The 71,129-nt window shown below is 46.0% G+C and overlaps 2 protein-coding genes and 2 non-coding genes across 5 annotated transcripts in view; all 4 read right to left on the bottom strand.

Annotated features, from left to right (window-relative positions):
* Positions 1-7,695, bottom strand: part of RNF122 (ring finger protein 122) — a 12,843-nt gene extending 5,148 nt beyond the window's left edge. The window contains exons 1-3 of one of the 2 annotated variants that reach the window (XM_054720056.1): positions 7,278-7,695; positions 3,179-3,232; positions 1,776-1,932 (exon numbers count right to left, since the gene is read on the bottom strand). In XM_054720056.1, the coding sequence (XP_054576031.1) occupies positions 1,776-1,932; positions 3,179-3,232; positions 7,278-7,302 (236 nt within the window). In that variant the 5' untranslated portion in view covers positions 7,303-7,695. The remainder of the gene's footprint in view (positions 1-1,775; positions 1,933-3,178; positions 3,233-7,277) is intronic. The other variant, XM_008146186.3, reaches the window with a different exon arrangement.
* A 15,416-nt stretch (positions 7,696-23,111) lies between these two features.
* On the bottom strand, positions 23,112-29,409 carry DUSP26 (dual specificity phosphatase 26). Its single transcript, XM_028152535.2, has 4 exons — positions 29,243-29,409; positions 27,121-27,416; positions 25,105-25,319; positions 23,112-23,717 (listed from the first exon to the last, which is right to left on the bottom strand). Exons 2-4 carry the CDS (start codon positions 27,339-27,341, stop codon positions 23,518-23,520), a joined length of 636 nt encoding a protein of 211 aa, XP_028008336.1. The 5' UTR covers positions 27,342-27,416; positions 29,243-29,409; the 3' UTR covers positions 23,112-23,517.
* LOC114233285 (U6 spliceosomal RNA) lies at positions 24,583-24,688 on the bottom strand. The gene has a single exon (XR_003619435.1). It is a non-coding gene; the product is annotated as a U6 spliceosomal RNA (small nuclear RNA).
* Positions 29,410-50,040: 20,631 nt separating the features above from the next.
* On the bottom strand, positions 50,041-50,147 carry LOC114233284 (U6 spliceosomal RNA). Its single transcript, XR_003619434.2, has one exon. It is a non-coding gene; the product is annotated as a U6 spliceosomal RNA (small nuclear RNA).
* Between the last annotated feature and the right edge of the window lie 20,982 nt (positions 50,148-71,129).

The following is a 71,129-nucleotide window of genomic DNA, read 5'->3' as shown; positions in this document are numbered from 1 at the left end:
GGCCAGCCAACCAAAAATTAATCAGCCATCCCCAGCTCCCAGCCTCTCCTTCTGCAGACACCCACACTTTAGCCGTAAAGAGGTGGCCACGGCCACAGCTCCCCTCCACTTCACAGTCAAGGAGTAAGAATCAGCATTTATGAAGTGGACTCATACCTAAAATGCAGGGATGTTCTGAGGATTAAGTGAGTTAAATATTTTACAAAATGCTAACCATGACGTCTGGCATGCAGGTGGCACTTGGTAAATAGCTAAAAATCTAAGGTTACACCCATTAGTGGCAGAATTAGGAAATGAACCCTGGTGGCCATCTACTTAGTGGCCCAGAGTGATTTTCTAGGATTTCTTCACTCGATCACCTTTGCAGCTTGGCATATGTGAGCTCGTGTGTGTGTGTGTGTGTGTGTGTGTGTGTGTGTGTGTGTGTGTGTGTGTGTGTAAAGGGACCAAACGGAGTTGGCTTTACAGACTCCTCCCATCATCATACACAAATCTTTGGTATTGGAATGTGTCCACCTTCAGTCTCTGGGGAACTGCACAAATTGCTCGAAATGAGATGGGAGTGGCTGGTGGTCAGGCAGACGAAAGGAGTTTGAGGAACAAAACTCAAGCTTGGGGAAGGACGAGGGAGTGGGGCAATACCAGAAACCTACCCTCACCCCCCACTTCATAGTGAGATGCAAATCTAGACACAATTGTACAAGAGGAAAAAAATAAAAAGTATTTACAGAAGATAGTGGCTTCAGTGGAAAATTCTAGTCATAGGGACTTTTTAAAGTTCTGAGAAAGAACCGAGAGCACTGGGGAGCAGGCCTACAGGCACTTCCTCCCCTTAGAGAGAGCTCTTCCAGCCTGAAGAATAGGACAAGCACCTCCTCTAGCCCCCTTCTGGGTGAAGGACTCAAGTCCACCAGGACACCTCAGTGGGGAACCAGATCTCCTGTTGCCTCCATCGAATTTCATCTTCTTAGATGATTTGATCAGACACTAGCCTAGACTCCAGCTGACATATACTCAGGCATTTGTGGGGGTTAGTTATCACGATGGCTCTAGCCATGTTCTGCTGGTCAGAGGCGTTCAGCACTCCCCAATATACAGCGAAGAATTATTAACACCAGACGCATGCTCTTGTTAGAAACTACTGTAATTTCCAGTCTAAATTCCAGTTATGCCCCACATTTTTGGTAGGAAATAGCCACAGTTCCCATGTCTTATCAACAGGAGAAGAAACAGTTCCTGGAGAAACTCCAGTCCTTCCCTGGGTCCCTGTGCAATAAGGGAGCTTTTAGTTTTTTCACTCTCAAAAAATAAGAGCTTCCAAGGCAGAATAAACAAGCAGATCTCCAGACACCAGCTTGCTAATATTAGCATCTGCTGGACATAGAAAGATTTCCCAGGAGGGCAGAGGTACGTGCCACTGGTGTAACTCATGCCTACTTATCCCCGGCTACCCAGCGGGTGTGAGTGGGAAGAGAGACAGTTAAAGGACCATCAATGACATTACTTTGTCAGACAGTAATTCTAGGCAACCTTAGCATAACTGGCCAAGAGGCAGGATGCAGCCCAACCCATAGTGACCTTACATGCTCTGGGACAACTTGATAGGCTAATGTAAACAGAAACACCAGGCCTCGAGGGCCCAGAAAAGGACTGGCTAAGTCCTATCTTTCAAGCAGGACACCCGCTGGAGGCTAGTGAGCCTCGCTCAGCTCACCCTACCCTTGGCTGCCTCCTCCCCGACTCCCCCATTCCAGGTCAGCCAGGGAGTCACTCACCTGATGAAGTAACAGCAGAAGATGAGGCTGAGCATGAAGACAAAGATGCCTGTACCAAAGATGACCATGTAGATGTTCAGAGGAAGGTCTTGGAAACTGATGGGTGGCATTGAGCAGGACTTGTTAGTACTAACCAGTCCCAGGCCACAGAAACACCCTGCAGAGAAAGGGGGAGGAAAAATATTATTATTCTAGTTGGAAATGTACCTCTGGGGCTGATGTACTCTGTGTCAACAAGGATAGAGAGAGAACTGGCAGGCTCTGGGCTCCTAAACCTCTGATTCCGGGGCTTAAGTTCATGTCCTAGTTCTAATACTTACTAGCTATGTGATCACGGGTCAAGTAACCAATCTACGAAATGGACTACTACACACAGTACTTAAAGCTGCATCCCCATCTTGGTGGAATCAAGATTTCAGGCAACGGGCAGAAAAATGGAAACACTTCCTTCAGTTAGAGCCCATATGGTGCAGTAGCAAAATTAAGAACCTTAGGTGAGGAAAGGTATATTTGGGCCCCTAGCTATGTGACCTTTTATGAGGTTACTTCACTAAGATTCACTCTGTTATGTGAAAACAAGGAAAATACAGAGAGGACAAAAAAACAAACAAACATAGAGAACCAGCATTAAGAAATATGCTTTGTAGCCCTAGCCGGCTTGGCTCAGTGGATAGAGCGTTGGCTTGGGACTGAAGGGTCCCAGGTTTGATTCTGGTCAAGGGCATATGCCTGGGTTGCGGGCTCGATCCCCAGTGGGGGGCATGCAGGAGGCAGCTGATCAATGATTCTCTCTTATCATTGATGTTTCTCTCTCTCTCCCTCTCCCCTCCTCTCTGAAATCAAGAAAAATAAATTTTAAAAAAAAAGAAATATGCTTTGTAAATTGCAAAGTGCAACCCCAAAGGTCATTTGTCATTATGAAGCCACCTGCTCCAGGAGACAAGCTGCAATAGGACCAGAATAGAAATTATTCATTCCAAGGCTGAGTTCCAGAAAGTGGGGGTGGGGATTGCAGTTTACTCTTACTGTCTACTGTCCCGGTTTCTACTCAAAGCCTCACTGTGCAGTCTCACGGTAGCAATGACATCCCCTGGCGCTTATTTGAGATGCAGAGTATTGGGCCCACCCCAGAAGAAATGAATCAGAATCTACACATTAACAAGGTCCTCAGCCCTATGCATTCAGCGTGGGAAGCCCTGGCTAGCCACTAGTTGCTTCCCTTCTCACATGACTTTAGGGGTATCCTGCTTGGTCTACCAACTGTAGTCGCCTTCCCCGTGCCAGGGTTTTGTGTTGAGGTAGGTGTGTGACAGGATTCTGGCCAATGAAATACAGAGAAATGTCTGCTGAAAAAGGGAAGCCTTTTCTTTTTTTTTTTTTTTGGTCATGTCTACTCAAAACACCTGTCATGGTGGCAGCCAAGTTATAGCTGGAAAGAGAGCAGGTCAATATAGAGCCTGTGGCAGGGGAAACAAAGAGGAGGAAAGATTTTATCAGTTGAGTTGCTAGATTAGCCAGTCCTGGAGCCATTCTCTATCTTGGGACTACTGGTTCTGACAGTACATTTTCTGTAATGTTTAACCATAAGGAAAAGGGGGAAAAAAGATAGGATATAAGCAATAAGCTGGTTGAGTGTTTATTCATGCTTGCAGGCAAAAATACCATAGTGATCCAAAAGATAAGCATACCATTCTTGTTTCAGAATGTGGTGAGACAAAAAAACTAGAATTTAACATATACCTGCTACATCCCAAGTACACTCTCATGCTACTAGTTTAATTTTAAAAAGACTCAATCATTGAACTGTCTGTATTCCAACAGTTAACAAGGCCTGGCTCTGTACTCGAGCCCTCAACATGGGTTTTAGGAACTTTCCTGACATCTTGGTTAAGAGCCAGAACCCATTAATATATACTTCAGAATTCTGCATTATAATTACCAGAGCTACAATTCAGCAGAAGTCTGGCTTGAAAGATGAAGTCATCTTTGATGTACTTCTCATACCTCTCTTCATCCCCTAGATTAATCCAGTGACCATATAGAGCCTCCCTCCAAACCTCTTACATATTTTGTGCCCAACTCTATTGCCAAGTCCCTTTTCCAAACAGACGTTCGGCCCAATTCCATTCCAAGTCCCTATCCAGTCACTTAATTGATGTCTAGTCCTCTAATTTAGCCCACATGTCTCTCATATCCTCCTACTCTGTTCCTATCATGTATTTCCCAAACTCATGACTAGCTTAAAGGCCTCCTAAACATGTGTGCATTGGGTCCCCTCTTAACCTTCCCGCCAATGTCCTCCAGCACCACCCCATGTGGGCCTCTCTCCTCACTACTTCTGGCCCCACTTTGTACTCACTGCCTCCATACCTTTGTTCATCAGCTTTCCCCGCCTAAAACTCCCTGTTTCCTAAAGTCCACCAAGCCTGGTCTTTGTGATATTCCAGTGACCCTCTCTTCCCAGAATTCTGTGTGCTCACAGCTCTAACACAAGTTCTGGCTCTTGAATACTTAGTAATTATCTTACATTGCCCAGTTGTTCCTAGCATCAACTTAACCTAAACATACATTAAGCATTGATTATATGACAAGTACCATGATAGACACTGAAGATAAAATCAGGAAAAAATGAGTAGATGGTTTTACCTTCTAGGGAAGAAGACACAAAGGTGTTTTTTGTTTTGTTTTTGTTAATCCTCATGCAAGGATATGTTTCCCATTGATTTTTTTTTTTTTAAGAGAGATACAGTAGAAGGGAGAGAGACAGAGAGAAACATGGATTGGTTGCCTCCCTGCAACCAAGGTATGTGTCCTTGACTGGGAATCAAACCCGAGATCCTTCAGTCTGAGAGCCAACACTCTAAACACTGAGCCAAACCAGCAAGGGGCAGACACAAAGGTTTTCACCATACAAAGTGAAGCACAGTAGAGGAGCAACTATAATCCTAAGATCAGAGATGAAAGTCCTTAACAACCTAAATGCTGAGGTATGAGGAAAGCAATTTGGATATTTTCCAGTGCCTAGTCTAGTGTTTGGCTTGTTCTCAAAAACTAGTTAACAGATAAATAACTCCTAATTTTCTCAAAACCTGGCACCCTTGGCAGAAACTCACACTCCAAAGTAAGTAGAAAAGTAAGTAGACTGATGCTTGGGAAAATTGCCTAGAAACTGCCCTCAGCTGAATGGATGACCAGTCAATGAACAAGTACTGTTGAAGGCCTGATTTATGCAATGACCTACACATTGTGGGTAAACAAAAAGTAAAAGAAGTAATTCTTATCTTGAAAGGTTTTTTTTATTAAGCTGAAAACAATGAAATAATTAGCTACTAAACTTTGCTATACCCAACAATAAGCCCTTGCTTCTAGTCTCCAGCAGGATTTAGAAAGTTTTCACCACCCCTCCACTCAAATATTTGCTCCATGGGCCAAAAGAAATCAAATTTTCTTGAAGACATCATGGTGGACTGAGTCTATTCTGGAAAAGGGTCTTAGGACTTCCCTTCAAGAAACTGTCCACAGTATCAATGAGGCCTTCCTCCCAACAAGAGCAACTCCATACCTCCCTGCCCCCAACACTATTTGATGGTATAAGAGGACCTAACTTCCAATCTGTCTTGACTCTCTATGCATTCTTTTACAGATTGGGTCCTGGTATCTTTAGGGTTCCAAAGAACCTCATTTGGTGTCCTATTCTGGGAGCTTGCAGAGGGGTGACAGTAGCTATTGTAGAGGGTTTGTGTATGCACTCTGCAGGCCCTTTGGCCTCAGCAGTCCATCTTCTCTTGTCTGATGACCCAGGGTTGAGTCACTGAGCTTAGGACTCTTATGTGATAGGGGTGTAGGTGAGAAGAGCTCCATAGCCAAGAGATGGTCCATTTGCTTGGATGGTGAAATTTTCCTCTAAAAGTTGGACAGAACACCAACCCCAGGAAAGAGGGGATTCAGAGATTTTTTCACAAAACGATGGGGAGAGGGATTGCTTCCTCATGGAGTCAAAGAACAGGATCTCTCAGTCACTGAGAAGTGAACAGAGAAAGCAGCATGTCCTCTGCTGGCCTAAGAACCTCTCTGAAAGAGGGCTGCCCAGAAGAAAGGCCAGTGTGACTGACAAGCCCACGGTTCTTCTCCTGAAGTCTCTCCTCCATTGTCTCAGCCGACCTCTGCAAGCCCTGACATCAGAATGTTTCATCTCCATGAGTGGGCTGGGAGTGGGAATGACGTCAAGAGAAGGGCTGGCCAAGGAAGACCAGAGACTCTGGGAAATGCCTCTCCTTCCCAGCCAAGGGAATCTTTCCCAGATGCTGGGATACTCAGTTCTGCCTCATCCCGTCTTCCGCCCCCTCTCCCGCAATGCCCGCCTATCACACAGCTTGGTTCATTGTCAGGAAATTAGATACTACCAGCAGGAGGAAGGGGGTGGGGGAGGGCATTCTTACACATGCTGCCCAAACCTTGCCTTCCTTAAGACAAAAGCCTCTTGAAATAATTAATCCAAGACCTGGCAAGAGAGAGTCTGCTTTCAGAATGAATTTTTCCTCTAACTAGCCAGTTTGCCACACTCAGAGAGAAGACTAGCTGTTTCCCTGCCTCAGCTCTACCAGCGTTAGAACTAGGCGGTCAAGATCCTAGGACCATTAGAGAGCATTAGCGTTCAAGGTTTTGAACTGATCCCTGAGCAAGGCCCCCAGTTCAGTTAGCTTGGGTGAGGAATCAGACCCACGCCCAACAAGTTATCACCTGAACCACAAAAGAAGCCTCAGATGAGATAAATTTAGCATCACCCGGGGGTGTTGGGAGGGTGGCCTAGTGAACGGGGTGGTTGGGTCTGGAGGTGAGGCTCCACCATTGAGGCTCTTGGGGAGCAGATTAGCCTTGCGCCCAAGGGGTAACCGAGCTCCGAGATACGTATCTGCAAAGCGTTATCAGTTCAGTAAAGCCATGCTCTTGAATCCGGCGTCTTCCACGGGCTCAGAGCCCCGCAGCAGCCGGTGCGAAGCCAACAAAGACACAGAGGAAGCCACCCCCGGCCGGGCCCGCACGCAGCAAGCATTGTGTGCACATTTCCAATAGCCTGCAAAGTTTCAGACCGGGAACTTGAGCTCCCTCTAGGAGATCCTAGCCCGAGCGCGGATTTCAGGCTCCTCCGACAATCACAACAAAGAACAGAGTTGGAGCGCACAAAGGCAGGGGAAGGGGTAGGCGAGCGAAGCCGCCACACAAGGGCCGCGAACCCCTCGGCTCCCACGCCCCCGCCGCCGCCGCCCCTTCGGAGCCCCTTCCCCGCCCGCCAGGGAAATCGGGGCTTTGCGTTGGTTTGTTTGTTTGCTTTTCCATTTCCGCGCTGTGCAGAAGAGAGAGTTGGGCTCCAGGACGCCTTCTCTCGCCCGCCCCATTTCAAGAGAAACTTGGCTCGAGAGACAGAACCAGCCTCAGATCGTTCAGTCTTGCGCCCCCTCCTCGCCCCCGGCGGGCCCAGCGCCCGCTCGCCCCCGGCCTCACCGTTACACCACTGGAATGGGTGCATCAATGAACTCGTGGCGGGCTTCCCACGGCGGACGAACGCAGGCGGCGGGTGAGCGCACCGGCTCGCTGGCCCCTCGCGGATCCGCAGGTGGGGCCGGTGCAGTCCGCAGCAGCCGCCTTTCTCCAGAAGTCGAACTCCCTTCGGAGTGGAGGGGCTTCGGAGAGGCCGGTTTTAGAGCAACAAAGAGGAAAGAGGAGAAAACAAATAGAAAGTCCCCCGAACCAACGCACCGCCGAGGAAATGCAGGAAAGGCCCCCGGGGGTGGGGGAGATGTGGGGCGCCACAGAGTAGGATGGGGGTACCCAGGCGGCAGAGGCTCCCGGCCCGCAGCGGGGAAAAGAAAAGCCTTAAGGGAGACGGCTCAGGTCACACCACGCGGAGGAGGAGAGCGGCCAGAGACTCCGAAATTGACACAGGTTGTGCACACCCCCCTCCCCTATATACCCCCCAGAAGCCCCGCCCCCTCCCGTCATCCGTCCTCCGGCCAATGGGAGTCTTCCTCTGGGCCCCGGGTATTATTTGCAGGCCCGCCCCCTCCTAGGGCGGAGCGTCTTCGCAAGGTGGGGCGCCCACCCCTCACCTTCCCAGCCCTGGGAAAACTTAAGTGGAAAGGGGGGCGTGCGCCGCCGCGAGTGGGCCCGGAGCTGGCGGAACCAGCCTCCTCCGCCGGGGACCTGGGAGAAACCGAACAGTTAGGGCCGCATTGTTTTCCGCCTCCAGATCCATTACGGTCTCTGTCGCTCTTTGAGAAACCAGTTCTTTGAGGAGTGATCACATTTCTGCTCCGAGGGCCAGGGTTTGGCGGCTAGCACGTTCCTTTGTTCACTGTAGAAGCGGGGAACTGAAGCCAGAAGATAAAGAAGATGAATGGCAAAAGTGAAATCTGGAATCATCTCGTTTGTGGCCAGTCCCTCATTTTACTAAGGAATTAAGGCTTGAAGTTTAAACTTAATGCTGTCCACGTAAGAAATGTACAAACCTGTAGGGAGTTTTCATAAGAGTGTATTGGAGCCTAAACTGACGACAATTGCCAGGAAGCCAGATCTAAACTGCTGCAGAGAGTAACAGTTTTCTTTTGTGCATTTGAAATTGAGGTGACATAAGGAAGGTGGGAGAAAGCAAGGTGGGGAAGGCGTGGGGATTAGAAAATAATTAAGATTATGTGCTCTCTCCAGAGTTGTATCTTGAAGGAGGGGTCTGAAAATAAGCATTTCAAAGGTTTGTTAACCTAAATCCACAGACACAATGGGCAGGGGTAAGCCAAGATAAACCTTTTGCTAAAAAGTTATATGCCTGGGTCTTGACCACCCACCAAGACCCAGTTAGGAACTTAGGATCTTCACACCATCCCTTTTTTTCATCCACAATGTAAACTTGTCAGGGCTCCATAATCCTTAGTAGTGGGATCAAACCCTGGAATCGACATTGGCAATGCATTCAGGGTAATTTCTTCAGCATCCAGCACCATGAAGGAGTTGAATGAATAGTTAAGTACTACAAGGAAAAAGACGGAATCTCTTAGTTCCCTGTCCATTGCAGCATTTCCTACGTCTTCTTTTTGTTTTTGTTTTTTTTCAGAATGTATTTACTTTTACTTTGTGTCGGCACCTTTGCACCAGAGACCCATTACTGTCAACAGTTTCTACTCACCTGGGAATTACAGGAGAGTGAGAGGAGACAGTAAACAAATAAGAATGGCTTAGTCTAATCTTCCTGCAACCCCTTAGTTGAAAGTGATAAATACTTTATCTCTTGGGAACTTGTGACACTCCAATATGATTTGCATATCAGTGCTTTGTCATAGAAATGCCTGATGTCAAGGTATCAAGTGACTTGGCCAAGATAACATAGCAGTCTGCAACAAATGTTTAGCACTTAATTATATAATTGCCTTAAAAATTTTATTAGCTACTCTGGAAGGGCATCCTGTACAGATCTCCCTAATTTCATCTTTGAATTGGACAATTGTGAAACCTTCCTAAGTGGCCTCTATGACTCCATGGCTTAGACTTGTAGGGCCCGTGATATTAGAGATGTTATATATGCAGGCTCCCAGGCCTGGAGCCAGAGATTTTGATTCAGTAGTTAAAGGGTGAACCCCAGAAATATTTATTTAACATCCCTTGACCCCCAAAATTCTCATACAGTTTTGCTGAGAGAAATTAATGCTGCGACCTTACTCTGCAATCCATCCTCTCTGCTGGCCGCAGAGTTACCTTTCTAAAACATAAATCTAATCATTTATTTCTTGAGCTTAATAACTTTTATTGGTCCCTGGTGTCTACAGGATCCAGTCGAACTCTAGAGTATGGCATTCAAATCATTTCAGTCTGGCATTGCCTATTTCCTGGAGCTCTCCTTTCCCACATGCTATGCATCAGCCATGAAGCTTTTGCTGTTATTCCTCAAATACAGTATATTCTTTCTTGACTGATTTTGTACATGGCATGGCTTATGTTTGGAATGTGCTCTTTTTCTTTCTGTGCCTGACATTTTGTAAGATTCAGCTAAAAATTCATCTCTACGTGGCCCACTGTTCTCATCTTTTCCCTGTCTCCATCTCTCTCAGCACTTTTCATGTACAATGTAGTATGTTATAGGATTTTAAGGATAATGATGTGACTTCCTGAATTTGATCCCTTCATGAGCCGTCCTTATAACAGAATTTTCAAGGGCATGAATCATTTTTGTGGTGGCTCCAGTGTCTGGTTCAATTAATATTTTTGGAATGGATGCATGTATATAAACTAGCATTTAATTTAAGCCATGTTCTAGGTGCAGTGTAAGCAATTAAAAGATGTCGTTGTTACCTATCCAATAGTTCTTTATATTCATTGACTCAGGGGAAAGGTGTCTATAGGTGAGCCTAATTGCTAGATGCATCTAGGAAGGAAAATTGTCAGGAGTGAGGAATGTCTCCCCCCCCCCCCACACCTAGACTAGGAGCTGATGTGGGAAGATGAAGGTGGGAACCATGGGAGTTCTCATGCAGACCGAGCTGGTCATGCAGGACAGTGAATATTCCAGTGGCACCTGCATGAGTGCGGTCATCAGAATGTTCTATAACAATTCATGTGTGGTTTTTTTCTAAACTATAAGAGAACATCTATATATATAAAAGCCTAAGCAACCATCAGACTGTCCAACCAGTAGCTATGATGTGCAATGACCACCAGGGGGCAGACAACACAGGAGCTGCTGAGGTGCAGTGACTTGGCAGCTGCGGTGCTTGGGTGACAACCCCAAAACCAGAGAAGAGGGAGCCCGATTCTGGGGTGCGTCACCCAAGAACTGCCCTCTCCCAATCCGGGACCCCTCGGGGGACGTCGGAGAGCCAGTTTCAGCCTGATCTCCACGGGCTAGCCCAAGAGACCCCATGGGTGCTTGTGCACCAGTCCTCTAGTTTATTTATAAAATCACAGAGGAAGAAGTAATTTGTAGAAGAAATGGCCTTAGGAAACAAGTTAGAGAGGTAAAGGAAGGACCCTTGGAGCTTGGGAGTTAGGAAGATAATAGTAACATGCTTCGGGGTGAAGGAAGAGAGAAGGGAAAGGCGTGGGCGTGCTTCCGGGAGGGAGAGCCCCTATAACAATTCATGTCTGAATCTGACATTATAAGCTTTCAGTAAGGTCTTCTGAGACACTTAAGGACTCTAATTTAGAAAACCTGATGCATGCCTTTCCAATCTCCCACTCTCAATCCTTCCGGTTGTTGTGGCCATGAGGCTATGCCTCATGACAGCTTAGACTGGGAGATGTAGGCTGAAGGAAGGGCTTTGACCTTGGCATTTTTGAAAAGGTTGGTTTGGCCCCTGCATTTTCCTAGATTGAAAGTCCCTATCAAAAAACAAGTTGATTTCTCACATCATGTTAACACAATTTAGATAATTCACCCCACCCCCACTCCAATCAGGGGATGCTTCACAGGCCAGCTTCTTGTGAATCAGGAAGACACATCTGGTCATCTTATGAGGAAGAAACAGAAACAGTAAAGAAGATGATGAATTATATTCAAAGCCACTTGAGAAGTCTGAAGTAGAACTGTGTTTCTAACTCTTCCATGGAAAACTTCTAAGAAGGCAGGGATTCTCTTCTTTCCCACTGCCCCATCCCAACATTCTCTTATTCAGCCCATAAACCCCCTCACTTAAGGCCCTATAAGCACTAGAGAAACACTTTGGGGAGAGATGGCTAATTCTGTGGAGGAGCATAGAAATCGTAAGCTCACCATTTTACCATTATAAGGGACTCTCTTCTCTCTATCATGGCCTCCAAATGCAGCCCTAAATACAGAAGAACATGCTTAACCACGGTCAGTTGTAAAAAGTGATAATTAAATGCAGATAAACATGTCATACTTCGAAGTTAGACAAATTGTCACAACATTTTCCAAAACAGTGCTATTTCTTAAGAAACCAGTTTTTATGAGAGGAACACACAATTCTTTGAAGGAGTTTAGGGTTGTTTATTTGTATATTTGAGTAAATGAGGTCCTTCACTCATTTCACTCTTAAAAGACCTGGTCTTCCTCTGTCCAGATACATTAGAGGTCTCAGTACCAGGATGCTTTTAGGGGATTGATGCCAAAAGTATTCATAACCTACACAGGAATGTCCCCCAGATTCTGGTCTGTGGTTCTCCAAGAAAGTGAAGTAACAATTTCCCCACCCCTTCCCCAGCTTCCGCCCACATGGAAGTGCAACAGGAGAAAAAGGCCTTGGTGTGACTGAGGAGGCCGATCCTCCTTTCTCTCTCCAGAGGCTGAGTCAGTTTTGGAATGATGCCTGGGCTTTCCCCAAATCTCTCAAGCAACTCCGGAAGCTCCTCCTACAAACCAGAGAGGTTGTGAAGCAACAGAAGCCATGGGGTTCACGCTAACCTGGTTCCGGGAATTCTGCAAGACCTACTATTTTTTTGCATTGGCGGAATGAAGTCATTACACTAGGCCAGGTCTGAATCATCTCATGTATGAAAGTGGAGATTCAAGAATAAAAGCAGAGGAGAGGAGAGAACCCTCTTTTGTTGGACCCTCATTGCATGCCAATACCTGTGCTCAGTGCCTCACACATTTTCGTTTATTCCTCACCACAACCCTCAGGGTATTATTATTTTCTTAATCCCAAGAAGGTTAAGTCTTACTAAAAATCATGAAATTCAAGTGACAGAATTCCAACCACACTTCGTTTATCTCCACAAAATATGCTCTTTCCCCAACACGAGTGCAGTGGTTGAGAGGGAGGCCTCTGGGATCTGGCATGATCTTACTACGTTAATCCTCAGTTTCCTCACCTAGAAATTAAGGCCAGTAGATTCTACCACTGAGGGTCATACAATGAACAAAGTGTTTGAAACATATTTGGCATGTGCCTGATACATAAATAGTCCCCAATAAATGCTCATTATTATTGTTATCAAACTGCAGCATGAAACATCATGGCTCTAAGGCAGCACTTAACCAGAGCCAGTGCATCTAGTGTATTCATTAGGATGCAGGCTAAGATCCTGTGGTGGATTTGAAAATAAGTCCACAAATTCTTTGATACTCCCTTCTAGAGGTGGAGCCTCGTTCCCATTCCTTTGAGATTGGGCTGGACTTGGGGACTCTTCAACTAGTAGAATGAAGTAGAAGTGATAGTGTTTGACTTTGGAGACTGGGTCAAAAAAATGCCCTGCACTTTCCTTCTTGGCCACTCCCTCTCTCCAATTGTTACCCATTGGGGTTACCGGCTGGGACCTCGGTTTTTTTCATTAATGCAGAAAAGATTTTTAAGGTCAACAAAAATGAAAGTAAAGCAACGTGAGATTTATTAAAGATATACTCCAAGCGAGGAGGCCAGTTGAGAGAGACAATGGCGCCAAACTCATCTATAATAATAAAAGCGTACTATGCTAATTAGACCGGACAGCCAAATGACCTTCTGGATGTCCTTCTGGATGACCTTGCAGATGAAGCCGCGGCTGCAAGGGCCAAGGCAAGCCACTGAGGCTGCGAGGGCCGAGCCCCTTGCACAAATTTTGTGCATCGGGCCTCTAGTGGGTTCTATGGTTTAAACCAAAAAGATGTTACCTGGGAGAGGAGGAGATGAGGAGACCTCCATTCTTGTCTTCTTGAAGAAAAAATTTCAATCAAGAGTCAGAGTGTAGAAAAGCAAGCATTAATTTAACCCCAGCAAAAACACATTTAAGGCAATGAAACAAGGAAGGACATAGAAAAAGCAACAGGAGAGCCTAGGCTGGGCTGCTTTGACTCTGGAAGTCAGAGAAAAGAAAAGCGGGCCTTGTTTAGGGGTTTAGCCCAGGATGAGCTGCTGCTGCCCATTGCTTCCCTGGTTGCAAACCTTGTGGGGTCCCTTAGAGGTTAGTGGATATGTGGAGCAGGGGTGGGAAGGGAATGGCATAGGCAAGCTCCCTAGAGGGAGAGCATGCTGGGACATTCATTTTCAGGGGTTTTAAAGGCTGGGTGTTTAGGGCAGGTCTTAGGGGCAGATCAATAGAATACTCATCAGCTGTATGCTGATGTACCAAAGTGAGATTTATTCTCTTAATTCGTCCTTGTGTGTGGTTGGCAAATGGCACTTAATTGGATTTCTGATATCTGTCTCCCTGAGTAGGGTGATTTAAGCTATTTATCCTCTGGTTGGGGAGGAGAAGTGCAAACCATTTACTCTTAAGTGTCCTTGGGGAGATTCCAAAATGGTGGCAGAGTAAGTGGAAGCTACACTGATACTCTCCCAGGACCAAACTGGAAATACAACAAAATTACAGAAAAAACACCCTGAAAAATCAACTGGAGACTAGCTGGAGATAACCCTGATAACCAAGGAGGGAAAGTGGAGACCACTTAGAGACTTGTGGGAAGGGCAGAGGTGGGAAAGGGCTGTTGGGCTCCCACAGACAGCAACTGGGGGGTTGCCACTGAGAACTCTGGGGTCTTATCCCCAAGCTGGGCTGCCCAGCAGAGAGCCCCAGAAGTGAAACACGTGCCCACAGAACATCTGGTTGTGAAAAGCAGCAGGGTTGCTGTCTGCCAGCAATAGATGGCTAGAAATGCAGGCATCCTCTTAAAGGGCCAACACACAAAGTTTTGTGTGCAGCCACTCATCTTGTGCTCCGGCAGAGGGAGGGTAGAGTGGACTGGAGCTCTGTGAGCAAAAGCCAGGTTTAGGGGCTCTGGGGTTTCCTGTGCTGAGTCATTCCCTCACACTGTAGAGAACATCTTTCTCCAGTAAACCTTTGTTATCCAGTTTTTTCCTGGGGGGAAGGCAGTTGCCCCACCCTGCTGGAAGACCTCTCGCACCATCCTGTGGTCGATAGGCTAAGGCTAATAACATCTGAGTGTCAATGGGACTGCAGGCAGAAGTGGGTCTCTGGAGACTTTGAGTCTTTGCCTGATCTAATCCAGCCCGGGGCTAGGAAAAGCAGACCCTGGTGCACATTTTAGTCCTTTCCAAAGGCACCCAACACCAGCAGAGGGAGCCACTATGGATTGCTGAGAGCTTCAAACAGGGTACTCAGGGCCAATCACAAACACACAGCTGAGTTGTTCCTGAATTCCTGAGCACAGAAATTCTGAGACAACAAATGTTTGTTGTTTTAAGCTACCGAGTTTTGGAGTAATTTACTATTTAGCAATAGATAAATGATAACAGCTACTATAACAAAGAAACATAAAAGTAAAGAGACTCAGGCAATCTAGTTTGTTTCCATGTCATGAATTTTCCAAAGAAAGGAAGTGGTTCTGCTCGATGAAGCTACCAGAGACCCAGCTTCTTTTTTCTTGCTGCTTGTCCCGATGCTAAGATGTGTTTCTTGTTTATACAGCAGAAGCTGGCTTACCAGGTATATATCTATGTTCTGACCCTAAGGGAGGGTATGAAGAAGTGGAGGACAGCATTTTATTTGTAAGAATTCGAGCATTACTTTTGTCCCATTCCATCGGTGAGGGCTTAGTCGCATGGCACATCTATCTGCAAATAGGACTGGGGGAGCGAGGTCTCCAGCTGGACAGTCGTGAGCCTAGCTGAAGCTCAGGGCAGTTTGATGAATAACAGGAAGAAGTGGAGAATGAAATCTGGCGGACTCCGAGCCAGCTCCCCATGACCGAGCCCTGGTGTTGGCACCTTCTCTGTGACTTCCAGTTATTCACCTCTCTGGGGCTCAGTTTTCTCATTTATAAAGTGAATAATTAGATAAGATTGGTGGTTTTCAAACCTTTTTCTCTTTTGGGAGGGAAGGGAGCAGAATCTGTTTTATTAAATAATATTGAAGAACAGAAGCTCCATGTATAAAAGACGTAAAAATAGAGCTGCTCTGTTTGAATCCCGTGGCGGTGGCCTTTCTCTCCCTGCTCCCCTCCACATCAGTGGCCCCAGGGAAAGTTACTTTGCAATACCGGAGCCCCGAGAAGCACGATCAGAAAATCACCGCATGAGAAGCTCTCTTGGATTCCTTCCAGCCCAGGCGTTTTGGAGGCTGTGATCATTCACCTGTGTGCCCTGAGCTGGGCTGGTCACCGTCTCATGTTGCTTGGCAGCTGGGAGCTGTGGTTCCTGGCGGGCATTGGCAGGAAAATGGAGTTAGCCTGAGTGTCCTGCCTCACCTCACTTCCTTTCACCCCTTTCCTGGTCTTGTGACATACCTCTCCTTTTTCCTAATTCAAGTGAGGGTCCCCGCCCCATCCCTGAACTGGGGCTGAAGTGCCACTGTGGAGGCAAGAAGGAGTATTTTTAAAAAATACATTTTTATTGATTTCAGAGAGGAAGGGAGAGGGAGAGAGAGATAGAAACATCGATGATGAGAGGGAATCATTGATTGGCTGCCTCCTGCACGCCCCTTACTGGGGATCGAGCCCACAACCCAGGGCATGTGCCCTTGACCAGAATTGAACCCAGGATCCTTCAGTCCACAGGCAGAGGCTCTATCCACTGAGCCAAACCAGCTAGGGCAAGAAGGAGTATTTTTGAATTGCCAGTACAACTTAGCCTAGTGCTCTGGCCCTCGGGTGGGGGGACATGGAGGTTCTTGGATCACACCCTGTCTCCCTCCCCAGGTTAATATTTTTATCATCCCTCTTGCCTCGATCTCTTCAGGGCTGCTGTTGTCCTCACCTGGGATCAAGAGCTCAGGCTCAGTCACGGTTATAGATGGAGAATGTGGATTAGCCCAGCCCTGACCTAGTTTGAATGAACTCCAGGGACCAGAAGGGAGAGACCTGTCCCCTCCGATTTTCTCTTCCCCAGGTAATCTCAGAATTCTAATAAATGCAAACTGCCCCAGGCTAAGTGCCTAGGGGGAAAGGAGCGCCTTTCTTCCAGTCTGCAGACCATCAGAAGCCAGCTCCTGCAGGATCCCCGCCCCGCTTCCCGAGGACGAGGCTGGGCCTCTTCCCACTCGCCTCCTCCGAGGTTCCTTCCTTGGAGAACAGCTGCACCAGCCACCTTCACCCCGGCTTCAGATGCTGAATGGGGATCTGGCAGACGACTTAAGTGTCTGCTCAATCAGAGGAACAATCCTAGGCCATTTATAAGGCCAGTGACCACTGCCCACAAACAGAACATTCCAGAATGTCTAGGAGCAGGTGGGGGGATTGGGAGACGAGGGAAGGTCGGATTACTCTGGGCTTCTCAGGGTGCCCACAAACAGAACATTCCAGAATGTCTAGGAGCAGTTGGGGGGATTGGAGACGAGGGAAGGTTGGATTACTTTGGGCTTCTCAGGGTGCCCACAAACAGAACATTCCAGAATGTCTAGGAGCAGGTGGGGGGATTGGGAGACGAGGGAAGGTTGGATTACTCTGGGCTTCTCAGGGTGAGGAGTATCTTACATATCTGGGTAAGGCATTAGAACACAGAGGTAGGGGGTGGCTTACCCCCAAGTGTTGTGGCAAATGATCTTAAGAAGTAAAGCAGGTTCTGTGTAAGAAAACAGGTAGCGATGGGTAGTGATGAGCCGAGAGCAGGCTTCCCTCCTCCGAATGGGGCAGCCCGTACTGACACTGTCACATGCAACTGCGGGCTCCCTGTACCTTTCAGCTTTGTAAGGGGACCTGGACACCCACATTTTGGGTAACATTTCCCAGTTACTGAAACATTGCACAGAACATGAAACATCTTTGGCTGGTGGGGTTTGCTGCCAGGTGCTAGTTTTCACCCTTGTTGAACAACCTTCCTCCCAGTGTGTGTTAGAGATTAGTTCCTGCATTTTTAACCAGTGACTGGATGTTCACGGGGAGAAATCTTCATGCGAGTCAAGGGGAAGCTATGAGTTTCCTGTTGCAGTGTAACTGGACATCCAATGGGTCCAGGCTGCCTGTCACTACTTGAGCCAATTAAGCAGAGACAGGGTTGACTCATATATGAGCGTTTATTCCAATAATGCTGGCAGTATGGGGGAGCAGCAGGTCATCCAGGAAAATCTGCTCTGCAAACCCCATAAGCCAACTGCTTATAGGGGGTAGGACAAAGATTCCCTGGGGAAGTAGGCAAAAGGAATAAGAATGGGTATACAGTCCTAACTGTGGCTCAGTGGTTGGAGCATCAAAGGTTCAATTCTGATCAAGGGCAGGCGGGATCCGCCCTCGTGGGTTGGGGCACAGAGAGGAGGCAACCAATCGGTGTGCCTCTCTCACATCCATGTTTCTCTCTGTCTCTCCCCATCCCTTGCACTCTGTCTAAAAATCAATGGAAAAAATACCTTCGAGTGAGGATTAACAAAACAAACAAAAAGAATGGGTATGCAACATGGGTAATACAGGCATGGGAAGTAGGCAAAAGGAATAAAAATGAATGTAATGGTTACAGATCACAGGCAATGTGGGCTGGGACGGGACTCCATTGTTTGGGCAACAAAGTTGTTAATCTTTCCCTGATAATAGGTAGCTCTCTGATGTGGAGGATGGTTGGCATTTCCAGGAAAGCTCCCAGGTCCTGGAGCATACAACTCCCAGCCAGGTTAAAACATGCTTTCTTGAATGAGCACAAAACAATCACGGGTGAACAGAGCATGGTTAATATTTCTTGTAACTAATAGCTAGTCCCTAATATTCTATTTCTGTCCCTAATATTCTATTTCTGCCCCTCAGAGTAACAGATCATCACACACTTAATGGCTTATCAGGTGCAAGCTGATTGCCCTGCAGTTTCGTAGATCAGAGGCCTGGTGTGGTTCTCACTGGGCTACCATCAGCCCTGTCAGCAGGGTTGCCTTCCTTTCTGGAGGGTCCAGGAAGAGTCCAGTTTCTTGTCTTTCCCAGCTTCAAGAGGCCACCCGCATTCCTCAGTTGGTGGCCCCCTTCCTTCAAAGCCAGCAGTAGGGTCCATCCTCACGTCAGATGTCAGATCTCTCCCCACAATTTAAAAAGTTTCTCTGCATTAAAGGATTCCCATGATCGGACCCACCTTCTAATCCAGTGTGATCTCTCCATCACAAGGTTGTAATTTACTCACAGCCACAAACTCCCTTTTACCACCTGGGGCCACGTCTTGACCAATTCCAGGGATGAGGATGTGAGCAGGGCTCTTCCCTGAGCCCTTGGCTCTTTTGCTCCTTCTATCAGACGACAAAGACCTCTGATAAAGGGTTTATCTTTCCTGATCACCTGGACCACTGCTCCTCTGGTCAGTCTTCCTTTTCTTTCAGGGGTGAGGAACCTTTTTCTGCCAAGGGCCATTTGGATATAACATCACTAGAGGCCCGGTGCATGAAAATTCATGCACTGGAGGGGGGCGTCCCTCAGCCCAGTCTTCCCCCTCTCACAGTCCAGGAGCCCTCAGGGGCAGGAGGCAACCTGGCGATCAGGGGAAGGTGACACCCCCATCACACTTCTGCTGTGCCACTGCTGGCAGCATAAGCCTTGGCTGGCCCTGGTTACCTGAGCCTCAGGTGACCCTGGGCAGCTGGGCAGTCGCCATTGGAGGCTTGCCTGCACCTTGGGCCGGCCCTGGGTGGCTGGGGGGCTGAGGGGACTGGGGGGCTCCGGAGGCAGGTGTGCGAGCGGCTGGACCCACCTGGGAGTGAGCCTGTCCATGCTGTGCACCAGCCTCCCCAGCGGGGCTGAGGGGACTGGGCGCCACCATCTTGTGGCTGTGGGTGCCACCATCTTTGAGGGCGTGACAGTCAATTAGCATATTCCTTCCTTATTGGCTGTCGGCACCACCATCTTTGTGAGGGCGTGATGGTCAATTAGCATATTCCATCTTTATTAGATAGGACTAGAGGGCCATACAAAATTATCAACTTAAAAATTAGCCTGCTGTATTTGATCAGACATGGCCATAAGCCATGTGGGTGCAGGGGAACGCATACCCTGCCACAGGAGCATCAGGAACCCATTCCGTACACGGGGGTGAGAGGGGTGAGAGAGAGAAAGCACATGCTTTTTGTGTAGGGGTGGATACATAGCCTGCTAGCTCCTAATTGGTCCTTTCAAAACATTCTGCCTTAGTAACATCCTTGGGAGTGGTTATAAGCCTCACTGCCTTGTGATTGGTTATCTGTAAGATTCCTATCTTAGTAGCATCTATATATTTTAAAGTTCACATCTACTACGGGGGCCCTTCTTTCCCCACCCAGCTGGGTTCCCCCATCTACTTTCTTCCCCTCCGTGCCCCCTCCCCCATGGTCCCATCCCTGGCTATCTCGCTTTCTTCTGTCTCCTCACCTAGACGGCCAGACCAAATGATTTAGTGGGCCTTATCCAGCCCATGGGCCGGACCTTCCCCACCCTTGTTTTAAGGGATAGTTTCTAGGGGGGGGGGGCATGAGGGGTCCCTGGGTGTAACCTTGCCCAGCCCTCTCTCTTGCCAGCACATTCTTAGCTGCCTCTCTGGGTCCAGTGTGATCTCTCTATCACAAGGTTGTTCCCTGTGGAACGTCTCAGCTGGGATTCGTTACAGAGTGGACTGACCTAAGGCAAAGCTTCCTCCCTCTCCCCAGAGGCAGCACAGGCTCCCGAGGGCCTGCCAGAAGGGTCTGAGGCCGAGGCTGGAGGCCCCAGAGGAGAACGGGGCAGGATGACAACCTTGACGCGGGCCACAGCTCTCGAAGGGGGAGGCTCAGCTGGCTGGAAACACAGGCTGAATCCAAGAGCACGTTTATTTCTGTCCATTGCCAAGTCCTCTGCTTGGGTTTAAGCGGTCCACTGCCCTCAGGAACAGGATGAGGAACACTGGACATTTAACCTCGGTTTTGGCAGGGGGAGTGTCACCCACCTGTGACAGGTGTCACCATCAGCCCCCTGGGAGGATAAGGCTGATCCTGTGTGATGATTAGGCTGTGGACTCTTCTTCTGTCCCTTGAACCGCATAGGTCACCAACCAACACCCCCCCCCCCCACAGACACACCACACACACCCACACACACAACCTTAAATGGTGAAGTTGTTAGAGGCAGGCAGGGCATTGCAGCGTGACACTGTCACACACACTGTTCCGGAGCCAGAGCACCCAGGCTTGCTCTGACTGTCTGTATGTCCTGGGGAAAATGATGTCACTTCAATTTCTCTGTTCCGAAGCAATGACCATGACACCGACCTCACATGGTTTTTATAAGGATTCAATGAGTTAGTTCCTGTAAAGGCAGAAGAGTACCTGGGCACAGACACAGTATGGCCTTGTAAGTAGTAAACACGGATCATCTGCTCTGTTTGGAGAATCTGGAAGCTTGTTTTCTGGTCAAATGTACCTTAGTAGCTACACTCCTAACTTCTGCTAGAAGTTAGAATTAAGTTCTCAAGTGATTCAACCGGAAGGAAACCGAGGGGATGAGCTGAGGCACAATCAGACTGCACAAGTAGGGTTGCGATTACTGTGGTTTGCATGAAGAGTAACATACTTACTAAACTAGAACAAAGGAGACTTGTCATCTATACTAGCCAGATCATGGCAATAGTCCCTCTAAGAGCCTGAGTTCTTTTGGAGTTCTTTTTGGTTATACTTAAGTCCTCTAACTCATGGTCTGGACAGGGAACCGACGCATTTTAATTAGCATCATCATTCTGAACGAAGGCCTCGCTCTATCCCTTGCTAAGTTTGTCCCTCAAGAGTAACCAGCACTTGAGGCCCAGCTGATAGATCTTGCTGGCCTCCTATAGGTCTTGCTTGAAGCATTGCAACCATGTCTCTTTGCCACAATCAGAAAGAACTGCCAATATGGGCAAGCTGAGGAGGAACCTTGAGACTTGTCAAGACTCTCGGAAATAGACAGAGCCATTTAGATTGGAAGTGGGAGGACACAGGAGAGCTGGCATCAAACCACGGAAGGGCTGACGGGAGAGACAGAGTGAGACGAAGAACACATATTAAATGCTGACTGTGCGTGGAGCGTCCTGTCTCATATCTAATTAAATACCAGTAGCAACCCCGTGGAGATAGACAGAACTACTGCCTGCAACCAGGTGGGGAAGAGGTCGTGACACGCAAAGGCCCCGTCGGCCACATGCTCCAGCAGGGAGCCCTCAGGTCCTCCGGCCTCCGACTGTGACGCAGGTGTTGTATTAGCGCTTCCTAATGTTCAGAGCTGGTAAAATGATGTGGAAATTATGTGGCTGCTCCTTACCATCGGAGACATCCAAACAAATGCTGGATGACTATCATCAAAGACAGTGAAAAGACGATTTCTGTCTGTCTCATTGGAGAGTGGAAATGGAACCGCTATGAAGGTACCACCCCACTTTGAGTTTTTCTACTTTGGGGTAGGATATACACTTTAGATATACTGTGATGGCTTTTTTTGCTATATTTTCCCCTTCCTCTCCCATCCCATCCCATCCCATCCCTCCCATCCCATCCCATCCCATCCCATCCCATCCCATCCCATCCCATCCCATCCCATCCCATCCCTTTCTTCCATTTAGGCAGATATTCTGTGCTGGGAACACGCCTTTTTTAAAAGGAGGGAGGTGGTAGCTGGCAGTTTGGCCCTTGGGATAACAGAGAGACCATCCTTTTCTCCCTGGTTGTCGAGTCAAATGTTTAATTAAGTTTACTAAGGAGCCGGTGTTACACTTCTCTTAGGCAAACCTAGAAAGATTAGAAGAGGAAGCAATTACATCACGTCCCCTCCCTCCTCCTCCTGTTCCTTGGCAACAGGAAAACAAAAAATCTGAAGGAAGGATTTAGGCTGGGATTGGTTTAAGATCATATTCTGCTATCCTATTCTAGTGGGGACCTGCTACAGAAACCAGGTTGACTTTTGAGAATAAAGTTATATTTCCTACACACTCGAGCTTGTGAACAGTATTTTAAACGTAGGAGATGAAGGGTGTGTGTGCACGCGCAGCTATGTAAAAATGGTCGCAAACCTGAAGTTTTTGGTCCTCTGCTGCCCCTGTGTGGACACAGCTGGAAATAACAATTCAAAATCTCACTAAGCTGAAGTGTGAAATTGGACTTGGGAGAAACCTCCCCTAAGAACTGGGGGTGGAGGCTTAAAGGCTAGGTGGGGTGGTGGGGGGGGTCTTGTGACCAATATGAGGGAGTCAAGAACTGTTGCTGCCCCAGCAAGGCTGGGTTCTCAGGGAAGAGGCACAGAACTCAAACAAGCTGTCAATGACTTCAGGAGGCTCTTTTCTTGTCCACCATCTTTATTTTTCCTCCAGACACTTGCAAGCTATCATCTAAAGGCTCCCAGTCATGCACCTCTGTGGTTCTGGGCCACAGTCAGCACCCGTGGGCACAGTGCCAACCCTCCCACACCTCCTCTTCCTGTGCTTGGAGTAACAAGTCTGTGGGTTTTCCCCTCGGGTTTCACAGTTTTTCATGCCACCTCTTCACCGGCTGTCCCCACACTACCATCTCCACGAAGCCCTGCGCCATCACATTCAGATTCCCTGCACCAGCGCAGGACAGAGAGGACCCTTTTGTTTTGACAAGCGAGAAAGGGGAACACCTGGGCACAAAGGGGGGAAGGGGCTCTGAGTCACTGGGGGCGCCCTGGCTGGAATCCAACGGGGTCTGAATCCCAGGACCGACTTCGGCCTACAGCCTAGCTGCTTCCTTCCCTGGTCAGCTCCCTCCTGGGTGTCCATCACACCCTGACCCTCACTCCCCACCCCATCAAGACAAACAGCAATGGTGGGACCACGCTCCAGCCCTCTCACTCTCCTGCCTATAGGAGAGGATGGGGTCTCTGGGCCTCCCCATACCTGTCACTGGGCCTCCTCTCTCCAGCTGGGAGCCAGGGACCCACGGGCCTGGCCCGAACTCCCTTCCCCACCCCTCAGGCCTCCAGACCCTGCCGCAGCCTGCGGTCCAGGGCGAGGAGCTGTCTCAAGAAGCCCCGGTTGGGGATGATGCCTCGGTGGTCCTTGACCTTCTTGATGGCCTCCACGAGGGTGAGGTGGTGGTACAGCATGAGGTAGGCCAGCACCAGCGTGGCGGATCGGCTCACTCCCACGGCACAGTGCACCAGGATCTTCCCTGTGAGGACAGACACAGAGGCAGCTGTGGCACTGTTTGTGGGGGGGGGGGGTGGTGGAGGAGGCGAGGGAGAGGGCTATGCAGAGCGTGAGGAGGGAGATGTGACAGAGGTGTGTGGAGACAGGGTGAGGTGCAGATGAGTGGTGGTAAGAATGCAGATCCCGCCTGGCCAGTGTGGCCCAGTGTTTAAGCATCAACTTATGAACCAGGAGGTCACGGTTCGATTCCCAGTCAGAGCACATGCCCGGGTTTTGGGCTCAATCCCCAGCGGGAGGCATGCAGAAGGCAGCTGATGGATGATTCTCTCTCATCATTGATGTTTCTCTCTCTCTCTCCCTCTCCCTCCCTCTCTCTGAAATCAATAAAAACATATTTTTTAAAAAGAATGCAGATTCCCCAGCAAATTCTCTAGACCGAATGATATGGAGAACAGGCAGCAGGTCAGCATCCATAAACCCAGAGAGGGCTCAAGGGAGGGACTCTCATAAATAATGCAAACCCGAGCTCTGTGCAGAGTGGGGCCTCAGCTGATATTGCTGAGCTCGTCATGGGAAACACCCTGAGTCCGACCTGGTCGCTCCTCGGTCTCCCCCACCTTCCATCTTGCTGTTTTCTATCAACCATTTTTTTTTTGTGGGGTGTTTAATATATTTTTATACACTTTTTTCCCCCCTGATCACTAAAGCAAGACATGCTCAAAGTAGAACTGGAAAGTTTAGAAATATATAAAGGAACAAAAGATGGAAATATATCACCCATAATCCTACCACCCAGGTGCAACTTGCCACTCTCTTAACATTTTGGATTCATTCCTTCTCCTTTTTTATGTCTTTACATTATTTCATGTATTTTTTATTTTATTATTTTAAATATGGAACGCTTCACGGATTTGCATGTCATCCTTGCGCAGGGGCCATGCTAATCTTCTCCGTATCTTCCAATTTTAGTATATGTGCTGCCGAAGTGAACACCATGTATTTTTTTATTTTATTTTTTTACAAATATATCTTATTGATTTTAGAAAGGGAGAGGGAGAGAGAGGTAGAAACATCAATGATAAGAGAGAATCATTGATTGGCTGCCTCCCTGCACGCCCCGCACTGGGGATCGAACCCGAAACCTGGGGATGTGCCCTTGGCTGGAATCGAACCTGGGACCCTTCAGTCTGCAGGCGGACGCTCTATCCACTTAGCAAAACTGGCTAGGGCAGCCATGTATTTTTTTTTTTTTTTTTTTTTTCTTAAATGGCTGACAGCATGGTTTCCTTCATATCATATCCTGGGAATTTTGTCATGTCATTAAAACCTCTCTCTCCCCACACCAGGACCCTCGGGCTTTTCCCCAACTCAACGTCCACTGTCCCTCCCCTCCCTGCTGCCCCTCCTACCTCCAGGCAGGCTCAGCGCCCGGTGGATGAAGTCGGCAGCTGTCTGGAAGTGGATGCTCATGTCAAAGGCTGGCGAGTCATGGGCCTCGACACCCAGGTAGCGGATGCCCAGCCCCTCGTAGGCCTCGTGTGTGCCTCGCCACCTGCTGTGTGAGGCATTGAGGACGTGGGTGATGCCCAGGCGCCGCAGCTCACGGTGGTTGTTAGCTATGTCCCTGCATTGAGTAGAGGTTAGAGGAAGGGTGGGGAAGCGAGTCCCTGGTCTGTGCCCTGCCCACTGCGGAGCTACTGTCATTGGCCCGAGGCCTCCACTCTGCTTACTGATGGCCCAGAAGGGAGGAACCAAGATAAGCAATGACCTGGAGTCTTGCCCTGGGGAGGTTTTGCCTGGAGAAGAAGAGACTAAGGGGGTGGGTAAACAATAGCCATAATAAAACATTGAGGAGAGCTTTGACCACGGGGATTTTACTTGATCTGGAGGAAGGAATGGCTGGATCTGAACTCCATGCAAGAAGTCCATACTAACAGTGGAATCTCGATGAAGGAAGATGCAAGGACCCTGGGAAAGAGTAATTCTCCTGTCACGGGGCTATTGAAGCCGAGAGAGGAGGTCAGTGTGTGGGCATGGATGCAACAGAGGGGATTGGGACATCAGATGGGCCATCAGTTTGGACCAGCTCCCTTTTAACATCCCCCCTAACCTTGAGGTGATATGACTCCGACCCTTGCACCTGGCTCCCCTGTTACTTTATTTTCTCTTTGACAACCAGAATCCTTTTTTTGCCAGTTATTTCATGCTCACATTTACCCTGCTTTATGACATCACCTTTAGGTGTTCATGTGGCCCATACCCCTCCGCTTAGTGGCAGACGCCTCTCATGGCCATATCTTAGGGCAGATGCCCCGTCCAGTGCAAGTAGAAAGAGCACTGAACTGAAACCTCCAAGTCCTGGCTCTGCTACTTACGACCTGTGTGACCTTGGGCCAGTCACAACTTCTCTGAGCTTCAGTTTCCTCATCTGTAACCTGGGGATAGTGGTACCTACCTCACAAGCTGTTGTGAAGATTAAGAGAGAAAATGCATGTGAAAAACTCCTTGTATACTAAAGAGCCCTGAAGAGAGAGAAGCGGACTACTTTTCCTCGGAAGCTCTTCCCTCCACAGCCCCACGTTGCCCCATAGCAGATGGAAGGTAGATAAGTCATCTGTTATACCCAGCACAGAGCCTTCAATAATAAATCTTGCACCCTGGCCGGCATGGCTTAGTGGTCGAGCATTGGCCTGTGCACCAGAGGGTCACAGGTTCCATGCCGGTCCAGGGCACTACCTGGGTTCTGTAGGTCCAATCCCCACTCTTGGGTTGCGGCATGTGTGGGAGGCAACCAATCCATGTGCCTCTCTCACATGGATGTTTCTCTCTCTCTCCCCCACCTCATTCCTTCTTTCCACGGTCTCTAAAAAATCAATGGAGCCCAGCCGGCATGGCTCAGTGGTTGAGCATCGACCTATGAACCAGGAAGTTATGGTTCGGTTCCTGGTCAGGGCACATGCTCAGGTTGTGAGCTCGATCCCCAGTGTGGGGCGTGCAGGAAGCAACCAATCAATGATTCCCTCTCATCATTGGTGTTTCTATTTCTCTATCCCTCTCCCTTCCTCTCTAACTTTCTTCTCTGAAATAAATAAAAATATATTTTTTAAAAAATCAATGGGAAAAAATATCCTCACTACTAGCATAAAGATTAAAAACAAAAAAAACACAAAAGATTAAAAATTTTGCTAAATAAATGACAGTCTTTCTGACCAGAGTTGGGTAGATCAATAATCCTGCCCACCCCCAAACCCTGGAGCCTCCATTCCATGTCCATACATCCCCACCCCTTGAACCTCAATCTGGAACCCACAATACAACTCACTGCCTGTCTGCCACCCTTCTCCTTTCTTCCTACACTCACACACACACACACACACACACACACACACACACTTGGCCTTGGCCCCCGTTTGCTGGGTACATACTGGTCTCCGAGGTAGAGGCCCGGCCAGACCTCGTCCGCGTGGTTACAGGCTGTCTTGCCTGTGTAGAGAAGCCTCTCTAACTCGAAGACATTGAGGAAGGGATGTTGAACAGTGGGCATCTCCTCCAAGGCCCTTCTGGTGCGGACAGGAGACCTGGAGCTACTCCGGGAGAAGCGGGCCATGAAAGTCATGGAGGCCCAGAGCCAGTTCCCAGGACACATCTTAGAGGCCAGAAACCGCAGCGCTGCTGCCCGGGTGGCCGCTGCGAAGCCGGCTCAGTCTCCAGGTAGCTGTTGCTGGAAGAGGAAGGGATGGGAAACACACCTGAGTGAGTCCAGAGCAGCTGCTTCCCTTCCCGTCAACAGGGCTGGGCCCCGGGGAGCGGATTCTCCAGGGAGGGGAGGGAAGTCTGGCCCTGGCAGGGCTCCGGGGTTTTCTTCTCCTTCAGCTTCGGCAGCTCTGATCTCTCTGCTCTTTTGGTTCTGCCACACAAGGAGGTGGGAGAGTCACATGTCCTTGTTTACAGGGAGAGGGAGCTGCCCAGCTGCCCGTTTCTGCTCCAGCACCCCCCCTCCACTGCCCCCCCCCCCCAATCATGTGGTGTTTGGGTGGCAGGGCCCACGCTGGAGCTCTTGCCAGCCCGAATCCGGGTTCATCTGCCTGGGGCTACAGCCAGAGAGGCTGGGAAGGGAGGTAAGGTGGCTCTCTCCATCCAGGGAGAATCAGCAGGAAGACGGCGGTAGCTGAGGCCCTGACATATGTCAAGCCTCCTCCTCTTCCCGTGCCCAGAGATGGTCTGCTTTAACCCATGCCCACCCTACCACTGACTCGGAGATAAGCCTGCATGGGAAGTGCATGATGGGGGCATGGGGTGAATGGGAATAGCAATAAAGGGCAGTGTAAGTTTGGAAGAATACCTGCTGAATGCAGGAGCCCACAGGAGAAGGCGCCAATCTCTGTGCACAACAATCAAACCACCCTCCTTTGATCAGCATGGGAGATTAAACCTCATCTCTACTGTGAGAATGTCTGAGCTGAAGCAGGACTAGAGTATTGTGTGTGTGTGTGTGTGTGTGTGTGTGTGTGTGTGTGGTGATGAGGGTGGGAGACTGGAGAAGGAGGAGGAAAGGGGAGAATGAGGGATCCTGCTGGGCAGGCGTGGGGAGGGGCTCCGAGGCTGGAATGACCTCCCAGGGCGCATGGGCCCTGCCTCTGACTTGCTCCGGACAGCTGGCCCTTTGAAAGGGGGACCGTGTGCTGAGCTGCTGGGCAGGGCCAGCCTTGGAGACTTGGGACCTTCAGGCAGGGGCGGGGGTGGGGGGGTGGGGGGCTGCTGTGGCAGGAGCCCTCCCTACCCCTCCTTTCCCACGGTGGCCCTGCCTGTGTGTCTGAAAAGGCAGGAAGGTGGGTGTGAAGGCTCCCTCTCCCACCCTCTTCTGTCTTCAGCCCCAGAGCCCTCAGCAGGAGGTCCTGCAGCACAGGCCACCTCTGTCCTCCCACACGCTCTCATCTTTCTCCTGGGCCAGCGGAGACCACGCACTTCCAGGGCGGAAGAAGCGGGGGTATTAGGAAAAGGAGTGGTGAGGGGCGACAGGATTTGGGGTGTGCGGGGAGACATTTTTCCAGTATCCGAGTCAGAGCACCAAAACACAGCCCTATAGCCGCCGCCGCCACCGCCACCATCACCATCACCATCTACCTGTCCCCTCAGGCCTAAGGAGCCCACGTCTCTACTCCGAACCCTCCCTGGAAGCAGACCCTGCTGCCCATGGGATGCTGCATGGTAACAAGAAGCCACTCCAGGGGACTCTCTTTCTCCTGGGGGTGGGGGGCGGAGAAGCCCCATCCTGTCCCGGGGTACATCCCTCTGCATTCTGCAGTCCCATCTGCAGGCTTCCAGGGGCCTCGTCTGCGCCATCCCCCTCCCCATCCCCCCAGCTCCCTCTGGCTGTTGTAACAGGTTCGTGGCTGTCGCCCAGCCCTTGCAACCCAGCCAGCCTGGCGGCGGAGGGTGCGGGAGGGGGCCCGGGAGGGCGCCCCCACCCTCCCCCACAGCCCCGCTGGGAAGGCGACACCCTCCCCCCATTCCGCCCCCCCCCCCCACCCGCAGGCGCCCTTCTACCTCTCTGAGCCGCGGGGTCTCAGTCCCGGAGGCCGATCGCAGGCGCCCGCAGCCCCTGGGCCATGACTCCCCTGTTGTTGCCGTCGCCTCGGCCGCCTCGGCACGACCGCTGGGCCGCCGAGCAGCTATTTTTAAGCCATGACACGCGCGTCGAAGCAGCGCTCACACCCGTGTGCGCCGGTGACACACAGGGACGCAGCCGCACGCCCAGCGGCCGGAGGGGGACACGCAGCGCGGGCTGGCCCGCACCCCCCACCCCGCCCGCACCCCCCACCCGCGCGCTCGTGTGGACAGACCCACCCGGGCCACGCAGCGAGCAGCTCCGCCCCGCAGGCCCGCTCGCCCGCCCGTGTGCATGTGTGTTTTCGGAGCCGCGCCAATGGCAAGGCATTTCGCTTAAAGATGACATGATGCAAGTGGTCCCAGATGGTGTCTTCAACACACACGCTCCTGCCCGGGCAGCGCTCATTCATCACATAGTCACTCACCTGGACCGTCCGCATGCTGAGAACACGCCGCTCATAAATCACAGTCAGGAGCTCATCCGTGTGCACACCTCCCCCCCCCCCACCCCCCACCTGTTTCACAAATCCCAGCTCCTTTTATGCTCGCCACAGGTCTATCAGGCGCCCCCATTTTAGGGAGGAGGAGGCTGAGGCTCGGAGAGGCTTAGGAATTTGCTCAAGTCACACCCCAGGCCTGGCCCTAGCTAAGCTTCAAATCCTGGCAGCCTGGCTCCCCAGGTCGAGTCCTTAGCGGCTTCCTAAAGCCCCCTAAGCCGGTGCCGCCGCTCGGGGGGAGGCGCAGCGGGGTTCCCAGAGCCCGTTCCCCAGCTCAGCGGGCAGTGAGCTCCTCCCGGGCCTCACCGGTGCGGCCTCTTCGTGATGTTAACCTCTTACCTTCACCCCCCACCCCCCTTCTGCTCTAAGCACCTGCCAGCTCCGAGATGGTTTTCTGGTTTATGTATGCTCTTACTCTTCATTGTGGAGATGTCCCCTTCTCCGCCCCTTACCTCCCTCCACCCGGTTCCCGCCCCACCCCAGGCTTTCATCTCACTGTTGTCTGTGTGCATCGATTCCGCATATACCAGCTCTGAGACGGGAGACACTTCAGGGCAAAGACGGCACCGCCTTCCCCCAGGCCTAGCGCGTGTGATGGGGGAGGTGGGACGGTAATGAATGGGACCAGATGAGGCTGCTGAGAGCCAAGCGGACCGGGGAGAACTGTCCCGCAGGAGGAAGGCAGGACGTAGAGAACCTGGTATCCGCTGCAGCTGAAATCAGGACTGGCTACATTCGCAGCAGCCGGGCGGGCAGATCAGGCTGGATCTTTGGGTCAGAGAAGGTACTGGCCAAAGTGACAGGATCCCCAGGTAATTCTGTGCTAAAGAAGAGGTTCCAGCAGGGGCTTGATTTCCCTCCTCCTAGAGGACATGACCCCCCCCAAAGGCAGGACCGAGAGTGAGTGCTGGAGGTGGGGAGATGCAGTGCCCTGGGGTGTCCCTGCTACTTTCTAATCCCGCCCCCCCCCCTCCCCCAGGAAAGGGGCGCAGAAGGAGTGCCCGCCCCCAAAGTACAGACAGGCCGGTCTTTCCTGATCTGCTCCACCCTGTAGGCCCTCGCAGGGTTAAACAGCTCTTTCACCTCAAGGATCAAGTAGCAGAGGCCCAACAGGTGTGACTTTACGTCGCGATGGGAGTGTGGTGAGGGAAGGAGGGCAGAGGAAGACAGTGTCCTTGGAGGCGCCCGGTATTGATACTGACTTATTCTATATCTGCGTGCCCCCAGTCCCAGTCCTTCTTTAGCTTCTTTCTTGGCCCCTATTTAGCACTTCCGCCCCCTAGGTCCCGGCTAGTGTTTTGGGTGCTGTCTTCTCAGGTGTTGGGCTGGTGTTAATGGGGATCCCCGCCCCCCTCTTGCTTGGGGAGGAAGGCAAGTGGGTCCTTTGCTTCGAGTGAGAATCTGGTTTTTTGCTTTAAGCCGGGATAATACCTTTCTTCTCCACAATGCATTCCGTAGCCACTTTCTCCCTGATTTACCTGGGGGTGAACACATCTTACCACGGTGATGATTAATTTTCTTCCTAGAAACCACACCTTATGGCAGGTAGCAGATATTCTTCCCATTAGCTTGGCTTTGTAATGAAAATAAATTCTAGAGAGAGTGTACCTGTAGGGGAAATAAGCCAAAATTATTATTTGCAAATGAAACAGGATACAAAGGAAAATACTATAAAATTCAGTATTATTTTTTAAAAAGGAAAGAAAAAGCATATAAATACACATTTTGAAGAAGACTTAAGGAAATATGTCAAATGTTAAAAGTGGTAAACTCTGGTCAGAGTGGACTGCATATGGTTTTTATCTTGTGCTTTAAACTGTCTACATTTCCCAAATTTTCTCCAATCAGTATGAAGTAATTATAAGTGTCAGCTCTATAAAACTGCCTCAGATTTCCCTAGTGGCTTCTAATGTGGCCAATTTTAGGAATTGCCTCACACATGCTTGAAGAGAATATTCAATCTCCGTTTTGGGATGCAAATTTCTATCTTTATTTCTCTTCTATGCAAGGCTTTAAAATATTCTAAATTCTTAATTTTTGGTCTTGTTTTACCAGCTTTTGAGAGAGGAATTAAAATCTTTCACATGTTTGTGGGCTTGTTAAATTCTCCATCTAATTCAGTAAATTTTTGTTTGGGATACCAAGCTCTATTATTAGACACACAAAATTCACAGGTTTCTGTTTTGTTTTTTTTAAATTATTATTAACATTTTTTTGATTGATTTCAGAACAGAAGTGAGAGGGAGAGAGAGATAGAAACCTGAATGATGAGAGAGAATCATTGATCATCTGCTTCCTGCACACCCCACACTAGGGATCAAACCTGCAAACCTGGGCATGTGCCCTGCTCTGGAATCGAACTGTGACCTCCTGGTTCATAGGTCGACATTCAACCACTGAGCCACGCTGGCCGGGCTTCTCAGTATCATTTTTCCCATAAATTTTTTTGGAAGCCTTCTGCCTGATTCCCATCTGGACTGGTGGGTCTCTAGACTAATGCAGAGCTGTTACCCTGGAGTGTTCTCTGACCCTCATGCTGGGAATTCCCTTTACCTTTGGAAGCCCTGTTCCCTGGGCATCCTCTGTTTTTAGTAGGTTACCACCATGTTCAAATATGCTTGCTATCCCCCCCAGTCAAGAGACTCTCTGTTTTACTTCTTCAGAGAATAAGCCTTGGAGCTTATGCTGGGGAGGGAAGGAGCAGGTGCAGTGACAGGAGGTCTGTGGAGTTTCAGTTAAACAGACTTCCAATCAAGTCTATGTTTTCAGCTCATCTTCACACTTCCAGAGATACCTACTGTTGCCAGTTCCCTGGCCTTCTGGGTGCTCTGTGGAACAAATCAGATTGATCATCAACATTTGTCAACATTTTGTTGCTACTGAAATATTTCCTATCCTTTCATTCTGGTAGGTTTAATGTTTTAAAAAAACATCTTTGGACTGTCATTTTTGTGGGGTTGCAGGAGGAAGCAGAATTGCATGCTTTTTAAAAATATGCTATCTTTAACTGGAGTGCCAGCTGGTTTTTGAAAACACACAAAAATAATTGATATTTTAAGTTTTTAAAAACACTCAATATTTATTTAGACATATCAGTATATTTTAACAAATTTTTTTTTGCATACTCTTGATTCTTTATCCTGTTCTTTCCTTCCAAGTTCATTTATTCAGTAGTTCTTTTTGGAAGGGACTATTGGTATGAAATTTCTAAGTGCTTGCATGTCTAAAAGTTTCCAATTTTTCCTGTCTTGGAAGTGATATTTTTGCCTGACTTTAGAAATGTAGGTTCCCAATGATATTTCCTCGGTGTATCAAAGATATTAGCTCATTGTCTTCCAGCATTTATTTTTATTGATGAGAAGTGTTTTGTTTTTTTGTTTGTGTTTTTGTTTTTTTAGTGTTCTTGCCATTATTTTATTGTAATCTGCCTTTTTTCTTTATTGTCTTTATTATTTTCTCTTTGTCCTTGTAGATTGCTCACTTCTCAAATACTACCCAAGTAACCTCTTGGTAACACAAAATTGAGTTTATTGTTCATTAGAGGAAGGGAGAATAAATGCTAACTCGACACATAGCATCTCAGAGGAAAAAACAGCAAAGCCTGAATTATTGTAATTTTGAAGTCTGGTTTAAGGTGGGTCTTTCAATGCAAGGACTTGATTGGAATTGGGTAATTATCATGATATAAGAGTTTAGGATTTGTGGAAACAGCAAAATGGGGTGTCTAAAGCATCTTGGAATATAAACTCTTATACTGATGCTTTCCTGAGTTGCTGGGTCTTTTGATAAGTTCCTAGGATGAACTACAAAGTTATTTGCAACTTTTATCTTCTGGAGGAGAGTCTCCTGGGATAGCAAAATTATGGAATAAGAAAGCCATGCTAATGAAGACAGCAAACTGTGTTTTCATCTTCCTCCCTTGTGGCCCTTTTCCATCCTGGCCTGAAGATAAGCCCTTAGTTATTGGGTGTGTGATCAGTGTGATCTTCGCAACTATTTGAGACATCACATCCTGTATCCAGTTTCTGGGAATGGTTGGTTCAGCCTTCAAGATACTGAAGGTATTTGCTTCAACCTCCACAAAATCAGACATTCCTGCTCTTTTGGTGTGATAATTGTTTGTTGAATTATTTGAAGGGGCAGCTGTTGTTCTTTAGCATTTAGGACTCTGGAGACCACCCATCTGCAACACTGCAACATAGACAAATATACTGAGACAGTGGTTGGCAAACTCATTAGTCAACAGAGCCAAATATCAACAGTACAACGATTGAAATTTCTTTTGAGAGCCAAATTTTTTAAACTTAAACTTCTTCTAATGCCACTTCTTCAAAATAGACTCGCCCAGGCCATGGTATTTTGTGGAAGAGCCACAGTCAAGGGGCCAAAGAGCCACATGTGGCTCACGAGCCACAGTTTGCCAACCACGGTACTAAGAGAAGGATCATGTTCAGAGTTTGTCGTTCTCTTCTCACTGACAGCCAAGAGTGCCCACATAAATCAAGACCCTAGCTGGTTTGGCTCAGTGGATAGAGCATCAGCCTGTGGACTGAAGGTCCCAGGTTCAATTCTGGTCAAGGGCAAGGGCATGTACCTTGGTTGCGGGCACATCCCCAGTGGGGGGCATGTAGGAAACAGCCGATTAATGATTTTCTCTCTTCTTTGATGTTTCTATCCCTCTCTCCCTCTCCCTTTCTCTCTGAAATCAATAAAAATATACTTATATATAAAAAAAGACAATAGGTCGGATCACTAAGGTGAAGATTCCTTCCAAATCAGATTTGGTGTCATTAGACAAATTACCTAATTTTCTGATTTTTTTATTTGCTTCTTAGGTCGTTTTAGTAACATTAAAGATTCCAGAGAGGTCTGCAGAGATGTAAGCACAATATTCTTCCCCTAAAAGAGTACCTATTCCCTATCAGAGACCAATATCAGGTCTAAGCCAGCTCCTATTCTGTACCACTACCGGGATAATTTCATGAACCAGAAGCAGTTATCTCATCATCATTAAAGCCAATGACAATACTTGAGGCCCTGGAAGTTTGAGAGTTTCCAATAATTTTGCTAATTTTAGTCTTAGAATTTCCTTTTTTCTTTCCATCTCTCCTGAATGTTGGGTGACATGGACAGTGAAGTAGCTGAGTATGGTAGGTCTTTGCAAAGCTCTTTAATAACAGACTAATAACAGGCCCAGTAAAACAAATGCCTCATCACTTGAGAGATATGGTGGAATTCTCCAGGTTGTAAACACCTCATATCAAGTAATTTTTTTTCCCCTCGGCATAAATTTGTCTACCCTGTGTAGGCTTTCTAAGGTTTTGGACAATGGCTCCTAGAGCAAGATAAGAGCTTAAAATCAACCAAAAGAACATTTCCTTGTTTAAAGAGAAGTTTAATTTCAAGGGGTAATTGAGCTTTGAGGGTTTCTGGCCAGCTAGGAGGGAAGGAGAACAGATCAGAGAATGAGATAGAGGAACGTTGATGAACACAATTTGGGAAGAGGAATTGCAGGATAAAGGCTGTAAGGTTTGGAGTTATGATTTCTTGGGATCTAAAAAAAAAAAAAAAAGATTCTTTTAAGTTGTTCACATTTTCTTTTGCCTTGGCCCTAGGAATCTCTTAAGAATGCAATTTGCTTCCTTAGGAGATGTATTTTACTTTATTTTTTTAAAAAAATAAATAAGCAAGTTCTAAACCCCTTACCAAAAAAAAAAAAAAAAAGCAAGAAAGCAATTTGGCAATTTGGCATCTGAATTTCTTTCATACAAATAAAACAACTGGAGTTTGATTCTTTAAATTCTAATGCGCCTCTTAAATAATCAATTTTGTTTACATCAAATGTTCCACAGAATAGCCATTGTACTTCTAAATGATCTTTTTTGAAATTACATCATTTTAAAAGATAAGTATTCAAATTTGAGTTATAGCATATATATATGAAAGCAGCAGAACTCTGGCCCAGAGGGAGTGCAGACTTAGTTTTAAACCAAGACAAGCCCATCAGAGTCCAGGGGCAGTAGGTCTATGATGTTGCATTTGTACCTTATATTTTGAGGTGACGAGCCAACAGCTCTGCCTTCCAGTTATAAACCCCAGCAAGGTCTATAGTGCCAGGAAAGCAGAGAAGTTTTGGAGAGGAAATCTCTTCCAGAACTAGACTCTCATGTACAAAACAAGACAAGACTGAGGAAAGTTCTCAAAAGGGCTTGATGAGTGACTCAAGACAAAGTTTGTCCACAGATTACTGAACAGCTAGGTCTCCAGGGCTAGTTTGATAAGTGACTTTACTTGGGGGCCTATGCCCATCCTTTCCCTGTGAGGTTTCCTGTAAAAGATGAAAACAAAATAATGACAGAGACAAATACTAGTGTTGTAAGTAACAAAGCAGATTTCTACCAAAAGAAAAGTTTTTAAAAATTTAATCACATGACCAAAGGATTCCTTAAAATGGTTTCTTACTCTCAGGAGACAAAATAAACTAAGCATTTTGGATGCTCAAAAAAAGAACTCAGCCCTGGCTGGTTTGGCTCAGTGGATAGAGTGTTGGGCTGCGGACTGAAGGGTCCCAGGTTCGATTCCAGTCAGGGCATATGCCTGGATTGTGGGCTCAAGCCCCAGTGTAGGGTGTGCAGGAGGCAGCCAATCAATGATTCTCTCTCATCACTGATGTTTCTATCTCTCTCTCCCTCTCTCTTCCTCTCTGAAATCAATATATATATATATATATATATATATATATATATATATATATATATGAAAAAAGAACTCAGAGTTGTACCCAATGTGAGACCTACTTATCCCACAATCTCAGTCAGCAAGCCGTTCAGCAGAAGGCTCCAGGGATGTGCTGTTTTCAAGTCCAGGGTCTGGGACTTTGGTGGAAGGAATACCTTGGTCTCAACTAGATCTCCATGGAGACTTCAATACTCAACTGCCAGGTTATAAATATCACCAGAACAACCTGTAGTTAAGTTGAGGTTTGATTTATTGCTTAACTATAATAAGGGAGAATGCTACTGGACAGAGTCTTATAGGGGCTTTCAAGGGGAAGGGGGTGGTCAGAGTAATGGAGGTTTTGAAATCTGGTTCAAGGTGAATCTTTCAGTTTGGGGCCTTCAGTTCAGTTTAGTCCAGTGCTGGGATGCGTGAAATAAAGTATCGTCTACAGCCCAGCCAGTGTGGCTCAGTGGCTGAGCATCGACCTAGAACCAGGAGGTCACAGTTCAATTCCACAGTTCATTTGTGGGCTTGATTCTCAGTGTGGGGAGTGCAGGAGTCAGCCGATTGATGTTTCCCTCTCATCGATGTTTTTATCTTTCTCTCCCTCTCCCTTCCCCCTCTGAAATCAATAAAAATATATATTTAAAAAAAAGCGTGGTCTACAGAGTCCAGGAGGAAGAACATTTTGACTCTTTTCTCACTAAACACTCCCCATTTAATTCAAGTCAGCCTGGTATTTAATTCAGCATTAGCTAAAACACTGAAAGTCTATTGTGTGCAAGACACAGTCCTTACCTGTCTCTTCTTTTTCTTTTTTTAAATATATTTTATTGATTTTCTTACAGAGAGGAAGGGAGAGGGACAGAGAGCTAGAAACATTGATGAGAGAGAAACATCGACCAGCTGCCTCCTGCACACCCCCTACCGGGGATGTGCCCGCAACCAATGTACATGCCCTTGACCGGAATTGAACCCGGGACCCTTCAGTCCGCAGGCCGATGCTCTATCCACTGAGCCAAACCAGTTTCGGCTGTCTCTTCTTTTTCACTTTAGTAATACAAACTCTAGAGATTAAAAAATACTATCACTGGGAAAAAGCTTAAATGATCTATAACTTGGCTGGAAAGATTGGTAATTTCTTTGTTAGTTTAGCAAAATATTGTCCATCTGGATGAGGTCAGATGTGCTTTTATATTAGAGGGTAAGAGTAGATAAAAGATTTCTAACAGTGTTGTATTGGTTACAAAATGTTCTAAGCAATTAAGATTTGCAATGAATGAATAAATACTATATCATCAAGCCAGGATTAATTTTCTTCAATCTGAAATGGTTTAACTTCTATAGTACATTGGATCAACAACCTCAGTGATGTTTTTAGGGCTTTTTTGTGTACTTTTTTTTTTTTTTAGCTTCACCTGAGGATGGAGGGATATATATGGTCCCAAAAATAATGTATATACACACACTTTGAATAATTGTAAAGGCAGTGTTTATTAAAATACATTTTATTTTCAAAATTGAGTTATCAGTTGTTAAAGTATGTATACATTTATACAGTTTTGGGGAATACCTTGTGTGTGTGTGTGTGTGTGTGTGTGTGTGTATTTTATTTTATTTTTTAGAGACAGGAATAGAGAGAAACATTGATGTGAGAGAGAAACATTGATGAGCTGCCTCCTGCCTGCCCCCTATTGGGGAATCAAGCCAGAAAACCTGGCAATGTGCACTGACCAGGAATCCAACCAGCAACCTTGTGGTGCATGAGACAATGCCCAACCCACTGAACAACACCAGCCAGAGCCAGAAGATATGCTTTTATTGATTTTGAGAGAGAGAGAGAGATCAATTGGTTGCCTCCCATATGTGCCTCAACTGGGAGTGGAACCCGAAACCTAGGTAGTGCCCTGACTGGGAATTGAATGGACAACATTTTGGTGCATGGGATGCTCCAACCAACTGAACCACCTAGCCAGGGAGGGCTTTTCCATATTTCTGATTCCAGGTTCAATATAGGTAACAAAAATTAATTTATCAAATCTTAATTATCATTAGGAGGAGGAATGATTAGGAGATTAAATGTGTGACAGATTAAATGACAGTTCTTTACTAGTGATCCTGAGAAATTATATCCTATGACGTCACTGGGATACTTCCAGCTATAGTTAGTGAGAGGTTGGTGGAGGGTATATGGAATTTTCTTGTACTATTCTTGCAACTTTTCTGTAAATTTGAAATTATTTCAATATAAAACATTAAAAATAAAGGTCTGGTACCTAAAATGAATGAAAATAAATATATTGACTCTATTTCTATGTGGGTACCACATGCACATTGTAAATATATTTTACTTATATACCCTTATCAAAGCATATTCAACTTTCTCTACATATTATTCCAACATGACTGGTTTATCCTTCTAAACCTGTAGGAAATTAAAGGAAGCAAATAAAATTTGACAGTGGTGATATTTAGCAACTTAATAGCAATGGGAGGTACAGGAAAAGGGAAAAATGCATGAACTAAAACATGTAGAGGCAAGTAGCTCTCAAATACTTCAACAGCCCCTTGGGCATGGCTGTTTTGGAGCATTGTAAAATTGTTGAATAAATGAGTTTATATTGATGAAGGAATTTATATATGTGAAGCAATTAGAACAGTGCCTGGCACCTGGTGAGCACTAAATCAATATTAGCTATTAGGTTTATCATGATATTCTTGTGTTGTCACACACAGGGTAAGCTCAGCTCTTTTCTTCCTAGGAAGACAAGAAACTTTGCAATATATTGTGCTGGATGAACTGTTGAAGGAGGTTAGTGAAACCTTGGTGCCTCCCTTGTGCTCTTGAGAACATGGAACCAATTTTTCCTCCACCTCTCCTCCACCGGTTCTCTGTAACTTCTGTAGTATGCTTTGCTAGGGAACTTGCCCCAGCGGCAATAGTAGCCGTGTGTATAGAGAGGATGCTCTGTAGCTCATATTAAAAAACAGCCATATATAGCCTATCCCAGATGGTTTGAAAGCAACTGAGGGGGGCAGAGGCGAGGAAGGAGGTTGAAGGGAAGAGGAAGGAGTGGAAATGGGTGATAAGAAAGCTAGCCCTTCGCTATCTAGAAAACTCAGCTATTCACAATGAGTCATTTCCTTCAAGTTCAGCTGGCATCTGGGACTTCTTCCCAATGATGGAATGAAAGGCTTGTCTACTGAGGGAACTTCAGGGCACAGGGAAGCAGGAGTAAATAAAGGAACACAGACCCTCCCACCTCCCAGCCCCCAGCACACCCATGCCTTTCTTCCCTCTCAGGAGTTCATCCCCTAAACTCTAAGAGTCCCTACGAGACTTGTGACCTGGGGAACAATGGCCAGTGGCAACTGGTCCTGGGCTAACCCCCTGAATAATGAGCTAAAAGCAGCCCCACCTTGTCTCACTTCTGTCACTGTGACTTTTACTTCTCAGTGAGTCTGTGGGAGGCAGTTAGACAAGTTCAGATAAGGACCCTAGGCCAAGCACGGGAGGTCACTAGGGTAAAACTGGGAAAACAAGGACCTTGACCCAAGGGTAACCTTTCCTCCCCTAGCACATTGCTGGTCATGTGGCTTGGATCTTCCCCTGACCTTTCCTCCCCTGGCATGTTGCTGGTCATGCAGTACACCCCCTTAGAGGAGGAACAAGGGGCCAGAGAGTGTCCTCATGCTACTCCCATACAAGCCCTTAAACATTAATCCCCAGGGATAACATCTAGGCCTCAGTTGTCTTTCAGCTCCAGGCTCAGAAAAGCAGCAAAACCAGACAAGCAATGCCAAGCTGACTTCAGGACCAACCTCATTGACTAATGCCCGCCTGCTGAAAGAACATACCTGGAAAGCTGACGAATATTCTATTGAGATCCTCCCCTAAAATCCCACCTCTTAAAAGCCTGTAGGACAGAGGACCCAGTGCATGCTCTCTTCTGGGAACAAACCTGAGCCTTTCCCATCTCCATCCCCCTCTCCTTTCCTCTGGGAATGTTTTCCTTATGTCTATGTCTATGTCTATGTCTATGTCTATGTCTATGTCTATGTCTATGTCTATGTCTATGTCTATGTCTATGTCTATGTCTGTCTGTGTCTGTGTCTGTGTCTGTGTCTGTGTCTGTGTCTGTGACTGTGTCTGTGTCTGTGTCTGTGTCTGTGTCTGTGACTGTGTCTGTGTCTGTGTCTGTGTCTGTGTCTGTGTCTATCTCTATCTCTATCTCTATCTCTATCTCTATCTCTATCTATCTCTATCTCTATCTCTATTCCTTCTCTCCTAAGCTCCAAGAGCACTCTTTTGCCTCTGTAACTTGTTTCCTGAGCTCATTTCTTCTACCACTCACTTATTCTACCTCTGTGACTTTCTAAATAAACTTTCCCTTATAGTTTGAGTCTTACCTCTGTATTCTTTCCTAGCCAGAACTCAAGTATGTACTGAGGTTGCTAAACCAAGGTCTGCTGTAACTCCATTGGTCTAACACCTGGTACTATTCTTGTGGCCACCAACAAGTCTACCCAGCCCAGTGTGGCTGCTCACTTTCTTATAACACTAGAGGCCTGGTGCATGAAATTCGTGCATGGGGTCCCTCAGCCTGGCCTGCACCCTCTCCAATCCAGGACCCCTCGGTTGATGTCTGACTGCCGGCACCCTCTCACAATCTGGGACCGCTGGCTCCTAATCGCTCACCTGCCTGCCTGCCTGCCTGATTGCTCCTAACCGCCTCTGCCTGCCTGCCTGATTGCCCCTAACCGCCTCTGCCTGCTGGCCTGATTGCCCCTAACTGCTCTCCCCTGCCAGCCTGATCACCCCTAACTGCCTCTGCCTCAGCACCGCCACCGTGGCTTTGTCCAGAAGGACGTCTGGAAGACGTCTGGTCTATCCAGTCTAGTTAGCATATTACCCTTTTATTAGTATAGATGTCTAGAGAGCCCAAAGCAGCCCCACCTAGGCTCTTTCCCATTGCTTCTTCTATCCTAAGCCCTTTCTTGTTTCACTGTCCCCAGCTTTAATAAATGTACTCTCAAAAATTAAAATAAAATAAAGGAACACAGTGTTTGAGTATTGGCTTTAGACTTTTAAAAAATATATATTTTATTGATTTTTTACAGAGAGGAAGGGAGAAGGATAGAGAGTTAGAAACATCGATGAGAGAGAAGCATCGATCAGTTGCCTCCTGTACACTCCCTACTGGGGATGTGCCCACAACCAAGGTACATGCCCTTGACCAGAATCGAACATGGGACCCTTTAGTCCACAGGCTGATGCTCTATCCACTGAGCCAAACCGGTTAGGGCTTAAACTTTTTTTTCAGTGCCTACGGCAAATCAGTCTCATTGGGTCTTAGTTGCTCACCTGAAGCTGGGAAATGAGTATCTCCATCAGGCCCTATTGACGTCCCAGGGCTGTGGTGAGGCTCATAGACCACAAACACATACCCTTTAAAGCAGTGCAAATTGAAGGGGTGATTTTCCAGTGGAATGGTGAAACGCAGAAAGCCTTTTACAGACTCCTGGCTTTCTCCCTGAGTGATCTGGACAAGTTACTTAAAGTCCTTAAATCTCAATCTGCTCATCAATTCTGTGATTTGATTTGCCGTGAAGATTGGATGAGATAAAAGCATGTGAGTCACTTACACAGCATCAGTTCCAAGTAAGCGCTCAGCAAATAGCCATTGTTATTCCTCCACAGTGTGTAGGGTATACACTAACCCCTCCTATTTGTCCACTCATGCCTTTATTCTTGTTCATATTTATGTGTGGGTTTATAATGTCCTACTTGACATATGAGGAGGCACAAAGAAAGTGAGAGAAATATAAGGGATAATTTGAGGAGGTCATCTCAAATTATCTTGGACCACATTTTCTGGCCCAAGAATCAGAATGCATGACAAAAACCTGAGTACATGTTAGGGGATCATGGGACAGGATACTTGAAATTGGGTTGCCTCAGACAATCTGGGTTTTGCTGTCAGGATAAATGAAGTGGGAGAAAAGAGAAAAAAGAAAAGGTTCGGGGTTGGGAGAAAGAAATAGAAACCTAGGAGGAATTCACCTCTCCAGCCACTGGAGGATGCTCTGGCTTTTCTTATAAGTAGCTCCTTGCAGCCAACATGCTTTGCCAGTCAGGCAATCTCACCCTGAACACTGCAGAGCCAGAATATGAGAAAATGTGGTGAAAGGAGAAAACCATAACCACAGAGGCATCCATAGACGGACAGATCAGGAAGAGAGGATCTCCTCTGAGTGGGGCAGTAGCTGGGCTAAACAACAAGACACCTGAACTTTACAGAACTCAGACTTCCTCCTCATTAGAGAGCATAATGGGAACCTAAATACCTCCGAGGGTGAGGTGTCAAATTCACACCGAGGTGCAAATGACTAACAGGAGGTGTTTTCCTGACAGCTAACTTTCCTGAGACACAGAACGGAAATAAATCTATTTCCTTCTAAAACCCTGTTTCTAATTAGAAACAGTTCCACTCTGGGAAAAATGCAAAAAAACAACAACAAAAAAACCCCCCAAAATATGTAAAAAATACCAGGTTACTCTTATTACCACAATCCATAGATAACTTCTGATGATTTGATGAATTTATTTTCAGTTTTAAGATTTGCCACTGTAGGTGTAGATTAAGTTTATAAGACAAAACATTTGAGAACAATATTAATTTTTAAGCTCTAGTAGATTAAATATTAATTGTTTTCAATTTGGCAAATGCATTAAGGTGCAATAGGGAAACAAAAAATTATTCCAAAATCTCAACGCTCAGAGATAGAATGATATTTTGCTGTCTTACCTTCCATTTTTTCCCTCTATGTAAAGATTCCCACATGTTTTTATGAAAATTAGGGTCATATTGTATCTGCTCTTTTTAACTTAGGAATATTTCATAACTATTTCCTCATTCATTAAATATTTGTAAATACAAATCATTTTAAATGTTGCAAGTATTTCATTATGTGAATGAATCATTGGGTAACCAATTAGAAAAGAGACATTTAAAAGATATGCAGGAAAAGAAGTTTTCTAGTATCTCTAAACATTTGGAAATTACCACTTCAATCCAAACAACTATAAAGTATGTTTACAAAAGAAGATTTGGTAAGGCAGTTCAAATAAGAGACAGTAAAAATAAAAACTAAACACAGCTAAAATCATAATAAGAAGAAAATAAACAAAAGCAATACAAACATTTTTTCATGAAGGTTATAATTTAGTTTTCTTTTAACAAATTAGTCTCTGTCCAGTGAGCCCCACCAGTGAAGGGCTTTAGTATTAGTACCAGTATTTATCCTACAAGCACTCAAACCCAATGCTCTCCAAATCAACTTGATTTCTTTCTTATACCAGATGCTATTGTAATAACCTGGCTTTCTATATTATAATGAGAGGCCTGGTGCATGAAATTCATGCACTGGGGCGGGGGGGGGGGGTGGTGGTGTCCCTCAGCCCAGCCTGCACCCTCTCCAATCTGGGACCCCTCGAGGGATGTCCGACTGCCCGTTTAGGCCCCATCCTACCAGGATCCTACTAGGATTGGGCCTAAACGGGCAGTCAGACATCCTTCTCACAATCCAGGACTGCTGGCTCCTAACTGCTCACCTGCCTGCCTTCCTGATTGTTCCTAACCACTTCTGCCTGCCAGCGGTAGGATCACCCCCTAACCACTCCCCTGCCAGCCTGATTAATGCCTAACTGCTCCCCTGCCAGCCTGTTTGCCCCTAACTGCCCTCCCCTGCAGGCCTGGTCACCCCTAACTGCCCTCCACTGCAGGCCTGAGTCCCTCCCAACTGCCTTAACCTGCAGGCCTGGTCGCCCCCAACTTCCCTCCTCTGCCGGCCTGGTCACCCCTAACTGACCTCCCCTGCATGCTTGATCGCCCCCAACTGCCCTCCCTTGCAGGCCTGGTCCCTCCCAACTTTCTTCCCCTCCTGGCCTGATCACCCACAACTGCCCTCCTTTGCAGGCTTGATCCCTCCCAACTTCCCTCCCCTGCTGGCCTGATCACCTACAACTGCCCTCCCTTGCAGGCCTGGGTTCCCCCCAACTGCCCTCCCCTGCTGGCCTGATCACCCACAACTGCCCTCCCTTGTAGACCTAGTCCCTCCCAACTGCCCTCCCCTGCTGGCCATCTTGTGGTGGCCATCTTGTGTCCACATGGGGGCAGCCATCTTGTGTGTTGGAGTGATGGTCAATTTGTATATTACTCTTTTATTAGATAGGATAGAGGCCTGCTGAATGGGTGGGGGCTGGCTGGTTTGCCCTGAAGGGTGTCCCGGATCAGGGTGGGGATTACCTTAGGGCATGGGGCAGCCTGGGCGAGGGGCCTGTGGTGGTTTGCAGGCTGGCCATGCCCACCGTCGACCCAAGCAGAGGCCCTGGTATCTAGGATTTATTTATCTTCTATAATTGAAACTTTGTAGCCTTGAGTGGAGGTCTGGGCCGGCCAGGGTGTGCGGGAAGTTTGGCTTCCTCCATTGCTTGGGAAACCCAAGCCTCCTGCTCGCTCCGTGGCCGTAGCCATCTTGGTTGGGTTAATTTGCATACTCGCTCCTGATTGGCTGGTGGGCATGGCTTGTGGGTGTAGCAGGGTATGGTCAATTTGCATATTACTCTTTTATTAGATAGGAAAGGCCTGTGGTCCTAATGCCTTAATGACCAAAGACCAGCGTGGGTGGACGGGGCTGCAAGCACTGCAAGGCTGCACGGGTGGGTGGGGCTGCGCTATTTCACGTGCTGGGCTTCTAGTTATTTAATAGGAAAGAAGGAAAGGGAAGACTAGACAATATAGGCATACCATTTCTACAGCTTTGCTAATTTAACACTTTCCAAGTCTGTTCCTGCTGATCAATAGGGGAAGGGACTGGATGAAGGCAATTTAGACACATGCCCAGTGAGGTCTGAGTGACCTGGGAAGGTACCTATTTGTCTGTCACACTTGGGAACAAATTAGTGATGGGCATGGCCACTGCAAAAGTGAAACCTAAATATGTAAACTTCCAAACAAAGGAAGTTCTCTCTCTCTCTCTCTCTCTCTCTCACACACACACACACAGCCCTCTTGGGACTCCTGTTGCAGGGGGGTGCTCCCTGCACCCCCGTGACCATGTGGGGCTCCCACAATGGACTAATGGACTTTAATTAGCTTGGATGCTGAACTACACCCAGTTGCAACATGGAACAGAAGCTCTGGACACTGGCCTTGCTTTTGGCTTTCCTGGAACCCCAACTGTACCCTTTTCAGGACTGGCTTAAGGGGGGATGAGACCTTTAACCCAAGAAATGTAACTCCATGCAACTTCCCGTGGGGGCTTCTGAAAATTCTTATTTCAGCGGTACTCCCATGAGTGAGGGAGGAATTTGATTCTCTGGTAACATCCCACACCTGCTCTGCTTTCTGTCTCATTAGGGATGCTGCTCCCTTTCTTCAAGTTGCCTAATCCTGAAGCCTAAACTCCTCAGTCTCCCTTGGTTCCTTTCCTTCTTCAACCTGATACTGAGACAGGCCGGTAAGCCAGGACAAATGGAGTGGGAAAACTGAGGCAGAAAGCTGAATAAGCTGACAGAGAAGGCCACCTCCCTAGAAACAACATCTAGGCCTCAGCTATATTTCAGCTGTAGACCAAGAAGAGCAGCAAAACCAGGAGGGCAACACAGGATCAGCTGCAGTGACTAAGGACCCCCTGCCCTGACACTGACCAGTCAGTGAAGACCACCATCCTGAAGGAGCACACCTAGAAAACTGATGAATATTCTGCTGAAACCCTCCCTTGAGACCTCCCCTAATCCCACCTGCAAGAGAGAGATAAAAGCCTCAAGAGTAAGGACCCAGTGCATGTTCTCCTTCCCAGGAGCACACCTGTGCTTCCCCTCTTCTTTCCCCACAGGCATGCATCTAAGGGACCTCATGAGGCTTGCAACCAGGGCAGCAATGGGCAGCAGCAGTTCACCCCAGACAAACCCTCTGAACCTGTCCCAAAGGCCCCCTTTTCTTTGACCTCTTAGTGAGTCAAAACCTAGGCTCATTTGCCCAGCCCTTTCTGGTTTTACTGTTCCCTGTTTTAATAAATGTTCTCTAAAATTCAGCTAGACTTGTATTGTGAAATCTTTCCTGCATGAAGTCAAGAACTCATATACTGTGGGCCCAGCTGTAGGCAGACCCGCCAAGGACCCAGACCCCTTTCCAGTAAAAATACAACAGGTCACCAAATTGAGTTCAGTCACCAATAGCCACCAATGATTTCATCAACCATGCCTCTGTAATAAAGCCTTAAAAAAACAAACAAACAAACAAAAAAAACCCAGATGTTCAGGGTTTATAGAGTTTCTGGGTTGGTGAACATGTGGAGGCATAGGTAGAGTGGAACACCCAGAGAAGCATGGAAGTCCTGCTCCCCTCCCCACATGCCTCATCTTATATATCTCTTTTTCCTCCTGCTGATTCATATCCTTTATTATCTTCTGTAATTATCGGGAAGTGGAAACCTCTGATTTATTGCCAGATGGTCAGAAGCACAGGTGACTACCCAGAATGTGATTGGTATCTGAGGTGGGGATGGTCTTGTGGGACTAAGCCCTTGCCCTGTGGGATCTGATGCCATCTCCAGGCAGATAGTGTCTGAATTGAGTTGAGTGGTAGGACACCCAACTGGTGTCAGAGAAGTGCTTGGTGTGGGAAAAGAACCCAAACATTAGAATTGGTGTCAGAATAATAGTGAAGATGCTCCAGCAACCTTATAAAGATACCCAAATGGCAAAGATCTGAGGCTCCTGCCAAAAGCCAGCAAGGAGCTGAGGCCTTCTAACAGCCAGGTGAGGTGAACAAGCACCTAGAAGTAGATCTTCCAGCTCCAGTTGAATCTAGGAGTGAAATTGCTGGATCAGATGATAATTCTACTTTAGCTTTTTGAGGAACTGTCAAAGTGTTTTCCACAATTGGCTGCACGATTTTACATTCCCACCAGCAATGCACAAAGGTCCCAGCATTCTCACATCCTCACCAACATTTGTTATTTAATTTGATAATAGCCTTTCTAATGAGTGTCCTGTGGTATCTAATTGTGATTTTGATTTGCACATGACTAAGGATGAGTGATGTTGAGCATCTCAGGCCTTAAGATTTCACATACATTTTCTCACTTAGTTACCCAAACAATTATCAATAATCTCATTGTTTTGTGGCTATTGCACTCTTACACTCTTACATGTTGTGATTTGACCAAAAGTTCACAGTTTTAAGAGTTGGACCCAGGATGGAAATTGAAGACATCTGACTTCAATGTCCCTTCTTAGTTTCTAAATTGTTAAGCACCTTAATGCTACTTTAACATGGCAAGGTGTAAGCCTAGGTGTAAGTCAAGGTTTTGGGCAAGCCCTCTGTTTCAAGCATGAATATTTCAGATTCATAAGAGCAGTAAACTTTTTAAAAAATATGTTTTTATTGATTTCAGAGAGATAGGGAGAGGAAGAGAGAGATAGAAACATCGATGATGAGAATCATTGATTGACTGCCTCCTGCATGCCCCCTACAAGGGATCGAGCTCACAACCTGGGCATGTGCCCTTGGCTGGAACTGAACTCAGGACCCCTCAGTCTGCAGGCCAATGCACTACCCAATGAGCCAAACTGGCTAGGGCAAGAACAGTAAACTTTTACCTTTTAGAGTCGACAGTAGTTCCCTCCACCCACACTTAAGGACATGAAGAAAACAGGTGACTTATCACTGAAAAGTCTAACAGCCACTTATTTATTTATTTTTTATTGAACTTATTGGGGTGACATCCTATCTAATAGAAGAGTAATATGCAAATTAACCACCACTCTGCTACACCCACAAGCCACGCCCACCAGCCAATCAGGTATGAGTATGCAAATTAACCCAACCAAGATGGCTGTGGCCATGGAGAGAGCAGGAGGCTTGGGTTTCCCTGGCAATGGAGGAAGCCAAGTTTTCCACACACCCTGGCCAGCCCAGGCCTCCACTCAAGGCTACAAAGTTTTAATTATAGAAGATAAATAAATCCCAACAAAAATGGCTGCAGCCACGGAGCAAGCAGGAGTCTTGGCTCCGCTCAAGGCTACAAAGTTTCAATTATAGAAGATAAATAAATCCCAGATACCAGGACCTCCACTTGGGTTGATGGGGGGCGTGGCCAGCCTGCAAACCACCACAGGCTCCTCGCCCAGGCCGCCCAATGCCCCAAGGGACCCCCCACCCTGATCCAGGACACCCTTCAGGGCAAACCAGCTGGCCCCCACCTGTGCACCAGGCCTCTATCCTATCTAATAAAAGAGTAATATGCAAATTGACCATCACTCCAACACACAAGATGGCTTCCCCCATGTGGACACAAGATGGCCACCACAAGATGGCCAGCAGGGAGGGCAGTTGGGAGGGACCAGGCCTGCAAGGGAGGGCAGTTGTGGGTGATCAGGCCAGCAGGGGAGGGCAGTTGGGAGGGACCAGGCCTGCAAGGGAGGCAGTTGGGGGTGATCAAGCCTGCAGGGGAGGGCAGTTAGGGGTGACCAGGCCGGCAGAGGAGGGAAGTTGGGGGCGACCAGGCCTGCAGGGGAGAGCAGTTGGGGGTGAGCCAGCCTGCAGGGGAGGGCAGTTAGGGGCAAACAGGCATCAATCAGGCTGGCAGGGGAGTGGTTGGGGGTGATCAGGCTGGCAGGCAGAAGCGGTTAGGGGCAATCAGGAAGGCAGGCAGGTGAGCAGTTGGGAGCCAGCAGTCCTGGATTGTGAGAGGGATGTCCGACTGCCCGTTTAGGCCTGATCTTACAGGAATCGGGCCTAAACGGGCAGTCGGACATCCCTCGAGGGGTCCCAGATTGGAGAGGGTGCAGGCTGGGCTGAGGGACACCCCCACCCCTGTGCACAAATTTCATGCACCGGGCCTCTAGTTGGTTAATAAAATTATATAGGTTTCAAGTGTGCAATTCTATACTACATCATCTGTATATTATATTGTGTGTTCACCACCCCACGTCAAGTCTCCTTCCATCACCATTTATCCCCACTTTACCTTCTCCTCCATCCTTCCACCCCCTTTCCCTCTGGTAAACACCATTAACAGCCAGTTATTGATCAGGAAGTGTTTGGGAGCATCTCTGCTTCCCATTCAACAGTGACAGTTCCAGTGAGAAAATAGAAGGCAGAAGTCTGGCCAAAAACATACTTCCATAATACTGGACCTGAGTTCGATTTCCCTTTTCTTGGGCTTAGCCTCACATTCCTGGAAAGCAAAGTTTCTATATGACTTGGAAGGAAATACAAGTCACTTATGCAAAATCATTTTGGATGCTTTTTTTAAAAGCTCAGCACACGCCACCTGGTGGAGAGCATCTGAAAGCACAAGGCTGCATTTTCTCTAACTTGACATTTGCTGGCACTTGCTCAAAGTCCCTTGATTGCTGTCTTCTTGCATGTGCAGTACCCTAACATGGCAGTAATCAGTGTTTTTGGTTATTTGTTGATTTTTTTTCTTTTTCTTTTTTTTTTTTTTTTTAATATGGAATGCTTCACGAATTTGCATGTCATCCTTGTGCAGGGGCCATGCTAATCTCCTCTGTGCCGTTTCAATTTTAGTATATGTGCTGCTGAAGCGAGCACAATTTTTTTCATTTCGATGTTCATGACATTTGGGTTTGGGGAAAGGAAGGAGTTAAGAGTATATGGAACTGCCATATCCCCTTGTCTTTCAAATGGAATCTTGAGATGAGGAGATCATCCTGGCTGATCTGGGTTGGTCCTAAATGCAGTCACAGGTGTTTTCAGAAGAGGGAGGCCAAGGGAGATCGGACACAGGCAGAAGAGGATGGGTAATGACCATGTGAGCAGCGACTCAAGTGACATAGCTACAGGTCAGGAATGCTGGGTGTCACCAGAAACTGGGAGAGGTAAGGAGCACACGCCCCCTAGAACCCCTGGAGGGAGTGGGGCTCTGCAGACACCTTGATTTGGGCCCAGGGATGCTGATTTCAGTCTTCAGAGCTGTGAGAGATAAATATGTGTTGTTTTAAGATACTAAGTTTGTGGTACTTTGTTACAGTAGCATAGGAGAATACTATAACCCCGAAGCTTATGTTTTTATTGTGTGTTTTTTTTTTTTTTGAAGCTTGCGTTTTATTAGCGTCACACCAAATCCAACTACTTTTATGTTTTAGGTTGTTAGACAGAAGACTGGTGAAGTGAGAGGTTGAAGAGGGTGGGAGAATCTGTCTTCACACAGGTATTTTGGAGCTTCACATATCTGCTGAGGGAGGCAGGTTATGACTGTGGGGACTTCAGGGGCTTGTTGAGCCTTAGCCGTTTGGCCATTTTTGTCACTGCTCTGCTTACATTCCTGTGTAGCAAGAATAGGAGAAGGGCTTGTGTGTGTGTACTTGTTGTTGTTTTTATAACTGTAAGGAAGGAGCCAGAAGAGTACAAAAATCTTCTACACAGTAAGTTGAGAGAAGCAGGGAGTATAACCCTATGAAATAAAATCGAGCTGACTGTTTTGAAGAGGGATTGGGGAAATAAAAAGATGGTAAGTCCATCTCTGTATCTATGAGTCTGTTTCTGTGTGTGTTTTTTGTTGTTCATTTATTCTGCTCCTTAGATTTCACATATAAGTGAAATCATATAGCATTTGTCTTTCTCTGCATGACTTGCTTCACTTAACACAATACCCTCTAGGTCCATTCATGGTAAGATTGCCCTTTTTTCATGGCTGAGTAATATTCTATTGTATACATATGTACTACAATTTTCTTAAAAAAAAAATCCTCACCCAAGGATATGTTTTTATTAACTTTTAGAGAGAGAGGAATGGAGAGAGAAAGAGAGAAACATTGATGTGTGAGAGAACCATTGATTAGTTGCCTCCTGCAAGTGCTCTGATCAGAGATTGAACCCAAAACCTAGGTTTGTGCCCTTACTAGGAATCGAACACACAACCTTTTGGTGCTCCAACCAACTGAGCCACCCAGCCAGAGCTGTCCTACAGCTTTTAAAAAAATATTTGTGTTGATTTCAGAGAGGAAGGAAGAGGGAGAGAGAGAGCAATGATGAGAGAGAATCATTGATTGGCTGCCTCCTGCAGAACGCCCCCTACTGGGGATTGAGCCAGAAACTTGGGCATTTGCCCTGACTGGGAATTGAGCCATGACCTCCTGGTTCATAGGTTGGTGCTCAACCACTGAGCCACACTAGCCAGGCTGTACTGCAGCTTTTTTTTTTTTTTTTTTTACCCACTCTTCTATGTATGGTGTCAGGTGGGTACTTGAAATATCAGGGGTGTCACTTTGTAAAGTACACGATTGTGTAATCACTATGCTACACACCTGAAACCAATACAAAATAATATGAATGTCAACTATAATTGAAAAGAAAAAGATTTAAGTCCTTGGGGCTCAACACACAAGAAATGGGAAAACTGGAGCTACTGCTTATTCAGACATGGTTGTCGATGTACTCTGCCTCATCAAATGGCACAGCCAAACATGGACTTAATTTCTTTCTTCTTCTTAAAAAAATCTGACCACTGGGTACACTGGCTCTTGGGTCTTCAGAGAGATGCAAAGTCAGCCACTGCCTGGGGCCACCCAGCAGGTGCTACAGAGAGATCTGCAGATTCCTCCTCTTTGTATTGGGTTTGGAAGTTCCCAGATGAGGCCCAGCTATGAAGCAAGGCCAGCTGATGCTGATGCCTGATCTTGGGCCTTTTATTGATAGGTTTAGGGCTCCCTGACCCACCTGAAGCTTGTTTGACAGATGTTAGCCTGAGCAAGAACAGGGCATTCATATGCAAAAGCTGCTTCACACAGCTTGGGTGGGGTTGTAAATTGGATGAGGTGGGGTCTTAGGGAATCACCAGGGTGGAGCAAACAGAAATGGCTGCCAGTCAGTCCCAGCATAGGAACAATGATCCCTATGGCTGGGAGCACCTCTGGCTGGGAGAAAGCCACCCCTGAGTTCCTGCCCTGATGCCAGACAATCCAGTTCCTCTTCATATGTGTCTGTGTTCCCCAGACCCTCACCCTGGCATTGGAGCTCAGAGGAAGCAGGACCTTGTAAGTTAAGTTCATGGTGCCGGCTTTTTAAGTGCAACTGCTGGGTCTCCAGCAGCCTCTGTGTCATTGAGCCCCAATCTGCATTAGTTTTTATAGCCCATAGTTCCTACTGCCTGTAGGGACTTCTCTTCCCAGCTCAGGGACCCTGGGCTGGAGGTCTGGTGTGGGGCTGGGACCCCTTGCTCCTCCAGGCGGCCTCTGCAGAGATCATCTCCCTCCTGCTTAAAAAAGCGGCCCATGTGGGTGCCGGACCAGCCCATTCCACACCTCTGCCCCTCCTACCAGACTCAGTGTGCTTTCTTCTTTACCTCTCTAGTTGTAGAACTCCCATTCAGCCAGCTTTCCAGTGATTCAGGATGATGGTTGTTCTGTATTTTAGTTGTAATTTTGATGTGGTTGTGGGAGGTGGTGAGTACAGGTGTTTACCTATGCCGCCACCTTCCTAGAGTTATCCAGACTTAATTTCTATTAGTGAAGATTGAAGAGGAAAACCAGTTGCTTGTAGCAGATGGCATTACTGTTCCTGATTATTTCCTCTCTCCTTCCTTGTAAGAGGAGACATCTCTGCCTGTTGTCAGGAGATTTACCGTGCCTGCCTTCGGAGGAGGGTACTTCCCCAGCTCACCCCTACCAGGCTTAGCCCAATGATTTGATTTGGCCAATATGATGGGAAAGGGCAGTGTGCCAGTTCCCAGTGGGAGCTTTAGGAGCCATCAGAATGTTTCCCCAGTTCTCTTGTTTCTCTCTTTCTGCCAAGGGGACTGTTCCTTTGACCTAGACCCTAGAGACAACGATCAAAGCTACGGCTGACCCTTCACTGACAAGCAGGAAGAACAATTTCTGTGGTTCTGAGCCTCTGAGATTCTGGGTCTGGTTGTTCCCACATCGCTCTGTAATTAAGTAGGGGTGAGCGGAAGGTGAGAAAGGAGGCATCCCTCACTCCTTAAGTGTTAAGGTAAGAATTAGAGTGGTGTTGTTAATGAATTTTCAGAAAACGAAGCATGTCTGGGGGTGGAGTAAAGGCAGTCATTTTGATCTCGGAGGTGCCTGGGAAGAATGAACTTGAAACTTTTAGAAGGATATGAAGGTATTAGCGAAGTGGAAAAGCAGGGGGAACATCTCAGCAGGGAGTGGGGGACACATCCCAGCAAAGGGAGAGAAGTACACAAGAGAATGGTATCTACAAAAAGCAAGGATGGATGCCTGTGCTGAGGTGTGTGGGGTGTTGTATATTTCTTGCTAAGGGATTTGGATTTCATCTTCAAATCTCTGGGGATCTCATGAAAGGTTTTAAGCGGGAGCAATAGTATCACATTTAGATTTTAGAATGGATGGAATGGATGATCTCTTAGGAGATGGGGTGTGCTCAAAACACTTACTGAATGGCTGAAAGGAAACAGTGAGAGCTACCACCTACTAAATGTTCCCAGGTGCTTGGTTTGCAAAGGTGTTCCAGGCTGAACGCATCATGAAAAGCAACAGCAGCAGATTTCAATTACTATGAATACACAGACACAATATTTTTTGCCCTTAAAGAAGGGAACAACGTGAGATCTGAGTCTGTTTTGAATGAGTGGCTTGTGATTCTCCCACTTGGCAGAGGGGTCACCACTCAGCTGATACCAGTACCTACCATAGTAATCTCTACACTTTTGATTTTTACTTTCTATCAATTATTATTTAATATACAGTATCCCTATAATGTGTCATTGGCTGAAGAAAGGAAGTGTAAGGAACACAGATTTTAAATGTGACAACTTAATAGAGTTGAAACTATTTCTGCAAATTCTCTCAAGTAGGTCTTTATCAGTTTAAGTCATCTTCTGCTGATCAAATGTTTTAGCGACACATTGATGTCTCCGGCCTAAAATGTAGGTTAAAAAGAGGAAATAGAGTGGTAGTTATATGCTGGTTTTCCTCTTCATTAAATGGGAATAAATGCTATCCATGCCCAAAACGTGTTATTTGCAGAGAAGTGCTCTCAAATGTCCTCTTCTCTCCTCTTGTCAATTAAAAACAAAACATCCACATGTTAAACCCTTTCATATATTAATTCAAAATAAATGAATCCAGGTTTAGGTAGTAAAGACATTTTTTTGCCTAACTTTGATGGCTTAACATAGGGCTGATTTGAATACATGTTTTGATATAAATTCAGTCTTCAATGATATGATGTCAGTTTAGAATTTTTGACAACAAAGATATTTTTATCATAAATAGTTTAAGATACATCAAGCAATGTATCACTTGCTAACTGAGAACAAAATGTGCCTTTTTGAATTAGCACCGTAACTAGCAAACATCAGGGCCTCAATTCATATTTATTGGCTATATATATTAGACTTATATTAAAATAAACTTTCTAATACAATCTTTAAGATACATAGAGCTAAAATAATATTCTTTGTACATGAAATTACTTAAATATCATAGATTGAGTAAAATGTGTCCCTACAGAACTTGTCCATTTGAATAGCATTCAGTGCACTGGTCTTAGCAGTGGCCAGGGTTGTCAGTTCCTGGGTCAGTGTGCTAAGGGGGACTCGGTTCATAGCTCTCCTTTGTAAACTGCTAAAATCCGTTACTTGGAGTTTCTTTCTAAACAGGTAAGGCTGTAGGTTGGGAGAGCAACTCTCTAATTCCTTGCAGTTTCTTGAAAACAAGCCAGGTCTTGAAAGCATTTTATTGTTTTCTCTTATGAGTTGAATTATGTTCCCCTAAATTCATTTATTGAAGTACCACCTCTAGTACCTCAGAATGTGACCTTATTTGAAAATGGGGTTGTTGCAGATATAATTAGTTAAGACATCGTCATTCTGGAGTAGAGTGGTCACCTTCTTTTTGTTGTTAATCTTCACATGAGGATATTTTCCCATTGACTTTTTTAAGAGAGAGTGGAAGGGAGGGGGAGAGACAGTTCTAGTATCCCCCCACGTCCCACGTGGTTCAGGGTTCAGGTTCAGGGTTCGGGCTCTGGAGGAGGCCGCACACAAATGAAAGAGATAAGACAAGAAAATACTAATTTGGGAATTGGGGCCAGGAAGGGAGGATTCCGCTTTGCTCTGGCCTTGGGATCCCTTTTATTCAGGTTTGGGATCCACCTATAGCCCTTAGGCAGGCAATTTCCAGTAACAGGCAAACTATCTTATCAGTAAGGATTTACATGAGACTGAAAGGTGGAAGTTGCTTCAGCTCCCTTTGTCTCAACCAGACAGTGGGTGCATGGCTTTGACCCTTGCCAGAGCCTCAAGGTTGACCAGCCTTCCGGGTTCCTTGTCCACCCCTTTCTGCTAGTGAAGGCAATGGGCAGCTTCCAACAAGACAGCAAGAGAGAAACATGTATGTGAGAGAGACACATCGATTGTTTGCCTCTTGCACACATCCCCCGCCCCTCCCATCTGGGGCAAGGGATCAAGCCTACAACCGAATGAATATGTACCCTTGACTTAAATTGAACCCAGGACCCTTCAGTCTGTGGGCCAATGCTCTATCCACTGAACCAGGACTTTTTTTTGTGTGTGTGTGTGAGTGGTTACCTTTTATTAAGTCCTTAATAAAAAGGAATTTGGACACAGACATGCATACAGGGGGAAGGCCATGTAAAAATGAGGTGTCTGGCCATCTATGAGCCAAGGAGAGAGGCCAGGAGCAGGTCCTTCCCTCACTCTTCAGAAGGAACCAACCCTGTTGACACCTTGACTTTGAACTTAGAGCCTCCTGAAGTGTGAGATGATGCATTCGTGTTTAAGCCAGCCGGGTTTCGGGACTTGGTTACAGTAGCCAAAGTAAACGAATACACTGATTATTGTCGGAACCGATAAGAGATAACAATAGTGTGGATGCTACAAAAGTAATTAAGTTTCCAGAGTCTGAAAAAAACCTTTACCCTCTTGGTGAGGGGCAGGTTGCCTTCTGAGTGTCCCCTGACTTTTGCCTTCTATTAGAGCTTCATCCTGAACAGCTCCGAGTCATTATAATAGATAATAGAATGTATTACTTATTCAAATGATCTATTCTTTCCCCATCCTGTTCATTTCCCTGAGCAGAGTTCACAAGCCCACTTGACTGGCTTTGGTTTTGCCCTTCTGACCTGGGTTGGCCAGTGGAGTGTAGCAGAGAGAAGCTGTAACTGTGGTTGCTTTCAATGTGATTGCCTCACACTCTGCTCTCTGCCATGAGCATCTAGGGTGTTTCAGGAACTTCTCCACTGACTTGGGTCCGGAAATAAGGACACACGTGGAGTCTAGTCTAGCCCAGGAGAACTGAGCAAAGTAACACGACCGAGAAACAAATGATCTAGGGTTTACTTATTAATATGACAAAATCTGACAAATACGCAAATGAGCAATAATAGGTTTCATCGGTGTGTCGGATTCTGCATTAGGAATTTCCATGTGCTCCATTTCACATGGATAGGGTCTCCACGGCTCTGTTGTGTTTCTATCCCCATGTGGAGGAAATAGGCCTAGAGAGATTAAGTATATTTATTTTTTTAAAAAAATATTCTTAGTGATTTCAGAGAGGAAGGAAAAGGGAGAGAGATAGAAACATCAATGATGAGAATCATTCATCTGCTGCCTCCTGCACGCCCCACACTGAGGATTGAGCCTGTAACCTGGGCATGGGCTCTGCTCTCAGAATTGAACTGTGACCTCCTGGTTCATAGGTCAACCACTGAGCCATGCTGGCCAGGCAAGTACATTTCTTAAACTCCCACGGTTAGTAGTGACAGAGCCCGGAAATGAATCCAATCCCTAAACCATGTTCACTTTCAGGTATGGCTCCCTTCAGACCCTTCTTCATGGTGAGTGATCACCAAGTGGTCTCTCACCTGCAAATGTGCCTCTGCGTGTTCCTGATGAACTCCTTCTGTGGTTTCCCGTGTCACTCACAATAAACCCCAAAGCCCTTAGCTGTCACATCATCCAAATCCATCTTCCCCTGACAGTTCCCCAAACTACACTGAAGGCTAACTTTCTTGGCATGCACTGTATTGTCTCTGAGCTTCAGCACCCACTGTTCCCTCTGCCTGGAACACTTTCCCAATCCCTCACTCCCACCCCGCCCCCACTTCATCTGGACTCAGTTCATACATCATTTCTTCCAAGAAATACCTCCGGACTGTCTGTTTCACCTCGTTTAGGCTAATTTCCCTCTCTCTGAGCTTGGCAGCCTGTATGGACTTCTAAACTAGAGGGCAGTAAGCACACTATTTTGTAGTTGGTGATTGCTCTGTTTTCTGCAGTGGTCTCCAAGCTCCGTGAGGGAATGAGCCATGCTTTAATTGTCTTTACATCTTTAGGACCAAGCAGAATGCCTGGCTCTTAGTAAATGTTTGTGGAATTACTGAATGCATGTCCGGAAAAATGTAGATCCTAAATGAATATCTATTTCTCTCTGATTAAATCACACTTGCATCAACATTCCTAAAATTTAAAAAGATGTAGTGGAGAATGGGCATGGTGTCAGGTCTTCACTGTAAAGCGAATGAAACACCCAGGTCTCTGGTGCACTTGAAGGGAAGAGGGGTGCTCTTACCCAGCATTGATGGGCATGGATTTTCAAATTGAATGGAAGTGTTTTACTTTTTTTAAATTTTGTGTTAATCCTCATCTGAGGATATTTTTCCATTGATTTTTTAGAGAGAGTAGAAGGGAAGGGGAGAGACAGAGAGAGAGAGAGAGAGAGAGAGAGAGAGAGAGAGAGAGAGAACATTAATGTGAGAGAGACACATAGATTGGTTGCCTCTCACACATGCCCCCAACCAGGGCTGGGGATCGAGCCTGGAGCTGTGGTATGAGGTATGTGCCCTTGACTGAAATCGAACCCGGGACCCTTCAGTCTGTGGGCTGACACACTATCCACACACAAACCAGATAGGGTGATGGAAATGTTTTAACTCTAGTTCTGCCACCGGTAAGTCTTATAACTTTGGAAAAATTCTTAACCTCTTTGAATTTTGGAATCCTTATCAGTAAATATAGTCAATCATGGCTACCTTTTAGATTGTTGTAAGGAGTAAGATAAAATATAACATGAGAGGTCTGGTTTAATGTCTGTCACGTGGAAGAAAACCAACAAATTATGCTATTCTTTATTCTTCCTCCATTCCCCTTCTTTCTTTCTATCTCTTTGCTTGATTCCTTCCTTCCTTCCTTCCTTCCTTCCTTCCTTCCTTCCTTCCTTCCTTCCTTCCTTCCTTCCTTCCTCTCGCTCTCGCTCTCTTTCTTTTTGTCTCTTTTCCACCCCAGACAGACATCATGTTAATGGACTATAGAACTCTGGGTTTAAAGATAGAAGTTTGCATCTCAGTCCTGCTACTGACTTAGAATCAAGCTGTGTAAGCTGTTTTCACTTTGCTCCTTGAGTTACATTTCTTTGTTTCACTCCCAGCCTCTACCATAGTGCTATGCAGAGTTTATTCAGTAACGTTTATTTACTCAAGAAGTATCAACTGGGTGCCTATGGTTTCTAGCTAGAGAGTGGCTGCTGGAAGATTTTCACGATGCGGAGGGGGGGGGGGGGCGGGGCGGGGAGGATGAGTTCCGGGGTTGAGGCTGCAGCTGCTGACCTGGCCGATCAGGACCGGCTTGGAGCCATCTGCTTGGCCAGCACTTGATTGGTTGGACATAGAAAGGAATGAAAACCAATCAAGAAAGATGACCTTTTGTAGAATTAAGCAATTTGCAAGCAGCTGCAGAGATCCTGGGACCCCAGTTAGAGCAAGCAGATTTGCCTGCCTTTTATGTTGGATTGACATCAAACTCGTTAATGTCAGTAAGAAAGAAATTGAACTTGTCTTTGTTGTGAGCCTAATGAAGCCTTTGCTGGTTGCATGGAATTTTCCCCTTTGATTTCCCTCTCTTTGTCTTTTTCTGTTTCCTTTTATTTAATGTCCTTCTTGGCAGAGGCTCTTTTACTCTTGATTTTCAAAAAAGGGAGGGGAGATAGAGAACAGAAAGAGAAGTTTAAAAAACAAGAAAAATAAACTTTAAAATGAATGTTTAGCTTTTCTTCAAGGTGAAGTGCTTAGATCCTCCCAAATCCAAATCTGGGAAAACTCTGCCTTAGACCCATGCATGGTGAGTGAAGGTGGGGTACGGTGATGTGACAGGTCAGAATGCACAGCAGGGGAGGGCTTAGTCCCCCCTCGCTGCTCAATCATTCTCAATATGAAGTATCTTGCTTGGAAAGATTGGTAAATCACACCTCTAACTTGATTCTTTTTTTTAAAAAATATGTTTTTTAATGATTTTTTAGAGAGAGAGGAAGGGATGGAGAGATAGAAACATTGATGAGAGAGGAACATTATCAGCTACCTCCTCCATGCTCCCTATTGGGGATCGAGCCAGCAACCTGGGCATATGCCCTGACCAGGAATCAAACCCGTGACCTCCTCGATGCTCAACTACCGAGCCACACTGGCGAGGCTCTAACTTGATTCTAAGTGGTAGGTTAGGTTGTAGATAACACAAAACCCATCTCAAACAGACCTAAACAGAAGGGAGACTTTATTAGCTCAAGTGGCTGAAAGATCCCAGGGTAAAGCTGGGGTTGGGTAATGCCCTCCATCTCCTAGCTGGATAGCTCTCCGTCAGCAGGCTTCGTGTGGGAGTGTGTACCCACTTTCCCAGTGACACTTGGATTGCTTTTCACTCCTGATCCGTGCCTGTTTGCAATTTACTGCCGGCTCTGAAATAACTCGTAAGAGTTTTCTTTTCCAGCTGACACAATGCTAAGCTTTGTCAGTCAAGGAAGATGGAGAGACATTTCGGTGTAGAGGGGTTTCTTTCCTGGCTCTGATGTGATCTGTCATCAGGCTTCTGGGCACAGGCAGCTTCTCCGATGCTGGGTTCCTGCAGTTAGCACATGGCTGTGGGCAGCACCCCGAGGCCAGCAGCTTCCCAGGACTGCCTGCTACCGTCGGGTAGTTTTATACAGCATGCCTCCTCTCCTGCAGTGCCCACACCCAGCAACACCCACGGGATTCCCTAGCACGCCCTTTCATGCAGTTTTTGGGTGCAGGGTTTCCAGTGAGACACCCCCAGCACACTGGGAGGGAGAGTTTCTGGCAAACTCTGGAACAAGCGTCCTCAAACTACGGCCCGCGGGCCACATGCGGGTGTTTTTGCCGTTTTGTTTTTTTACTTCAAAATAAGATATGTGCAGTGTTCATAGGAATTTGTTCATAGTTTTTTTTTAAACTATAGTCCGGCCCTCCCACGGTCTGAGGGACAGTGAACTGGCTCCCTGTTTAAAAAGTTTAAGGACCCCTGCTCTGGAAGGTGGATTTCCAGCAAGTTACACTGGCATGGCACCAGAGTGAGCCACAGCCGTGCCCTCTCCAATAAGGTCTAAACCCAACCCTGGAGGAGGGCAAGACCATCATCCCTTGGGCAATCTATCTCAGTGCCAGGGGCATGGCTACTCCTTATACCTGGTATTCCTGCCTATGCTAGAGTTCTCTTTCCTTCTCCCTAACCAATACCACCTTACTCCAATACCCCGTTATAACTGAACCTTCTTTTTTAAAAATATATATTTTTATTTTTGATAGTATTACAGATATCTCTCATCTCCCCGCACCCCCCAAGTTATCCCCCTTCTTTTATTCCCTATTTCGGTCCCCAGGTCTTCACCACCCTATTGCACATGTCCATGGGTAACTTATCCTTCTTTATATTCAATTTCCTATTCAAATTATTGCATGGTTTCTCTCTCCTGATTGTACCCCGATTGATATGTTACCTTCTTAAATAACAGTGCAAAAAAGTCTTCATACATATCCCCTTATGGACTTGAAATTTTATTTGGGCCTATATTTCTCCCAAAATACTTGCTAGATCATAGGATAAATATTTAACCTAACAAAGTACCTCCTAACTGTTCATTCAAATAGCTACCCCAGTCTATGCCTTCACTAGCAGGGCATACTGGTAGTTGTATCCCATATGACCACCAACCTGTGCCTCCCCAGTATTCAGGTTTTCGTTTGTCCAATGATGGCAAAGTGGTACATTACTTTTCTAGATTGCATGCCTCTGATTGTTAATGTCTCTTCATACACTGGTTGGCCTTTCAGAGTTTCCTGTTTTTTTAAAAAATATATTTTTATTGATTTCAGAGAGAGGAAGGGAGAGGGAGAGAAACATCAATGGTGAGAGAGAATCGTTGATGGGATGCCTCCTGCATGCCCTCTACTGGGGATCAAGCCCACAACCCGGGCATGTGCCCTGACTGGAATCCAGCCCTGACGGGGCCAGAGTTTCCTCTTTGTGAACTGCCTTTTCCTACTTGCCTATGGGTTTTATTAGTGTTTAGGATGTTTTCTTGTCGAGTCATAGTTCTTTGTATATTCCTAGAAAATATTCCCTTGTCAGCTTTAGACATTGCAAATACCTTTTCCCAATCTTTTCTCTATCCACAAACTTTGTCCATGATATACTTTATTGAAAATCAACTCTCTTTTTGGCATAATAAAAAAATTGTTTAGATGCCGTTCTTAGCCCAAAACATTCTGCCATATATTTTCTATCTAGTACATATAGTTTTACTTTCATAGTTAGGTTTTAAATGCCCCTAATACACCTTTGATTACGGTGTTAGAAGTGATTCAGATTTTTTTCTTCTAACTTTGAGCCCAAAATGACTATTTTAGTATATGTGCTGCCAAAGCAAGCTCCAAAAAACAGTATTTTAAAGGAGAGGAGAATATGATTATCCGTTTTTGTGAGGGATCAAAAATTAGTGTATGACAAAGTTTAAAGTAAAAATGAATTGTTAAGACTAATATCATAAAATGAGACCATGTATCATAAAGTAACCTATTCTATATGATTATGGTAATTACTAAAATGGTGATTATGATAATTACTGGAATAAAGCATTAAGCCCAGAAACCTCATGGTGATTGTCAAACTGTGGCTTTGAATGGCATTATTCAACTTAAGAGAAATTTCATCTTTATACCCACAACCCAATTTTAGTGGATAATTGTTTAGTTGGTTCGGATGCTTTCATTGCCTCCCACCTTTAAAAAAAATGACAATAATATCTTAAATGTCCTATTCTATTTTCAGGAGTACAAACCTTTATTCTCAGGCCACATGGTTTGGGTTGGATCCACCCCACATTAGGAGTAGAATGTGTAACCAAGGCTTGACAGTTATGTGCAGTCCCTGATCCAGTGATTGGTCAGTGAGAATATATGACCTGGGTGTGGCCAACTGGCAAACTACTCCCTGGGCACAGTGATTGGCTCAATGATCTCAAATTGGTCAAATTATAGTTAATCCCAGGATTTATACAGGAACTATAGAAAAAAATACTCTTTTTTTTCCTTTGGTTGAACTTAGACTTACGTAGACATTATCCTGCAGTTACCAGAAATTACCACCTGAAACCTGTGGATGGAGCTGGCTATAAAGCTAAGAGAAGGAGAGGAACTATTTTCTGATGACATTAACTACATCCGGCTTTACCCTGGGATTTTTTGGCTAGATGGGCAGAAGGCCAAACACTCACTTCAAAGTTTTGCTTGTTTTTTAAATATATGATATATATATAAAGGAGATTTTACACACACACACACACACACACACACACACACACACACACACACTGTCCCAAAAAACATATACACACTTTAACAGTTGATAGCTCAATTGATGTTTCTTTCTTTTCAGATTTAAATCATTGGGATTAAAAATTATTCTAAGTGTGTATACATTTTTTTTTTTTTTTTTGGGGGGGGACACCCTGTATATACATAGCAACATGGATAGAATTTAAAATCAGATGCTGAGCCTGGCCGCATGGCTCAGTTGGTTGAGCACTGTCCCGTATATCAGAAGGTTGTGGGTTCGATCCCTGGTCGGGGTGGGTACGGGAGGCAACTGATTGATGTTTCTCTCATACATCGATGTCTCTCTCTCTCTCTCTCTCTTCTACTTCTTTTCTCTAAAAAAAAAAAAAAAAAAAAAAAAAATCAACGAAAATATCCTTGAGTGAATATTAAAAAAAAAACCAAACAACTAAAAAAAATCCAACAACAGCCAGACGCTGAGTGAAGAAAGGAAGAGCATTGGGACCTGACATACAATGCTATCTCTAAAAAGACACACACATCAATATGTTTTTACTAAGTTACATTCAGACAGAAGGTACATATCAAGTACTTTAGAATGTTTGCTATGTGGGGATGAAAATAAAAGTAAACATAATCTAAAAAAGTGTGTCATGAACTGAAGAGCATGATTCAATTAACTATTGACATGTAAAATATAGACTTTAAAAATTATTTTTTTATCATTACAAATGTTTGGACCCTCTATTTTCAGTGCTCAACAAGTACTTCTTGATTTACCTAGTCTTTCAGGTTGAATGATATTTTTTCATTAGTTTGAGGACTAAGGGGAATATTACCAAAGCAGTAATATTGGCCAGGCTGAAAAAAATAAAAAAAATAAAAAAAATAGAAATAATTTAAGTTCTATTTTTGAGATAAAACTTTTAGAATACAAAATATTTTTTTCAAAAAGGACTGCAGGGCAAAGAGGCTGGAGGAGAAGACAATGTTTTTTGAGTAACAGGTCATGTCGGTTTACTTATATAAATAGAAAAACAGTGAGATCATAGAAATTGAGTAAATTGTCACCAAGTAGGTGGTTCAAATAAGCCTTCTGTGATAAAAGTAGGCTACAACCTTAGTAATCTATCAGTTTATTCCAGCAAACCTTTTAATAAATGTGGTTTCCTATAAGAAACATTCATGAATTGTAAGTCAGCAGTCCTTGGGACTATTAAAACAAATCTTTCAATATCACAGAAAAGTTCTTTGCCATTCTTAGTAAACATTATTAGACAGAAATTCAACTTTATGCTGACAAGATACAGACTAATATACATTTAACTTAAATTTTATGATATGTTGTAGGTAATTGTTCACCAAGCTTTTCCTCAACTCTAACAAGATGGAGTGTCTAGTTGAATACTCTGTCTTCTCAAATCTCCCGTTCAACAGTCTTCCAATTCTTTTCAAGTTTTCTCATTATACTGCTAATTACGTTTTGTAGCCTTTGGCCTCACTTATATTTTGTAGTCAAGACTGAATTAAAAAATACGGGGCACCCCTGAAGGAGAGATGTTATCAGTGGGTAGTGATTTCTCTGGTGGGTGCTATGTGTCAACCATTTACTATGACTGTGAGGTAGGATTCTGGAATTTTACATTTAGCCTGGTGGGGTCTGGGGAAATAGGTTATCACACCAAGTCTGAGTATTTTGAAGTCAATGTGCCGATGTATAATAAATGCCACACATTATAAGTGCTCATGTAGACTCTCCTGCTCACATTGAGCTCGGCGACAAAACCAAAGAGAGTGTGAACAGCATGTAAATGTTAACAGATTGTTGCCCAGATCCACCCTTGGATTTTACATTCTACATTTACATTTTCATGCTGTTGTTGTCTGAATATTTCTGTCTGCTGGTGATGCTCTCTTCTGCAGCACCAGAGACTCCACAGCACACAACTTTATTTTAACCGCATAGCAAATCTCATAGGGATCCTATCCTTATCTGCCCCAAATTGTTGAGCAAGTGGTTACTTATCAGGGGAAAATATTAAGCATGAAAATGCCAATGATATCAGTCTCTGAATGTAGGAAGGCAAATTTTGAAAGGACACACTATAATACGAGTTTGATAGGAGATACCATTTAATTGACTTCTCCATAGCTGTAAGGAAAAGCCATCCGACAAGGGGTCCTTCTACATAGTTTTCCTATTCAAGTTTGGGTTTCCTTTCTGACAGGGGCAGCTTCAGCTGGATGGGGTAAGTCGTTTAAAAGGGGCATGTTGACATATTGGGATGACCTGAGGCTTTCTGCATGGAACCTTGGGGAAAAAGTTATGGAACATTAACCCAAAATGATGAAGGCACTCACCTGATATTTCATGCCAACAATGATCTATGTTTCCCCTGAAGTCAGCCCATTTCACTCCCCGAGCCACTGGGTGGGTGTAAGGTGGCTCCGGTGTCATGGAAAGAGCAAGTGAACTCCACACCTGGACCCTCTTCTCTTCTCTTGGGCGAATGGTGTCCAGAGACCCTTAGGATGCTTGTGTTTACAGATAGATGGCCTTCTCTCTCCTTGGACCGGGGGAGATCTTTGTAGAGGTGTAGAGGTGCAGGTGTGTATATGTGGGTATATAGCAGAAAGAGGTGTGTGTGCATGCACATGAGTGCACATGTGCATGCATAGGAACCCCTAGATGTAGGCAGAGCAGCTGGCTGCTATCCCAATATTATTATTAGAGGCTGTCACGAAAAGTGTTTTCTCTTCTGACCCATCTAACTATTCCCCCTACTTGCCCTGTCAATATTCATGGTGCCTAAAATTATTCATGATTTTAATTATGTTATGGGTCACCAGGAGCCTATGCAAATACTTGAGGATAGTTAATATATTAAATAATTAGCCACAGCAACATGGCTCTTGGTTTATGTGATTTGCCAGAAGTAATTAACCAGAGCACTCAGGAGTAGAAAAACCGGAAGAGTAAATTCATATGGGGTGGTAGTGGGTGGTGGTCAAGGAGGAACCAGGAAAGGTTTTGCATCTGAGAGGTCCCAGGTTTCGCAATATTGTGTCTCCCAAGGAAAACTTGGGCATCTAAGGCTCATCAAAATGTTGTGGTTGTAGAAAGCAAGAGAAAAGGGAAAATATATCTCCAGTAGGTGAACAGGATACTGAAGATCCCACTTTGATTATGTCACGTGTTTTCTGAAATCTGGCTTCATCTCTCTTTTGCTTAATTGTGCTTAGGCCATGATGTGTACACTTTGGGTGCAGTAAAGTGTGGACATGTTTGTATTTAGCTAAATCTTTGTCTATGTCTACTTTAAAAAAATGAAATCTATGTCTACTTTAAAAAAATGCACTTCTAGTCAGTATGCCTGGGTGTGTACAGATGTAAGACCTGAGAGGATATATGTGATGTGTGCATATTTATATTCCCAGTAGAAAAAATTTGCTACACACTTGTTATCTTGGTGCCTTGTACACAGGCTATCTTGAGACATGAGGTCACAGGGCTCATTGTTATAAATCCTGACACTATAGACAGTGTTTCAACATTAAGTGATAAATGAAAGAAAACAAAAAGCCAAACTGTTTTATAATGGGGCGAGTTAGTGAATGAAGGGGTGAGTTAGCCAATGAGTAGGTGAGTGTAGATAGGTAAAAGAGTAACTTACTTCAACAATGTGCTGAGCCACTGGCATGATGGAGTTATTTACCTAAACCCAGCAGCACTGATTTGTCATGCCACTGATTTTTTAAATTCTTTCCATTTGAGAAGATCAATTTCACTTCCATACAGCAGGTGGCAGCATTGTTGGCTGCAATCTTTGTTCAGCTATGGTTGGCTGAGTTTGTGTGATGAATCTGCCAAGGCAGAAATGCTTGTTTGCATTACAGGAGACTGTAGCTCTTTAGAATTTCATTAAGAAGAGAAAGACCACTCTTATTGCTATTACAATAATTTTACATTTTCAATTTATCTCTAGAATAGGCAAATACCGTAGCAGTGTTATAAGTTCCCGGGTGTCTACTAGTATTTCAAAATCAGAGGTAAGGATTTGTTAAATTCTTGCCCAGTGAAAATAAAGCTACTGATTTTAATTATGTTTACAAAAGAATATTAGTGGCTACATCTTGGTGAGATTATAGTCTGGAAATAGTTATTGTGCTAGGCTATAGCCATTCTGCTAGTTTTCAGCTGTAGAAATTATTCTTTTATATATTTTATTTTCTTAATTTTATCTGTTGAACAATGCCCTATCCTATCTAATAAAAGAGTAATATGCAAATTAACCATCACTCCACTACACCCACAAGCCATGCCCACCAGCCACACCCCACCAGCCAATCAGGAGCGATTATGCAAATTAACCCAAGCAAGATGGCTGTGGCCATGGAGAGAGCAGGAGGGAGGCTTGGGTTTCCCTGGTGATAAAGGAAGCCAAGCTTTCCACACACCCTGGCAAGCCCAGGCCTCTGCTTATAAGGCTACAAAGTTTTAATTATAGAAGATAAATCCTAACAAAAATGGCGGCAGCCACAGAGCTGGAAAGAGCAGGCTAGGGTTGCCCCCGGTGACGGAGGAAGCCAAGCTTTCCACCTGCCCTGGCCAGCCTAAGCCTCCACTCCAGGCTACAAAGTTTCAATTATAGAAGATGAATAACCCCCAACAGAAATGGCTGCTGCCACAGAGTGAGCAGAAGGCTTGGCTCCGCTCCAGGCTACAGAGTTTCAATTGCAGAAGATAAATATATCCCAGATACCAGGGCCTCCGCTTGGGTCACCCGGGGGCATGGCCAGCCTGCAAACCAAGGGAACTCCCACCCTGATCCTGGACACCCTTCAGGGCCCCCACCCATGCACCAGGCCTCTATCCTATCTAATAAAAGAGTAATATGCAGTTTGACCATCACTCCAACACACAAGATCAAGATAGCTACCCCCATGTGGTCAAAGATCCTGCCCCCATGTGGACACAAGATGGCCACCACAAGATGGCCAGCAGGGGAGGGCAGTTGGGAAGGACCAGGCCTGCAAGGGAGGCAGTTGGGGGCGATCAAGCCTGCAGGGGAGGGCAGTTAGGGGTGAATAGGCCAGCAGAAGAGGGAAGTTGGGGGCAAACAGGCTGGCAGGGGAGCAGTTAGACATCAATCAGGCTGGCAGGCAGAAGTGGTTAGGGGCAATCAGGAAGGCAGGCAGGTGAGCAGTTGGGAGCCAGCAGTCCTGGATTGTGAGAGGGATGGGCAGTTGGACATCCCTCAAGGGGTCCCAGATTGGAGAGGGTGCAGGCTGGGCTGAGGGACACCCTCCCCCCCCCCCCCCGTGCACAAATTTCGTGCACCGGGCCTCTAGTCTATAATAATAAAAGTGTAATATGCTAATTAGACCAGATGTCCTTCTGGACAACCTTCCAGATGTCCTTCCGGATGACCTTCTGGATGAAGCCAGGGCTGTGAGGGAAGCCTGGGTCCCGGATGCCAGAGGGAAGCCAGTGCTGGCAGCAGGGGGAAGGAAGGCCTACTCTTGCATGAATTTTGTGCATTGGGCCTTTAGTTAAACAATAACAATTGACAAGTTTCTACCATGTTCTGAGTTTTGTGCAGAACATATACATTTTTAGACTATGAACTCCTTGAGAGTGGCCATGTGTCTTTATCCTGGTGTATTCACAATACTGATAGAATACATGCAAACCTAGTCACCAGATACCAGGAGCCACATGTACAAATAATAATATTGAATTCCTATTGAGTGCTTACCATGTGCCAGCCACTGTTTCAAATGCTTTACATGTATTAACACATGTAATTATAACCACAATGTTCGGAAGAATGTATTATTATTATTTGTTAATCCTCACTTGAGGATATTTTTCCATTGATTTTTAGAGAAAGTGGAAGGGAGAGGGAGAGACAGAGAGAGAAACATCAATCAATCTGAGAGAGACACATCGATTGGTTGCCTCCCGCAGGTGCCCTGACTGGGGCCAGGGATTGAGCCTGCAACCGAGGTATGTGCCCTTAACCAAAACCAAACTTGGGTCCCTTCAGTCCACAGGCCCAACTCTATAGTAAGAATGTATTATTATTATCCCCAATCCTACCTAATAAAAGAGTAATATGCTAATTGACCATACCTTCACTATGCCCACAGCCAATCCGGGCACTATGCAAATTAAAACAGCAAAGATGGCGGCCCCCATGTGCTGCCCTGCCCCCCATCGCTGAGCAGCTAACGGACCCAGGCTGGCGGGAGGTGTGGGACCTCCCGTTTCTCCGATCACTGAGCCGCTGATGGACCCGGGCGGCAAAGGCGCCCAGATCGCGGATGGTGGCGTGGGGCTGGGCAGCGCCTGCCCCACACTGGCGCTGCTGCCGCCGCCCGGGTCCAAACCTCGACCCTGAAAGAAGGAGGAAGGCGGTGGCCAGAGCCAAGGCCTGGGTCCCTGGTGCCAGAGGAAAACTGGTGCAGGCAGCCAGATGAAGGAAGGTCTATTGCACGAATCTTCATGCAACGGGCCTCTAGTTTATAAATAAGGAAATTGAGGTACAGAGACACAAATTAACCTCTAGAAAATTTTCGGGATGTGATAAGCTTGGTTATTTTCTGGCCTTTGAATGGCCTTTTGTTTTGGTATCTCTCAGAGTGCTAAAGATGTGAGTCCCTTAAAAGTTGATGCAAAGCAACATTTCCCATATTTAAAAATATATTTTGTCATTTATGCAAATATTTTGTGATTCCATTTATATAAGTTATCTAGAGTAGTTAAATTCATGGAAATAGAAGGTAGGATGGTGGTAGCCAGGGGCTAGGGCAAGAGAGAAATGAGGATTTGTTTAATGGATGTAGAATTTTGGTTTTGCAAGATAAAATATTTCTGGAGATTTTTTTTTTAATCCTCACCTGAGGGTATTTTTCTATTGATTTTTCAGAAAGAACTGAAGAGTGAGGAAAAGACAGAGAAATATCAATGTGAGAGAAACATTGATTGGTTGCCTCCTGCATGCACCCTGACCAGACCCTGAGCCGGGAAGGAGCCTGCAACCGAGGTACCTACCCTTGATTGGAATTAAACCCAGGACTCTTTGGGTGAGATTAAAAAAATATATATATATATTTTATTGATTTCAGAGAGGAAGGGAGAGGGAGAGAGATAGAAACATGAATGATGAGAGAGAGTCATTGACCAGCTGCCTCTTGCATGTACTCAGACTGGGAATTGAACCGTGACCTCCTACTTCTTAGGTTGACGCTCAACCACTGAACCATGCCAGCCAGGTCTGGAGATAGACTGTACACTTCCAAAAGGTTAAGATGGTAAGTTTTGTGTTATGTTTTTTTAGATCGCAATTAAAAATTTAAAAAGAGCCCTAGCCAGTTAAACTCAGTGGATAGCGTCAGCTTGGAGACTGAAGGGTCCCAGGTTTGATTCCAGCTAAGGGCACATGCCTGGGTAGTGGGCTCAATCCCCAGTAGGGGGCGTGCAGGAGGCAGCCCATCAATGATTCTCTCTCCCTCTCCCTTCCTCTGAAATCAATAAAAGAAATACATTAAAAAAATTTAAAGAGAAACTTGTCCAAGAGAAACAAAAAAATCATAATTTGTCATTATGTAATGAATTCAGTTTGTAGTTAATTAAAATTTCATTTGAGGTTCTTAGCACATTAAAATCATATTTGTTAGATGAGCAAGCAAAGTAGCATGTTTGCTTGTATTTTCTAATGTTCTTAACAGTGAATTCTAAAAATACATGTGCTTTTTAAATTCCAAAAGACCTTGGTAAAGAGTTACTAATAAGCAAACTTTTTTATTGTGGTGAAAAACACATGGCAATAAATTTACCATTTTTAAGTGTACTTTTAGTAGTGTTAAGTATATTCACATTTAGTGCAACAAATACCTAGAACTTTTCATCTTGCAATTCCGAAATTCTATACCCACTAAACTCTAATT

The sequence above is a fragment of the Eptesicus fuscus genome, chromosome 8 (genome assembly GCF_027574615.1).
Source record: "Eptesicus fuscus isolate TK198812 chromosome 8, DD_ASM_mEF_20220401, whole genome shotgun sequence".
Lineage (NCBI taxonomy): Eukaryota > Metazoa > Chordata > Mammalia > Chiroptera > Vespertilionidae > Eptesicus > Eptesicus fuscus.
Note: the sequence above shows the minus strand (reverse complement) of the source record. Positions and strands in the feature narration are given on the sequence as shown.

Excerpts from the sequence above, each read along its gene's own strand:
- DUSP26 (XM_028152535.2), bottom strand. The coding sequence starts at position 27,341 with ATGTGTCCTGGGAACTGGCTCTGGGCCTCCATGACTTTCATGGCCCGC. Across the intron at positions 25,320-27,120 it reads GGCCTCTACCTCGGAGACCA|GGACATAGCTAACAACCACC; the intron begins GTATGTACCCAG and ends TACTCAATGCAG. Across the intron at positions 23,718-25,104 it reads GGCGCTGAGCCTGCCTGGAG|GGAAGATCCTGGTGCACTGT; the intron begins GTAGGAGGGGCA and ends CTGTCCTCACAG.